The sequence below is a fragment of the Lactuca saligna genome, chromosome 6 (genome assembly GCF_052625555.1).
Source record: "Lactuca saligna cultivar CGN05327 chromosome 6, ASM5262555v1, whole genome shotgun sequence".
NCBI lineage: Eukaryota > Viridiplantae > Streptophyta > Magnoliopsida > Asterales > Asteraceae > Lactuca > Lactuca saligna.
In genome coordinates, this window is record NC_136422.1 from 144,006,161 (window position 1) to 144,078,249 (window position 72,089).

Here is a 72,089-nt window from a genome sequence, read left to right on the forward strand (position 1 = left end):
AGTTAGGAATCTGGTATTGGTCAGTGTTGGGGCAAGTAGATAAAGAATGATCGGGCAGCCAACTCCCGGGTCGGTATGCGTATCCTTGTTTGGATTTTGAGCGGCGGGAAAAAGGGTTTCGGAGAATTATCAGCGTATTTCGTAGCATTAGCGTTTCTTCGTATTGCAATTGAGAAATTGAATACACCGAAGTTGCAACTTGGGAAAAATGAAGATCTAGTTATGGGGTTCAGAGGGAATGTATTATTGCATCTATATGGTGCTTGGAGCAGGAGATCTGTGGTTGTGGCAGGATCTTGTGATGTTCGGTAGGGGTGTTCCGAGGTATCCGGGTATTGATATCTTTATTTCAAAGTTATTCGTGAATCTTGAGTTGAGACGACTGGTGGTATATCAGGTATCTATGGATCTAGTGAGAGCCTTCGAGTATGGGCATCCAGGGAGATTACTTGGGAGAATGGATCTTCGCAAGGGTGGGCATCTGTTATGACGATTGCCTCCAGAGTCTGTGATGAATATTCGAGATGAGTATGGGTAGCCACCTATGATAGTCTGTGGAGCACGAGCTAGTGGAGTCAGAGGGTGTTGTGATGCTGCGGGGAGCCGTAGTACTCACTAGTCAGAGGGTGTTGTGATACTGCGGGGAGCCGTAGTACTCACTAGTCAGAGGGTGTTGTGATACTGCGGAGAGCCATAGTACTCACTAGTCAGAGGGTGTTGTGATACTGCGGGGAGCCATAGTACTCACTAGTCAGAGGGTGCTGTGATACCGCGGGGAGCCGTAGTGCTCACTAGATGGCAAGAGAGTGTGATGATGGAATGTTCTCCGATTAGTGTATGATGTGGAAGAGTTTTGGGCTTGAGTAGCCCTAGTATTGAGTTTTTGGAGCCTGGATGTTGGACCGGGGGCGAGACTGGGGTCCCCGTCTCTGTCGGGGAATGTGGTGAGATGCGCAAGGGATATGCGCAGCAGAAACCAGAGATCAGAGTGGAGACGATCCTTGGTTGGATTGTACTTTCTTGCATAAGGAAAAGAGAATTTCGTGACTTGCATGTCACGGGGCTGGGATAGTGGTCACGGGGAGGAAGTTAGTGGGATATTTGGATCATGATTTGGGTGACCTTTGGAGGCTCAGCTGTGGAGTCAAAAGCTGACCTGGTGCCCAGTCTCGAAGAGGGATATGAGATGAGCTAGAGCCTATCATGATGATGTCTGAGGACACCTCAGAGGGAGTGAACGATTCAGACGCTCAAAGACATGCTTCGGGCATGTGTATTAGATTTCGGAGGGTGTTGTGGCACGTATTTATCCTTGGTTGAGTTATCCTATTTCAACAGCCATCATTAGTGCATTGGTATGCCACCCTTTGTGCTGTTGTATGGGAGGAAGTGTCGGACCCTCATTTGCTGAGGAAAGTATCGATTCGCGGAAGTGGAAGTTGTAGTGAGAATGGATGATTTGGAGTATGATGGTCGAACATTATGTCTGTGACAGTGGTATGGAATGACATCATGATAGGATGTCTGCTGAGGATGCGGAAGGGATTCCGCGGGTGTAGAGCCAAGAGTCTCAGGATGGATGTAGGGATGGAGTCTGGGACTCCCAGCTTGATTCTGATCAAGGGTCGTGTGCGTAGTGGTGGTGTCTCCTGGGGATGTTAGAGATGTCATCAGTGCGACGGGTTCTCCTAACCCGAGAGTGCGAAGGTTGGTGCGGCTTGGGTGCTTGATTGCAAGAAGAGGACTCATGAGAGTTGCTCTGGGATTGAAGAGTGGGCCTTTCTGTCGTCACGGATTGGATAGAATGGGATTCGGATCGGGGATCCGATGGTTCATGGCTTCTAACCCTTATGGGTCGAGTGATTGTTGAGATTTGGGACAGTGATGTTTCATGGGTAGTTCTTGGATCGTGGAGTGTGGTTATCAGAGGGTACATCCGGTGCCCGGTTCGAGATAGTGGTCAGGACACCGTAAGGAAAGGAAAAGTGTGTTCGAGTTTCGATGGGTATGCCTTGTGAGATCTGGTCCGATTAAGGCCAGGTGGCACGTTGTGGGAGTATTTCTGGAGTTGAGTTGCTGTAGGCTTCGAGGGCGAAGCCTAATTTAAGTGGGGGAGAATTGTAACATCCCGAAATATCAAGAGTAGAGTTGAAGGGCTAAAAGAGTAAATTGGGAAAGAGTGACTCAGCGAGTCCATGTGCGGACTCGGCGAGTAGAGTCGCGACTTGGTCGCGTGTTAAGTGGCCGACTCGGCGAGTCAGTGTAATGGACTCGGCGAGTAGGCGCTGAGTGGAGAAAACCCTAATTCTCGGGGTTGAGCCTTATATAAAGATCACTATGTTTTCCTCCCAGCCTCTTTATCACCCCTTGAGCCCCAGAAAAACCCTAAATCACGAAGAAGCACCATTGTTGAGTGGATTGGAGCTTGGAGAAGTAATGGTTGAAGGAATTTTGGGAAGATTGAAGGCTTGGAGCAAGGGGCTTTGCTTGGATTCGAATTGCATTGCAGTTGGGGCATCACTTAGAGGTAATATCTCGTTATTGACCTGTTGTTATGTTGTTTCTTCATTTTGGGGTTTGTGAGAAATTGTCTATGGATGAAATGGGAAGTCTAGAGGTTAGATCTGAGGTTGCTACCTCATATCTGGAAGGGAGAAGAATCAGAGAGCATGAAAGTCCCTGTGTTGGAGTGTTTAGTGAAGCTTACATGTCCCAAACCCTAGCCCCAATGTGCAAACGGCTTAGATCTCTTTGAATTCACGTAAAGTTTGCCACTTTACGTGATGGATGAGTGGTAGGAGACTAGATCTATGTTTTGGATCAATTGCATGGCCTGAGATGCTTCTGTATGGATTCAGACCGGTGGTACTCGACGAGTCACATGGGGCGACTCGACGAGTTGCTTGAAGATGGCCTGGAACTCGACGAGTTGGAAGAACAAGTCGGCGAGTAGGTTGAAGATAGCCTTGGACTCGACGAGTCCATTTGGACTCGGCGAGTCTTGTCGAAGAGTCCCAAATATTCTCTGGTTGAGTCGAGAATCGGTGAGTCGATGGATGACTCGGTGAGCCGCGTGCGAGTGGACTCAGAGTTGTTGGACTCAGTGAGTCTCGGGGTGACTCGGCGAGTTAGGTCGCAGATTGAGTGAAGTTCTGATTATGGGAACTCGATGAGTCACAGGGTTGACTCGGCGAGTAGGGTCAGTTAGGGGTTGACTTAGACTGAGGACTTTGATTTCGACCAAGGGTTGGCCGTTGACTTTTAGGGTTTGGTCAGCGATGTGGCCTTTGGGCCAAGAGAGAGGTAAAATAGTCTTTTACCCATAAGAGGGTGTTATGAGAGGATTTATTCTAGTCTCGAGAGTTATATTCATGAGAGTATTTGCCTTACGTGTTAGGCGGTGGCGAGTTCGAGATTCAAGTGTGGGGATATCTGCTTTCTGCTAGCCAGGTGAGTCTTCTCACTATACTTTACCTTAAGTGGGTAACCAGAGTTAAGTGATCAGAGTATTTGTATGCTATATGTACGTGATGTGTTGTACTGCATTATTTCTATGTGATTTATGTTGTGCATGTTTATAGACTTGGAACCGGAAGGTTCCCAGAGTTAGAACCTGAGGGTTCACAGAGTTTGGGTGCACGGACCCATAGAGTTATAGCCTCGAGTGGCTAATATGTGTTATGTGTGGTATTTTGGGGAACTCACTAAGCTTCGTGCTTACAGTGTTTTGTGTGATGTTTTTCAGATTTCTTTCAGTATCACGGGACGACACCGGCTGGATTATACACACCAGAGAAAGAGTCATATTTTGGAGGATCCTGGTTTTCTATGCAAGTGAAAATGGAGTCATGTTTTGTAAATCGACTATGAATGAGATTTTAAACAAGTGTTTCTAAGAATAAAATGATTATTTTAAATGAAAATTTTGTCTTGAAATTTACGGTGTTACACATATTTATCACATAAACAACTAATATTAAAAGATTTGAAATTATCTATTATTTTGGCAAGGATAAACACTTAATTAAGATAAAATTTGGATTTTAACTTCATAAAACAAATTAAGCATCAAATCCAAGTCAAAACAGCAGCCAAAACCCGAAAAACCCTCTGCCTGACGAACTGACTCGCCGAGTCAGACCTGGACTCGCCGAGTAGGGGGCAACTTGCCGAGTCCAGATATTGACTCGCCGAGTTGAGTCGTGCAGGGGCCAAAAACTCGATTTTCAGCAAATAAATCAGTTAAGCATCACATACAACTGAAACCAATCAAAGCTCTGGTACCACTGATGGGTTTTATGCATAAGAAACATTCTTATGTGCTCATACAAACCCTAATGCTTGGATCTAGGTTTCACTATTGCACATGCTTTGATTCCAAGACTTACAAACCCTGATCTAGCATATAAACAACATAAATAATATATAGAATCAGATCTAGATGTTTACATCTTCAATTGTTGGCTTAAATCTTCTCTTTCTTCTTCTCTTGAGCTTAGAGTCACAAATGCAACTCCTCTAATGGTTCACAAACCCCACAAGCAAGAAGGTAATATGAGAGAGGGAGATAGAGGCTAGAAATCAGCCTAGGGATCTCTTAAAATCAAGTGGTAGCCGAATTCAATGCCCTAGGGGTCATATTTATACTTACAGGTTACTAGGGTTTAAGTCTAAACCCTAATGGACAGCTTAGCCACCAAGCAGCCCATGGAACCTTCTGGAATAAGGCCTTGGACGAAAATATGATGGTTACCCATCATAATTTCGTTCCCCCTTAAGCCCATTAGGTTTCCTTAACCCAAAACTCAACTATCATACATTTGACAATTTATACCCCTTTATTCAATTAATCTCTTTTGATCACCAAATTAATTCCAAATTAATTTATGACCAATACCAATTAAATAAATATGATTTCTCCTTTAATATATTATTCTTATAATATATTAATAAATCATAATACTCTCTCTTTCTCCTTAAATTACCTTTGTCAAGTTGCTTTGGAGAAGGCAACCCAAAAGGACCATGCATAACCGGGTCAAGTACATACCAAATATAGTTACGGGCTTAGACACTATTCCAATAGTTTCTTCTCATCTTCCAGTAACTAACCAATGAATGCCACAAAAGTAATTTTTAACTTACTTGTTTTGATCTTTATATTTTAGTTTATTTTCATAATTTTATTAAACGATGTAGGAACAAAGCTAAAAGAAGTTTGTAAGTCTGCACTAACAGAATATTTCTACCGAATAACTCAATTATCATATGAAGAACATCTCGATCAACAAAATGCTTCAACATACAAGAGATCATTGTAAAGTCCTCTACAACAAACTTAAGAAGTGAATAACTTCTAAAAGATAATCTACAAAGAATTATATAATGAAAATGCATGGTCTTTATTATGCACGTGTTTTGGGCTATTGGATAACTAATTTGTACATGATTATGTGGGCTATTGCATTTGTCATTTTACAAAATTTAGATTAGGAAATCCTGGAGCATATGTGGGTTTCATGTCCGTTCTTTGTCGTCGCTGCTATATTGGCACTACATGATTGGATATTGGCTATTGCATTCGCTCCATTGTTTTTGGTGATTGGGGGGGGGGGGGGGGGGGGGGGGGTTTGCAAAGTATGATGGAAATTAATAGAAGGATGATACACTCCTTATTAATAGAGCTCAACTGAAACGATGATGTTTTGACATGCTTTATATACAAGCTCTTACTTGAACTGGTAACTATAATGTCTTTAATTTTATTTGATCTGATTTATGTTTATGACAACTTTATTTCTTAGACATTTTTGTACATTTTCTTGAATTAGGTAGCCCAAATAGATATTCTTTGTTTTACGAATTAGGTTACTAATATCACTTTTTTGGCTTTTGCAGAAGTCCAATGCCTCCCCAGTTTGGAAAGATTTCACAATCGCATAGGGTAAAAGTATGTCACACTCATCCTCTTTTACTTACAAAAAGTGTCAAGTTTGGTCTGATGCAAAAAGAATGGTCGGGACCTTACTTCCAATTAATATTGGGATCAAGACGGGCTAGCTCCTTTTTTTTTCATTATTTGTCATTTTCTAGATTTAAAATTGTTTTTTTTGATTTGGTCATATTTATTTTTCATCTATGAAGGTACTTGTTGGTGAGATTGAACAGGTGAAGTATTTGTTTCCATCAGAAGGGATAAAAGGTATTTATGATGAAATTATACTTTTATTCTAATTTATAATTTTTCCAAATATAGGTCTAAGATGATTCATTTCATGGGAATATAAGTAATTTGTTTGTTTGATACCATGTTTTAGAGGGCAACCCGTTTGGATTTTATTTTTCTTTGATGGATAAAGTTGTAGGGCATGATGCGACAAGTGATCTTAAAATGTTGAAATTTATAGGAAATCGCTAAAAAATGTTTATAGGACCTAATCTCTAGTTAGCTAAAACAGATTTGTCAAGAAGTTTAATACATTCACAGGATTTAATCCTGCTTATACGTTAAATGTTTTTGCTTTATTTATTTATTTTTTGTTTTTTGAATTCTTGGTATGAAAATCAAGTATGTATAAACAATGAAATTTTTTTAGTCATCGAGAAACGTGAGCGTAGGACAAGTAAAGTTTGTTATGTAGGAGGACGTATGGAATCTTTGGAGAATACAATATCGTGTTTGATTTGGTTTAAAAATTTAATCTTTGTTTACTTAAAATTGGTGATTTTTATGCATATTTACTTGCATTTGTTCAAAATTTATTTCGTTATTAATTCCAGATATGGGTTATGGATTAGATAAGTTTTGAATTGTATTTTACTTCTTGGTGGTTTATGGCATTGAAGTACATGATAGTCTCAACGTTTACAAAAAGTAACTATGTGTTCAGCGTAAGTATCTTGAACTTATGAAGCTTGAAAAGCTCTTAATGGAGTCATGGTCTAAAAATTATAAATAATAACATCGTACTTAAAGATATTTTTTTACCAAAAATCTCACTTTTCAACCGAATATTGGCCGAGTATTTTTTTAATATCTTAGAAGTGGGGAAAACTGCTTATGTCCTACCAAAAGTATTAAATTCCTCTCTTGTAATATTTGTTGAGTATTTATGTATCGTATTACTATCATTACATTTGTTTTTCATATTATAGAACGACTATTTTTATGCATTTTAAATGATTGTGGGCATAAATAATCTCTGGCATCGATAAAAGCTCACATACAAAATGATTGTCAAGTATCGTTTTTTGCTCCAAAACGAGAAGTCTAATAGCATCATTCATCTCTAATTTAATAATAATGTGTTAAATGTTATAAATGGTCAAAGAATCGTTTGAATTACCTGCACAGAATAACACCATGCTTATGTTTTTTGTCTATAACATACTAATTTCCTGCACAGAATAACACCATGCTTATGTTTTTTGTGTATAGCATACTGATTTCAATTTTTCCAGTTAGATTATGGTGCTTTCAGTTCTTTTCTTAATAACACATCGAATTTTGAAAGTTCATCCCAATTATAACACTGTACTCTCATTTTTCATTTATCTCATGTAAATTTGACTACTTTTCCCCTTAGGGAACTAAAATAATGATATAAAAGTTAACTTACCAATAGAATTTTACGAAAAATAGATTAATTTATACATATAGTCCCTAAGTTTATGATATGTTCATTTTTGGTCCCCACAAAAAATTCTCATGCAGCTTGGTCTTAATTCGAGATTTTTGTAACATATAATATCCACGTTTCAAGTGAAATGACTATACTTTTGGACCAAAACGGCAAAATAAGAAATGTACTCAAATACCAAAAGGAGTCTTTTACATGGGACATGTACAACAAATGTTACAAGAAACACAAATAAGCATAAAAAAAGCATGAGGAATTTTTTTCAAACCAAAATTTATATAAACTTTACTCAGGGGTCAAAACACATTAAACACACTGGGTAGATTTTTTTATTTTGTCAAATATCCTATTTTTGTGTATGAGCGGTTCATTTTGATTTTCTGACAAATTCTCCTTATCTTTCCAGAAAGAAGGACGAAAACATTAGCCAGAAATATTGTTGTCGCAACCATTACTACCATTTAGGTAGCGTAATGTTATCCTTATTGGTTTATTTTATTTGTTTCTAACTTAATTAATGAATTTTTGTAGGGTTTTTTTTTTTTTTTTTTTTTTTTTTTTTTTTTTTGCAATTCGGGTGTATCCTTTCTGAGAAGTGACAATTCAAATTAGAAGAAAATTTGAGTGAGATTTTATGAACAAATTTTATCTATAGATATATCATATAGTAAAAATTTCCAAAAACAAAGTAAATCCTCATATGGTGTCCTTGAGGTAAATTCTTCTAACCAATTATTCATTTTTAACATAAAAGATAAATATAATATAAGTAATTAATATTGTAATTTTTAAAGAAAATTCGTTGCTTATGCAATCTCACTTTCCAAAAATCTCCGATAGATAATATTTTATTGAAACTTTAAAAGAAAGTTACTTCAATATTTTATTACTGAAAAATACATCTAATATAAGTACTTGATATTGTAATTTTTAAAATATATTTTTTTCGATTACAGTATCAATAATGGAAATGGAGATTGACTATATTCCAACTTTGTTTAGGTCGTGTCTCCTTCATTATTATATATAACTATTCAATGATCTTACTTATACAGTTCGAATTTCCAAAAAAAAAAAATGTAGTCTTTAATTAAAATTTGAATATATTAATTAACTTTAATATTTTGTAATAACGTTTTTACCTCAATGCACTTCATTTTTTACCTGTAAGCCTGCAACAATTTTAGATAATAACAATGAACTTTCATTTCTTCCAATATGTACATTGGTATTTCAGATCCAGTCATGTAGTTCATGCCACGTTTGGTTCGTTTCAAGTGTAGATATAAAGTCATGTGTTGGTATTGATAGGTCCAAAATATCAATGTACTTTTACTTCAAATTATGCAACGATATTGAAAGGTGCATTATGTTTCCAAAATTGTTGTTATATTTCTATTTGAGTTGCCCATGGACTATAGAACATGCTGCCATTTCAAGTCACTTGTGAAAATGATATGCTTAAACACCAAAGAACAATGCTAACTATTTAAAGATAGATTAGTAACATGAACCTATTGATCATTTCAAGTAATTTTCTTTATTTTATATCATAATGCCCAAACATGAATTGAATATTTGACATGCGTAGCAATAAGGTGACCCATGTGAATCAAATTTGTCAAAGTTTAATCAGGTAAACCAACATGGAGTTGATCAAAGGCATTACTCCAACAAGTAAACTCAGGAATCTCTGTGTTCGTACTCATAAGCTTTGGCATCTATGCTTGTCAATTACTTTTGTCTGTTTTAGTTATTCATAATTTGTACTTGTACTGCAAATAAATTGATATATTTTTGCTTTGGTATCTATGTTTGTTGGTTGTTATTCATAATATGCTCATTTTGAAACATTTTTTTCTAGATGTCAAACTAATCCCATAAATGGAAATATATTGTTATATGTATTTTTTTATATGTTCCTCTGCGTTTTACACGGGTCATAATCTAGTTACTCTACACTAGACAATTTTCATCATATAAATATCATATATTAACCGTAACGTTTTTAAGTTTGCTTCAAACAAAGATGTTGATAATGTTTTTTTAAACAAACAATGTCATAAGTATTTTTACCTTAAAAAGATGTTTAATGTTAGAGTTTTTGCACCTAAAGAATATTGTATGTGTAATGGTATTTTTAATTTAAGATTTGCTAAAATTTGATGTTCAAAATTGTCTGTATAATTTATATAAATAACACCAAAGCATCTATGTTAAACGTATATTAATAAAAACTAAAATAAAGAAAACAAAAGAATGGCGTTTTAGAAAAAGACAATAAAAAACTGTAATAATAGAGGAAAAAAACTGATATTTAAAAAACACATTAAAATAATAAAAAAATATAGAAAAAATAGACAAAAAAAATACTAATTTGATAAATATTTTTGAAACTATACAAGATTAGTAAATACTTTTTCAATAACACTATTTTGATTAAAAACTCTATAAATGCATTCATTATCAATAACATCCTGGAAGAAAATACAAACTTAAGAATATATGTTATTTGATTTATCATAAATCAATACAAATCTCGAAAATTATAACTAAATAATACAAGCTATAAGCAATATCTACAACAAAAAAAACTATGCCCATAATAAAAGCAGATTTAATCCCCAATGTAATGTAATAATGAACTCTAAACTTGAAGGTCAAAACTAAAGTAGATTTAATCCTAACGAACCCAATGACATTTAAATGGTTGTTTCATAAGTTTTGCCCCAAACCCAATCATCGATGGGTACCTTGAACGGTACGTCGAACGCCAGTCTGTCGATATGCCACAACCGCAGAGGGACCATCGATGTAGAGAGAGACTAGAAGAGAGAAGGTGAAGTTTACAGTGGTGGAGGAAGACCTGTCAGTGTCTGTTGCAGTAGAGGCAGACTCGCCAAGGTCTACGGTGTCTGAATCCATCTCTATCTTCTAAGGTTCCTGCTAGTAATACCCTCCAACTCCACCATATCCATTCCAAACCCAAAAAAGAAAAAGAAAAAAAAAATTAGGGCTCAAAACGTGGAGGGATTAAACACTGGGCGGTAGAGGGCGCATCCGTGTTGTATAACGACGTCTAGGGCAGTGGATGGAACCATCCAGAAAACAGGAGGAAGAGAAAGAAACAAATATCATTAGAGAAGGAAGATAAGGCGGTGGAGAAAATCGAGAAGCATATGAGACAGTGATACATTGGGAGAAAGGATGATAAACACGTGTCTAAAGAATGTTGATAAGTCTAAGTCCATAAAATGCCCACAAACTCCAAATTGTTACCAAACACATAAATAGGGCCATTTCTGCCAACATTTTAGGAACTTTATTGTTCCTAACTTTCATTTATTTAATATATATATATATATATATATATATATATATATATATATATATATATATATATATATATATATATATATATATCATGGTTGTAAAACTCGCTCGGCGGTTGACTGGGGTCAAGCGATTAATCGATTTGGCGGGGATTAATCGGAGACCCTAAATTACTAATAAAAATATTTTAAAATTTAATATATCATAAGAAAATTAGTATTTGAATATTTAAAATTTTGAAATTTTGAAAATTTTAAATATTTGGTATAATATTTGAAATTTTAAATATTTAAAATTTTAAAAATTTAAAATTTTGTTAAATTTCGTGTAATATTTGAAAATTTGAAAATTTAAAAATTTGAAAATTTTCCCGCCTAGGAGCGCCAAGGACCGCCGAGGACCGCCAAGGACAGTCGAAGATCGCCGAGATTGAGTATAACCAATTTCCGCCAAACACCCCTAATCGTAATCAGTTGCAGACCGCCAAGCGCCTAGGCCGATATTTACAACACTGATATATATATATATATATATATATATATATATATATATATATATATATATATATATATATATATAAGTCAATATGCCCTTAAGGGTATATAAATTAGGTACCCAAACACACCATACTACGTCGTTTTGTATCATATAATAGATTCTACTTGTCCAATGTTCTTATATTTTAACTTGTAACTTAATTTACTTCCATGATTTTTATAAATTACACATTTATCTTCGTCTTATATAATTTTCATTTTAAACTACAATATATAACCTAGTAGGCGTTCAGCAAAAAGTTGTGATATAAGAGAAAGATAATAGTGAAAATTCGAAAATCTTGAAAGTAAATCAATTTAGGGGTTGAAGTTTAAGAATATTATAATGAATATATCAAACAGAACGACGTATTATGGTGTGTTTGGGTACCTAAGCTTATATACCCTTAAGGGTATATTTACACTTTTATATATATATATATATATATATATATATATATATATATATATATATATATATTAATGACAACCGAAGTAGAGGTCTAAACTAAAGATTATGGAGTATATATCTAAAACTAATTCTTAAATAAAATATCCATTATACATTCTTTAATTGTATATTTGTATATTTAATGTTGAAGAGTTTGTTACATATACACTGCTATTACTTATTATGTTTATAACCCCATAAGAGTTAGGTTTAGGGTGTGTTTGATAAAGGTATGACTGGGTCGAGTAAGCGAATTGGGTTGACTCGGTCAGACCATAAGTGTTTGAATTGTTGCTTTCTCAGTAAGATTGACTGGCCCAATTGCTTTCTCGCTCAGTATCTTAACAATCGCTGACTGGAGACATTAGACGATCCTACCCCTCCTTCTTTATTCTTTCTTCCGTCACCCCCTGACCTAAAAACACAGTTGCATACAACTCCACATCGTATCTCCAATTGAACGCCGAATAGAGGTCGCCAGTCGGACCTCTGCCATCCCGCCAATCGCACCTACGCCAGACTTATCTTCCATCTCTTCCATCCGTGACACCATCTCGACGCCATCAGGTAAGATATATATTTTTTCTTTTATGTTAATAATTGTTAAAATCATATACCATTTCATAATTCATGTCATGTTGGTCTTTGACTGGGCCCTCTAGTTTCTTATTCTTCTTTTATTTCGACGCCATCAGGTAAGATACAACTCTCTATAAGTCATGTCATGTTGTATTGTTATAAAATATGTATAAGCTATGATTAGAGGTGCTATTGTTATGAAATTTGAATCCCGCCCTCTAATTCTTATTCTTCTTTTATTTCGGTGGGATCTTTACAGTGACATATTGAATGAAGATTTTTGGTTACTGATTCAGATTTTTTTTAGAAAAGTGCAGTTTGGTCTTTTTTTTTTATTAATTTCAAAATTAGCAAGTATAAACCAGGTTTGTTGGTTCTCAATTGGTTTTTCTGGATCAAAGAATTCAAAATTAGTAGATTATTGAAGATATGGATGAGAGGATATGTTTTTTTACAAGACATATGGTTAAAATTCTATGCTCATGGAATAAAAATGGAGCAGAGACAATTTGGTCAAAGTGTTATTTTTATGTTTATTGTTGCTCTGTATCAATTTTGTTCGAAGAATAAATTGTTTGAATTATTGAAAAACAACGAATTTATTTATAACTTTGTAAAAACAATAATTTTTTTATAACTTTTATTTGGAATTTGTAAAGGATTTGTGTGTAATTTACATCACCCTTTAAAGCAAAGGGTAAAATAATAATTTTTTACTAGTCATGCCATTCAGTGAGAGCGTAGAATTAAACAACATGATTTCTTATTTAGTTAGGATTTATTACCCATACAGATATTTCTCAGTTAACACATTATCAATCAGCAACTATCAAACGAAACTTTACTTTAAAGACAAAATAAAAATTTGTTATGATAGATATATTCATTGAAAAAATTGTGGTAATACATACATTTAAGTCGAAAGTATTGAATCAATCATTGTGAATTCTTATCTTAAACGTTTTATTTAGATATTATCATTTTAAATGTGAAATTATATTTATATCATGATATAAAAGAAATCTCAAATAAATCGAAAAAACACAAGCAACACAAATATATATATTTCAAAAAATAAAATAAAATAAAATAAAATTGTTGCATTTGAGCCATATTCGCATAGAATTATCCTTCAATGGGCCCAGTCAAAGTCCAATTTTAACGAAGCAGGGAGTTGAAGTGCTCCAGTCAGTGGTTCTCGACACTTGACGTTGACATTCGAAGCTCCGACGGCTGCCTCTCACAAACTCCGATCAACCTATCTCTGCTGCTGTAGGTTTTCATTTGGTCTGGTCTTCAATGGCAGCAATCAGTTTACGGAATCCTGGAATCTCACCGGCACGAAAACCAGATGGCGACCGACGTCTTTCTTCGGCGAAGAACCTTAATGGATCACCACGAAGCTTTTATGAATCCATCAGTTTGAATCAGCAGCAACGTGTTCGGAAATCTGTTTCCTCGTTGGCGGTGAAGTCAATGAAGATCGTTGAACAGAGCCAGGAACCAGCCTATTCTTCCAATGGTCCTATTTTCCCTGTAAACCTCTCATTCTTCATATATCGTCTTAAATGGTTATTCGAATATTCGTCAATGTATATCCTGCTGGCATGTCTGATTTAGAGATTGAAACGTTCTTTTAGGTTTTTGAGTTTTTGGATCTAATCAGGTGTTTGGCATCGATTGATGCGCACTGGTCAATTTATCGTAAAGCCAGGAAACGATTGATTTTCACCTGTTAACATACTAAAGTGAAGAAATCCATAAGATGCAATTACTTGTAGGTACTCAAATTTGAAATCGTTTCCTGCGTAGATAAGTTTTGTAATACACAATCAATGCTAGCTTTTGGTTTGCTATGATTTCTATACTTGATTAGCATATTGTGCAAGGAGCCTTAGCCAGAAGCAAAAACTGTATATCATATATATGTTTGTAGAAAATCTATATCTACATCAAGCTCTTAAATGATTATAACTGCATACGATATCTGTTTTCACAAGTACTTAGGAAAACTCGGTTTCTTCTTTTGAGTTTCAGTCTAGTGACAGCAATTTGAGGCAACCTCAGATTTCTCTAGATGTTGAAAGGAAAACAAAGATAGTATGTACAATTGGTCCTTCAACAAGCTCACGTGAAATGATATGGAAGTTAGCAGAAACAGGGATGAATGTAGCACGCCTAAACATGTCACATGGAGATCATGCATCACATCAGAAAACCATTGATATTGTCAAAGAATACAATGCTCAGTTCAATGAAAAAGTCATAGCTATAATGTTAGATACTAAGGTATGCATTCAGTTTACTTTAATGTGAAACAGAATGATTTCATCTTGTTCCTTTTATCTCCATCTCCAAATCTGGATAAACACAGAATCAAAGAGATGAAAAGCACATATAAATGTATTCCTTCTACTATTTTTCATATGAATCATGTTGCTTCAGGGACCTGAGGTCAGAAGTGGAGATGTAGCTAAACCAATTCTCCTTCATGAAGGACAAGAATTCAATTTCACTATAAAAAGAGGAGTTAGCACAAATGACACTGTTAGTGTAAATTATGATGGCTTTATAAACGATGTTGAACCTGGCGACATACTATTGGTTGATGGTAAGTTTATCTCATTAACACTTTTAAAAAAGTTACAAAATGTTATATACATATTCCATTGTATAAAGGTACTTTTTTTTTTTTTACATTCTTGAAGGGGGGATGATGTCATTAAGTGTTAAATCCAAGACTGGAGATTTAGTAAAATGTGAAGTAATTGATGGTGGAGAATTGAAATCAAGAAGACATCTCAACGTGCGTGGAAAAAGTGCAACTTTGCCTTCAATAACAGGTTTACTTTCATCCTATTTTACAATTACTTTACAATTACTTTGATTGAATTATGAATTTGATTTCATTTACAGATAAAGATTGGGAAGATATAAAGTTTGGAGTGGACAACCAAGTTGATTTCTATGCTGTTTCCTTTGTGAAGGATGCTGAAGTGGTTCATGAGCTGAAAGATTATCTGAAAAGTAAGGTCTCTTTATAAATTATAAAATATTATTTTCATTCTTTTTTATTTTAACTAAGCTTCTAGAAACTGTATTATTCTGTAGGATGCAATGCAGATATCCATGTGATTGTAAAAATCGAAAGTGCAGACTCAATAGTCAATCTTCCTTCCATACTCTCTGCATCTGATGGGGTTAGCATTTTAATTTCAATGATTTATTTTCTCCTTATGATTATAATAATATTATTATTATATTATAATTAAACTTTAATTATTTATGTATTAAGGCAATGGTTGCACGTGGTGACCTTGGAGCAGAGCTTCCAATTGAAGAAGTTCCTTTATTACAGGTAAAGTTAAACTATTAAACATTAATAATAACCTTGAATATGTGTTGCTAAGTTTACATAATTTCTTATTATTTTAATAGGAAGATATTATTAGAAGGTGTCAAAACTTGCAAAAACCAGTAATAGTAGCAACAAACATGTTAGAAAGCATGATTGATCACCCAACTCCAACAAGAGCTGAAGTATCTGACATTGCAATAGCAGTAAAACAAGGTGCTGATGCAATCATGCTTTCAGGTGAAACTGCTCATGGAAAGTAAGTTTTTAATTTTAAGGATTTATTAATTATTATTTACTCAAAATGTTAACATACAATTCAAACTTATCTCAGTTTTCCACTAAAAGCTGTGAAAGTTATGCACACTGTGGCGTTAAGAATCGAGTCAAGTTCGCGAGTCAACTCGAACTCGGTTTCTCTTTCTCGTAACTTGGCTTACAAGGTATGCAGTAACCGATGAATATTTGTTTTTTTTTTTTTGGAATGCAAGGGTAAATTGGTCATTAACTTTTGTAGAGCCATATGGGTGAAATATTTGCCTTCCATTCTGCAACAATAGCCAACACTGTTGCTACTCCTATCATTGTGTTCACAAGAACAGGATCAATGGCTGTGATTTTAAGCCATTTTCGCCCTTTCTCAACTATCTTTGCCTTCACAAATGAGTGAGTCCACATTTTCATTTTTCTATAAAATTGAATCACATTTCTATTTAACCCTAAAAAAAAATTATTAATTTGTGCAGAAAAAGAGTTAAGCAGAGATTGATTCTTTATCATGGTGTGATGCCAATTTATATGGAGTTTTCTGATGATGCTGAGGAGACTTTTTCAAGAGCACTTAATATTTTAGTTGTAAGTAAATTTTTTTTCCTTACAACGGTGGTCCCTATAGTTTCATTTTATTGCAAGTCAGGCCCCTATAATTTTCAATATTTTTTTTTTCTTTTTTCATTTTATCAGGATAAGAGTTTAGTGAAGGAAGGGCAGTATGTTACGCTTGTTCAAAGCGGAGCACAACCAATCTGGCGTCAAGAGTCTACTCACCACATACAAGTTCGTATGGTTCAAGGTTGATTTTTTTTAATAAAAAGTAACTCGTTATACAGGTTTTTTTTAAGGGTATTTAAGTCTTTTCAACACACAAGAAACTGGTCCCACCTTTTTGTCTCGATGCCAACTTTCTGGAAATGTCAATTTGTATGATTTGTTTCGAGCTTAAAATTTTCTTCTTTTGTTTTTTGTAATTGTATATCACATGTAAGAAATGTATGGTGCAACTCTTAGTATATGCATATATACTACAGTGTTCGTTTTTGTATGTAGATGATATTAGTGTAAAAAGGTCTGTATGGATATAAATATAGGCTCTGTCTAGATTAAATGTTAATGGGAAAAAAGAACAAATTTTTCTATGGTTTAGCAAATAATAACTTAAACATGAAATTCTCATCAAGTCAAATAAATATACGTTATTTTAGAAATTTTTTGTTGAATAATAATATCTGAAATTACAGATCCTGTCTAACTTTCTTAATAAAAATAGGCTCAATAATTTGTTAATATAAAATTCACAATTGGCAATCTGATATTTTAGTATTTGCAGTTAATATATATATATATATATATATATATATATATATATATATATATATATATATATATATATATATATATATATATATATATATATATATAAAGGTTATAAACAACAAAAGTACAAAATTTAGGAGGCCAACTTGTTGGACTGCTCATTTAGAGCTGTCAAGTCGAAGTTACCTCTAGAAGATTGAAAGAATGTGATTATAAAACATTTTTTTTAAAAGGATAATGACAAAATAACCCATAACTTTTGTACAAATTTGTGAAATTACAACTTTTTTTTATTTTTTTTTAATTTTATTAAAGCCTTACATTTGACGGGATTTTTCTTTTTTCTTTTTTTTTTCTTTTTTTTTTTTTTTTTTTTTTTGTGTTCATAAAAGCCCTTTAGTTTGGTATTTTGGTTCATTAAAGCCCTTAAGTTTGATAGAAGTGTTTGATTTTACCAATTAAATATGCAAAAATGTAAAACTGAAAAAAAAATTGCAAACATTTGGTTTTAATGAACCTTAAACCCACAAAAGAGTAATTTCGTAAATTTTTGCCAAAAATAAAGGCTTTTATGTCATTATTCTTAAAAAAAACATTTGAGATTTAGAACTCAATATAAGTATATGATTGAAAGATTGTGATTATCAAATTTATATGATTAAAGGGTTTAACTAAACTAACTATTAGAAAATGACCAAGTTTTTTGTATATCATGAAAATGATAATATCCGAAATTGGTATTTTGAAATGTATTATATCATCATTTTTCAACCAAATGTCACATTTTAAGTCATTTTTATTGTATCTAATTCCCATTACTTATGCTTCTTTAAAATTTTGTTATATTTGAGTAAAAAGAATAATTTTCTTGAATTTTCGGAATTGTTCATAGAATTTCAGGTTTGTTGTTAAAATTCATGTATATGTTTTTTTTTTTTTTTTTTTTTTTACTCTCTGTAATCTGGAACGGCTTGGAATGTCAATATGAAATGTAACTTTTTGTCAAAAAATACTTTAATATGACATAAATTTAGTCTGAAACAAGAAGTGGTCATCCCCCCCCCCCCCCCCCCCCCCCCCCAAAAAAAAAAAAAAAAAAGACATGGTCATTTTTGTAACATTCAAGTTTTGGTATGTTTCCTTCTTAGCCCTTAATGAAAAAATTGTTAACATTTTGGTCCTTGGCTAGTACATGGGGCGTACTCTATGAGTAAACTTAGCGTTAGCTCTTTGCTGGTCGCGAGCTTCACCCACGTACGTTGGGCATACGCATGGTTTGGGCAAACCCTAATTTTTAGCATTTGCACCCTATTTAAACGACTTAAACAGCCCCTTGGACATTTATTGACCAGCCTCTATCTCCATTTAGGCATTTACCCTAAAAACGAAACCCTAAGTGCATTTGGTGATATTTAAGCTTAAAAGTGAGTTTTTTGGTGAAGAAGAAGAAGAGGACAACTTGGAGGAATAGCTTGAGCTTGTAGATCTAGAGTTACCTTCACATTTGCAATCCTTTTGAGGTAAAATGCTCTCAAATTGATGGTCATTTGTGCTAGACCTACTTTATGGTTATTTGTGCATTTTTGAGACTTTTGAGTTAAAGTTGAGCTTTTGATTTACTCCAGAAGTAATGAATGTTAGATCTTACCTCCATGGGGGTCCGTTATTCATAAAAATGCAAACTTTGTGAAAGATATTTATCCATGCAAGTGTTTAGAGCTTTATTAAGCTTCTTTTTTAGTGTTGGGTCCTATTAAGCCATGCAGGGGTGTAAAGTTGCAAACTTTACATATTAAGTCACCCTTAGGGATCAGATCTGAGAATTTAGCAAAAGGTCTTAACTGTTTAAGTGTTTAATGAAGTAGTTTGTGAGCCTGAGGCATACGAGCTGAGTACGCCCCACATACTTAGCAGATGGACGCATGGGCTTGGTGTTCTTAGTTTTGGGCCATGCCTTAGACTTTTAAGATTGGGCCTTGATAGAACATTAGACTTCTAATTTGAGCTTTTGACTAGTATATTGGGCCTCCTTGGATTTAGATCCAAGATGAGTTTTGAGCCCAATTTGGAAGATTGGGCCATATTGGGCTTTGGGTTGGGACTTGGTTTTGGGCTAAATAAGGAAAATGGTAAAATGGTCCTTTACGCTCGTTATAGGCTAAGTAACTTAGATTTTTTGTTATGGGTCATGATCCAATTATTAATTGGGTATTATTTTGATGATGATAGTGCGGGGATTTGTCAGACCAACAAACCAAGATTCATTTAATGTTTAGCGAACCCAACAAGGTGTTGGCGAGGACTGTACCGCAACCATTCCTTTTAGTCTTACAACTTTCATATTCATATTTTAATTTTTAGGGGTGAAAATTGAAAACACTTACAGTCAAATGCTTTGAGGTCAAGAACTTAATAATATAATATCATTGATAAATTTTCCTAAAATCATTATTAACTATTTTTTATAAATACTTAACACACACAATCTGACACACAAACACACATTTACTCTTCTGAGGCTATACGGTGTAATGGTGTTTTTGCCAACGACAAGCCGACGTGGACAGTGTCACCGACAGCAAACACCACCTCTTGACTAGTCTTTTCCCAACGATAATTTTAATCTACATACTATTGCCGATGACCATTGTCATTCAATAACTAATGAAGAGTAGTGATGTGCATTGAGAGACTTGCACAACTAGCATCACATAAAATACATTACATTGATTAACTAGTGTTATATTTTTTTAACTAAAAAAATTTGGTAAGCAAATATGCTACCACACCACACTCATAGACAAAAAAATAATAAGAATTGCAAAAGCTTATGTAGCGTTTATATATCACCAATTTTTGATAAACCACCACACCCTTTAACTTAAAGAGTAAATTTACGAGAATATATCGCTACTGATAAGGAAATTATGATCAAGATTTACTTGATAATGACTTTTACGTCCAGAAAGAAACACAAAGAACAATGTTTTGCAAAATGCTATATATATTAACTGAAAATAAAACATGTAAAACTAGTTTTTTATAATATACAACCTGTTATATTTTTGAAAAAAATAATAGATCATTGTAGTTGTTTTGAAAAGAGAGTCAAGGTAGAGTCCAAAAACTGATTGATAGGATCCTACTGGATTCCACGTTGAAATACGGTGTACGGGATAAAAACCCGAAAAAACCACCGGAAAAACCAAATCCCCCGCCTCTATAAGTATCCCCACCGCCGATCACTTATCAACACAACAACACTCACAGCTCTCTTTTCCTTTCGATTCTCAACACTCAATAAACGCCTTAAGGTACGCTCTCTTCTCTTTCTTCAACCCTACAATCTACAATCCTTCTATTTTATGTTTTTAGCTCGTAAATCTTAGATTCGTTTACCTTTCTGCAAACTCCGAATCTGTTTGATTGATGAGAATTACAACATTTCTGTGTAGAACTCATTTCATCGTATTTGTTTATGTTTCTGTTTCTGTTTCTCTGTGCTAATCCGAATAAAAATTTATCGGTTTAAAAGAGAGGATAAGATTTGTTATCATCGAGTTAATTTGGTAATACATCTGTAAACTGATTCCATTTATGAATGAAACCTAATGTACAGGAGAAGCTTTCTACATTTTATGGATTATAGACATCTTCTAGAAGAGGAAGTTGCGAGGGAATCTCTCATCGCCATTTCAAACGGTGTTGGTGAAGAAATTGTTTATTTACCAGAGTCTGAAAATGGAAACGGCATAGAAGATGCTACAGTTATCCATAATGCTAAAATCAAGACCATTGAAGATGAACTGATCAGATCAGAATTGATATCAATTGCTGCTTTAGAATCATCGGCGGCTGATAACAACAGTGACGAATCCTGAACTCCTGATGTTTAAATTTTTTAAATATTATGATACATTCCAAAATCTTAAGATTGTTACTTGACTTTCTAATAGATGGTAACATTTTGCCCTATCATTATCGTAATGAAAATAAGTGTAAATTATTATGCATATGAATGTTGCAATTTTATTGTGTTAGGCTCGAGCCTACATTTATATAATATATAATATATAATTTTGAATTTTATTTTTATAAATGAAAATAAACAAATATTTAACAAACATCATTTTAGGGAATTAGGTTATATCCTATAAGAGCCGAGCCAGCCGAACCCAAATCTGTATTATTTTAAACAAGCCGATCTTTAGTTTCGTCTCATAAACTCGAGCTAAAAAAAGGGAGAATTTCATATATGCCCTTCTTAAACATTAAAATATCATATTTACCCAACTTAATTTCTAAATATCATATTTACCCTTCATAAAATTTCTAAATATCATATTTACCCTTCATAAAGTTTCAAAATATCATATATGTCCTTTTTAAACATCAAAATATCATATATACCCTTCTTAAATATCAAAATATCATATATGCACTTGTTAAACATCAAAATATCAGTGGTAATATCCAAAATATCCTCCATCTACAATATAATAATAATCAACAACAATAAAAAATAAACAATCAAAAATATATATTCCATCGAAAGGGTTGAAGATGAATCTTTTTGTCTGTGAAGAGGCTGACATTCCAACAATTTAGAAGTTCACATTCCATTATCATAGACGTAAGGATAATATGATTAAATTTCTTAATTATTATAATAATTCTAAGGTATAAAAAATGATTATAAAAAATGATTTGGGCAAATATGATATTTTGAAGGTTTATGAAGGGTAAATATGATATTAAGAAATTAAGCTGGGCAAATATGATATTTTGAAGTTTAAGAAGGCATATATGAAATTCTCCCAAAAAATTAAACGAGTCGAGCCCGAGCTTGGTGAGTTTTGGTTTAGTATCGACTCGGCTCATTTAAACACATAATCAATAGGGATTGGGACAAAAATCATATGAACAAATTCACGTTGTGGGCACTCCATGAGACAAAACAGTCGGGCCATCCCCCAACCGTCATGTTGTGGAGACCTGAATGCCACAACACGAGACCTCGGTTTCTCAACTTAACAGATTCAACTCTTAATCTGTCAAGCCACTCCTTCCAACTTTCCATAAACCTTCCTAGAGCCTAAAATATCACAAAGATCGATGATTTTTAGTAATGCATTTCCAATGCAAGTCTATAGCTCAAACCTAGGTTAAAATGGGAGAAAAAGCAAAAACTTTATGCATGGAGTCCAAACCACCATCAAACTTTAGATCTGAGACTTATGCTTATCAAAGGAATTCAATGATCCATAAAATTGCTAACTTTATGGATTCCATGTGTAACAATCCAAAAATCACAACAAATTTAAAAATTTCAAAACCAACCATGCATCAATATTGTTTACAAAAAGAATCATTGCTTTAAAAGCATTATTTCAAATCAGAGTTTTCCCAAGACCAGGAGACATAAACACAGGAAATTGTGTACGATCACGCTTTTGCCTTTTCATGATCCTCTGAAGTACGTGAAGCGATAAACTAAAAACTGTAAGCCAAATGTTAGTGAGTTCCCCCAAAGTACCAGCACACCATAACAAATAAGCATACAATCTAAGCAGCCAACTTGAACTGCATCATAAGGCCTACATCATATCCAAACCGCTCTACGAGCCTTCAGCATGACTTGACACCTTACATGGCATACAACCTATCCAAACCGCTCCATGGGCCGCCGACCTGACTGGATCGCCTCGCAGGGCATACAACCTATCCGGTCGTCCCCGAGTGTCTTGGTCTACAACACGAAACATGACCGTCTCAACCTAACACAACATGTCGACATATGCAACCAATAAACATAAACACAAAGCCAACAAAAACTGATAATCATACGGATCTATTGAACAACTACAACTATCATACCACTATCTTGACCATGATAAATAATCTAGTGGGTCGGGATTAGTGCCTTCGACCCACGGGTACAGTGAGGATAACTCGTCTCTCAGTCTGAATGCAAGCTGAATAATTATCGGTCCCAAAAATCGACTCAACGATCGCCTAACCAAAACCAAAGAACCAAGGACCAAATCTTAATTAATCAGCTCAAAATACCTCAAATACCCCTATGTCAATTTGGTCAAAGGTCAAGGTCAACAAGTCAACTTGGTCCACTCAGTTGAGTACGCGGAGCATACTTAGCTCCTACACTGGACGTACTCATGCTTTGACCAGAGTCAGGCGATTGAACTTGTACGCGCGACGTACGCTGGGTTACGCACGACGTACAAACATAATTCCTTTTTTCTCAATAAGAGCTCAATGCATTAAGCTCTCACTTCCCAAGATCCAAGGCCAAAATACCATTAAGAGTCATAAAGTTTCAAACTTTATGACTTTGCATGCCCTTCATTAATATTTATGATTTTGATTTCGAATAAGCGGGATTTCAGGGTGGAGGTAGACTAGAAAGGCTAGATATTTCCGGGGCGAAGATGGGGAACAAATTTTTTTTTTGAAGGTAGGGGATACACTCTATGTCTTGTTTGCCCTCTTGACATCCAACAAACCCAACAAATGAAAAGCCGTTAAATGAAAAGCCGTTTGCCCTGATGACATCCAACAAATGAAAATTGGCAAAGAAAAATAATTTAAGCATATAATAATTATAACAATTGACACATGAAATTTGGCAACCATTTGAAAGGCGACTTATTAAAAAAAAAACCATTTGAAAGGCGACTTATTGAAAAAAAAAGCACGTAAACATTTGACATCACCTCTCTCTCTTTCCCTCGTACTTGAAGGCTGAAGCAGCGGATTATCTGCATTTCATAGAACCCCAATTAATCCTTACAAATCCTCAATCAATATCACTTCTCTCCATTTATCATCAGGAACCCATAATTTCTCTGATAATTCATTAATTCCCAGCAGAAACAATGGATTCACAGCCGAACAACCTCTACGACACCGCGTCTCAGCCGGACACCGGTCACGACGACGCCTATAGATTTCTGGAATTCAACACTCAAGGAGAAGAAGACTTCGATTACCCCGAGTTTCAAGAGCTCTCACAGCCAAATGCCATTCGATCTTCACCATCATCATCGGTATGGCCAACACCATCGGACTCAATCTCCGTCGACGCAACCGCGGCAGTCGATCATCATTCCGACAACAACGCTTCCCCTGTCTCAGAAACTTCGGCCAAGGGTGGTGGTGGTAGGAGGAATAATAATCATAATAATCACCTTAACAATCATAACAATGATAACAATAATCAGGCATCTGCGGTTGATGCCCTAGCTGCGGGGATGAGCGGCTTGAATTTTGAAGACACGGGAGACGATGAAGGTTATGAGTACGCAAAGGGGGATTTCATGGAACATGCATGTAGGTATTGCGGGGTGCAGAATCCGGCGTGTGTTGTGAGGTGTAACGTTCCCTCGTGTCGTAAGTGGTTCTGTAACTCGAGAGGGAATACTTCTGGCTCTCACATTGTTAATCATTTGGTAAGTCGTAATATCATATGTTCATCTCTTTCTTATTTACATTGATCATGCTTTACGATGCGAAGTTTGTAATCTTCTTTTTTATTTTTTATTTTTTTTAGGTTCGAGCTAAACACAAAGAAGTATGTCTCCATAAAGACAGTCCTCTAGGGGAGACAATTCTCGAATGCTACAATTGTGGCTGCAGAAATGTTTTCCTTCTGGGATTTATTTCAGCCAAGACAGAGAGTGTTGTTGTTCTTCTTTGCAGGGAGCCTTGTCTGAATGTGAATGCTTTGAAAGACATGAATTGGGACTTGAGTCAATGGTGTCCCCTTATTGATGACAGATGTTTCTTACAGTGGCTTGTTAAGGTTCCATCTGAAACAGAGCAGCTACGAGCAAGACAGATCAGTGCTCAGCAAATTAACAAAGTAGAAGAACTTTGGAAGACAAATCCTGATGCAAGTTTGGAAGATCTTGAGAAACCTGGTGTAGATGATGAACCTCAGCCTGTAGTCTTAAAGTATGAAGATGCTTATCAGGTTCTAAAAACATTTTAAAGTATTCACCTTCTTCATGCATTGTTCCAATTCAGTCATCACACTTTAATGTTGCATTGCAGTATCAAAATGTGTTTGCCCCACTTATCAAGCTTGAAGCTGACTATGATAAAGTAAGCAGTATTTCTATTCTTCTTGGTGCAACTGCAACCTTTCTTTCGTTTTGAATTGTTGTATATATTGCTTGACAGATGATGAAAGAATCTCAAAGTAAAGACAATCTCACGATTCGTTGGGATATTGGTCTTAATAAGAAGCGCGTTGCGTATTTTGTTTTCCCAAAGGTGCTTCATTTTCTTGATTCACATTTACATCATCAAGTTTATCTTTTTAAGATTATCATCTCATTAACCTTCAGTTTGATATAACTATAAGTCCAAGTATTTAAAAAAACTGTAGGAAGACAATGAATTACGCCTTGTACCTGGTGATGAATTACGTCTCAGGTATTCAGGGGATGCAGCACATCCAGCCTGGCAGTCAGTTGGACATGTGGTACTGGTTTCTTGACTATGTATTCATTATTATTATTATTTTTTTTAGTTTTCCATGTTAAGATTTTAAAATCCAATAATTGGGTTTTTGTTGGTTTAGATAAAGCTAACTGCACAAGAAGAGGTAGCACTTGAGCTTCGTGTAAGCCAGGTATTATCAACATCATCATGAATCCTGATAACTTATGATTCTTTTTTTTTTTTTTTTTTTTTTTCTATTTGACTATTTGAGCACTACTTATTAGGGTATTTAACTATTTATTATCTGTAGGGAGTTCCTTGTGATGTGAATCATGGTTTTAGTGTTGACTTTGTATGGAAGAGCACAAGTTTTGACCGGATGCAAGGGGCTATGAAAACTTTTGCAGTTGATGAAACAAGTGTTAGCGGGTGGGTTGTATCATGCATCATACATCATGCCATTATGCATATCAGGATATGAATGTTGTATGCATTTATAAAGGGCTTTAAATATGTTCCTTTTTTGAGTCAGACATTTCATCGAACACTTGGTGTGCACCAAATTTACAGGTATATCTACCATCACCTGTTAGGACATGAGGTTGAGGTTCAAATGGTGCGTAATGCATTGCCACGTCGTTTTGGTGCCCCTGGTCTTCCTGAGCTTAATGCATCTCAAGTAGGTTTTGTTTCTTGCATATTTTTACTTTTTACATGTTTGATTTTGTTGAACCAATGGGTTGTATTATTATCATTATTATTATTGTTATATAACAAATTAACAATTAAAAATAGGTTTTTGCTGTAAAAAGTGTTCTTCAAAGGCCAATAAGTTTGATTCAAGGGCCACCAGGGACGGGTAAAACCGTCACTTCTGCTGCAATTGTTTATCATATGGCTAAACAAGGCCAAGGACAGGTACATATTTCTTGCATGTTTTTCATATGGAAAATATGAAATAGTGGCATAATGGCATAATGGTAATTTAACTTAAAATCAGGTTCTGGTATGTGCTCCAAGCAATGTGGCTGTAGACCAACTTGCAGAAAAGATAAGTGCCACTGGTTTAAAGGTAACAATGTTTTGTTTGTTTATTATTGAGTATATAAATTATAAGGTATACAGAGTTTCTATTTGTTTATCATTATTTATGCTGATATTTATTATTTTGTTATAAATAGGTTGTAAGGCTGTGTGCAAAATCAAGGGAAGCTGTGAGTTCACCTGTTGAGCATTTGACACTTCATTATCAGGTTTTATTTTTTCTTTTCTTTTTATAATGTTGTAAGTTTTATTACACGTTTATGAATTTTAATACTATTTGAATTCTATATGTTTTAATTTAAGGTTCGCCATCTTGATACATCTGAAAAGAGTGAACTCCACAAGCTTCAACAATTGAAAGATGAACAAGGTTAGATTTATGAATTTATATTAACCTGGAATTGGGATGATGGATTTTTCTTTTTATTTTTTTTTATTTTTATAATTTATACAGGAGAGTTATCTAGCAGTGATGAGAAGAAATATAAAGCACTAAAACGGGCTACAGAAAGGGAGATATCTCAGAGTGCTGATGTCATCTGTTGCACATGTGTTGGTGCAGGGGACCCACGCTTGGCAAATTTTAGATTCCGCCAGGTTTATTTTTTTATAAATTGAACCAAAACAAGTTAAATTAAAAACAAATATAAATTTTCTCAATGTAAATGAACTTATATCATATGTAGGTGCTTATTGATGAATCTACTCAATCCACAGAGCCTGAGTGTCTTATACCTCTTGTTCTTGGGGCAAAACAGGTATATATTATATATAATTATACATAGCTACAAATTTTATATAAATTCTACAATGAAACTCTTGAAAATATATATATATATATATATATATATATATATAATTTGTTTGTACTAGGTTATCCTTGTTGGCGATCATTGTCAGCTTGGTCCAGTCATCATGTGCAAGAAAGCAGCTCGTGCTGGATTAGCTCAGTCTCTATTTGAAAGACTTGTGCTTCTTGGTGTAAAACCAATTAGATTACAGGTTTTAAAAAAATAATAGTGACAAGGGCAAATACGTCTTTTTACAAAACAAAAAAAAATATTGACTTGTTTTTTTTTGCTATCTGAAAATTTTCAGGTCCAATATCGTATGCATCCATGTCTTTCAGAATTCCCTTCGAATAATTTTTACGAAGGTACCCTTCAAAATGGAGTGACCATAAACGAAAGGCAATCAACAGGCATTGATTTTCCATGGCCTGTCCCAAATCGCCCCATGTTTTTTTATGTCCAGGTATGCGTGACAAGGGCAAAATGGTCTTAAAAGTTAAATCTTAATGTTCTTTTATGTATGAGTTCACTAATTTAATTTTTATTGTAAGATGGGACAAGAAGAAATAAGTGCTAGTGGGACATCCTATCTTAACAGAACAGAGGCTGCAAATGTTGAAAAAATAGTCACTACTTTTTTAAAAAGTGGGGTTGTTCCAAGTCAGGTATTTATATATATTATTTTATAAAAAAAAGAAAAAAAAAACTGGCACTGATAGGCTATAATTAATTTATTATTATACATTTATACTTAAATATTATGTAGATAGGGGTTATAACACCATACGAAGGCCAGCGTGCATATATTGTTAATTACATGTCAAGAAACGGTGCACTTAGGCAGCAGCTTTACAAGGACATTGAGGTAATTTCACATTTTTCTTTTCTCATTTTTTCATAAATTCATACAATTTATGAGCTTCATCGCGTATACTCAGGTTGCAAGTGTGGATTCATTCCAAGGGAGGGAAAAAGATTACATTATATTGTCATGTGTCAGAAGTAATGAACATCAGGTTGGTTAATAATACATTTTGCAAGAAATAACAACATACTTTACTCTTTGTATCAATATAGACAATATACTTTATTTTTTACCCATAATAGCACAACACATACAGTTTTTACTACACATTTCTCTGATCTGTATTTAGTTTAGGGTTTAGGGTTTATAATGAGATTTTAATTATGGTTTGTTTGTGTGTTTTAGGGTATTGGGTTTCTGAATGATCCACGTAGGCTTAATGTTGCACTCACTCGTGCTCGATATGGAATTGTGATTCTTGGAAATCCAAAAGTTCTTAGTAAACAACCATTATGGAATGGCTTACTCACGCACTATAAGGTCATATCTATGAAAAGACAATAATACCCTTCCCCCAATTAAACAAAAAAAAAAAAAAGATCTCATCATTTTCGTCTTTTGCTTTTATGTTGAGACCAGGAGCATGAGTGTTTGGTGGAAGGACCTCTTAACAACTTGAAGCAAAGTATGGTTCAATTTCAAAAACCAAAAAAAGTAATGATATTTTATCATAATAATAAATTCATAATTCATTGTTGTTTTTTTTGTATATTAAGAAAAACATTTACTAGTTAATTTTCATTTGATTCAGGTATACAACGAGCGGAGGTTTTTCTTTGGTGGTGGGCCCATTGTACCTACCGATAGCTTCGGTTCTGTTGCCTCAACAAATTTCAATGCTGACAGAAGAAATGGTCGTTCTAGAGGTCATAAATCATATTCCCTCAAATTGCTATTATGGGTAAAACAAATAAAGGACATTGCTTATAATAGTTAAAAGAGTAAATTACATTGTTATATTAGGTTCATACATGCCACCCGGGGCTCCAAATGGTGCTCATAAATCCGGTCTGCATTATCCGATTCCCCGTGTGCCGCCGCCTTATGGTGGTCCTCAGCCTTACGCCATACCAACACGCGGTGCAATTCATGGACCCGTTGGCGGCGTTTCTCATGTCCCGCCGCCAGGGAACCGGGGTTTCACTGGCGGTGGAGGTGGCCATCTGCCACATCAGCAGCAAGGCTCAGGCTCAGGCTCATGCTCACAGCAAGCGATAGGGTCTGCTTTTAACTTTCCTTCAATGGAAAATCCAAATAGTCAACCATCCCCTGGTGGTCCGTTATCTCAGCCTGGATATGTTTCTAATGTCAGTATTTTTTTTTTAATTTACCATTTTGCCCTTTGTTTCTTTAGAATTTTTTTATATATTGAAAATTTGGTGCATTTGGTAGATGACTCAGGGGCAAAGCCAGACATATCGTGATGGGTTTTCTGTTGGGGGGATGTCGCAGGTAAGTAATTATTCAGGTTTATAAAAATTAAATACAAAATTATAAATATTAAAAGGAAAAAGGAAAAATGAAACAGGATTTCTTGGGGGATGATTTCAAAAGCCAAGGATCACATGTGGCGTATAATGTTGCTGATTTTTCCACACAAGTAAGTGTCATTACTCATTACTCATAACATTTCACACAAATTCGATGAATAATTATTATTTTTGTATTTTCATATAAAAAATAATATAATAATATTTCAGGGTTCTCAAGGTGGATATGGTGTTGAGTACGTGACTCCAGCCACCCAAGGTGGTTTTCCGGGTAATTTTTTAAATCAAAATTCGCAAGCTGGATTTTCTCGATTTGGTAGTGGGAATGATTTCATGTCTCAGGTTTGTTATATTGCTAGAAATAACAACCTACTTTTATTTACTTAACTTGGAATTTAAAAAAAAAAAAAAAAAAAAGTATTTAGATTATGTTGTATTTACAGGACTACATGTTTACACAAGTTGGATTTAAGGATCCATCACAAGATGATTCTTCACAGAGCCACTTCACTTCAGCAGCCACCACCACTTCTCTTCAGACACAGGTCAATCTTTTATCGCATCTTACTTTTATCGTATTTTATTTTTTAATTTTTTTTATTATTAATAAACAAATGAAGTGGTTGGTGCAGGGTGTGATGAACATGAATCATGTATACTCGTCCCAGGGTTTTACACATTACAACTCCCAACCCATAAACATGCCACCTCAGCATCAGGGACAGGGACACTACAACAGTTAAGAGGAGGTCATGTGATATGAAAGAGTTTGTGAATAATGGATATGGATTGATCCGTTAATGACTCGTGGCAAATGCCGAATATAACCCTAAAAGGGATTTGAAACCAGAGGCATGATAGTCATGTTGGTGGTGATGTGGCTGATGATATTCTTCTGTACTGGGAGGGATGCTTTCGGGATTTTCTCGTAGTGGAGTGGATGATGGTATTTTACGAGATATATGTGGTAGTCAGTATGTAATATGTTATGTGCACTGTGTGTGATTTTAGTAATTTTAGTATGTTGATGTCATGATGGTTTTGCTATCAATATATGACAAAAAGAAAAAGGGTTTGAATGTTTTTTCTTCTTTTTGATGGAATCTTGTAGTTTTTATTGCAAGTTAATCATTTTGTTTGTCATAATGTAATAATTATTCAAGTATGTGGGAGTCATGAGCTAAATATAAGTCTTGTTGGCATTGTAAGAATGATCACGAGACTACTGAATGTTTGAATGTTAAAAGTTGCAGAATAAAGAAAAAAGGAATGCCACAAATAGATCAAAGGGTAATGATAATTCTGTAAATTTGTGGTAATAATTTGCATGTGTTCTCACAAAGATTGATAGTTCCTATGCAAAATTAAAGGTGTTTACTAGTTTTGATAGTTCTCGATGGAGAGGTGTTCAACTATTTTTGAACCATTTTGCAATGCTAAGTGAGTTTGTCGTTTTGATAGTTCCCAATGCAACATTAAAGGTGTTGTTACTACCTGTTTAAAAAATATTCGATGACATGACTGGAACTTTAATCGATGTTTGGTATATTCCTATGATGAAAGAGAAATCTCATCTGTTTAGAGCGTTTTTTTTTACGACTAGGGTTGCATATATTCAAATGAAGATGATGTTTTGAAGACCACAAAAGGTTCACGAGTTTGATTAAAGCTGATTTAAGGAAGACCGATGGTCTTTATTATGTTAAAGGCATTACCATTAGAGGTTATTCTAAAGTTGCAATTTTTAATAACCTCTCTCCTAGTTCACATGTCAAACCTCTCTCCTAGTGACTTCCATTATGTTCTAAAACCTTTCAATGTCTTTTAGGGTGGACATTCAACAACCCAATTTTCTCAATGTTGATTTCTACATCCAAGATTCGTATTCAAGTATAAATCTTTAAGGACTTTTGGCTTATTTTTCATTTCCATTGAAGGTTGAAGGTTTATCTTGCTGAAGCTTGGTTTAGGATTGACGTGGAGTTTGTTAATGATGTTCCTAAACCCTATTTATGCATGGAAGTATGTTAATGATCTAGTGCAATCTTTTTATGAGAACTGTTGTATATTCTACTCTGTAGCTTTTGAATTTAGTTTCGTTATACACAACTTTTATTCTACAGTTGCTGCATGATCTATTCTACTGTAATAAATGAAGGTTTGTTTGCCACATGTCATCTTCTCCTTCATTTGGACACTTGGTATTTTCTAAAATTTTTAAATTTTCTATCTTCCACTTGTTTTTTTATTGTATTTTTCATTTTATTAATGTCATAAAAACCCTCAAGTTTACAAGATTTTGTCGGTTTTGCCCAAAGTTGAATTTTATGTCCGTTTTTACCCTAACATTTTCGAAAAAAGTTCGGTTTTACACTTTTACCAGTAATAACAGGTTTTCCAGGTTACCATTATATTAAATTCGCAAAAAAAAAACTCTTAAGTTTACCCTTTTTTGTGTTAATTTTTTTACACTTTTACCCTAAGTATTATTTTCATAATATACGTATTCTTGTAGAAAAATCATATTTATATACGAAAAAAATGTTTAGTTAAATATTGTATTTATATTTTTTTTAATGTTATATATATATATATATATATATATATATATATATATATATATATATATATATATGTCTGTTTGTTTGTGTGTGTGTGTGTGTTTGCAAGGTTATACAATTTAAAAAGATAAATAATATTTTTAGAATTATGAATACGTGTTTTATAGATATAGTTTTTAGAAGTATAAATACATATTTTTACATTATTATATATAAATATGTATATATACTTCTAAAAATATATTTATACTTAAAAAAAACATATATCAAAATACATATTTACACTTCTAAGATTATATGTATATACTTATATAAACATGTTTATGATTCAACAAATTTTTTTTTATTTTTTTTTATTTTTTTTATTGACATGTATATTTTTAAATGCATAAAAATATGTACTTGTAGTTCTAAAAACATATTAATTTGCGTTTTTTTAACATCTTAAATTGTTTATCCAAGAAAAAACCATACACACATACACACACACACACACACACATATATATATATATATATATATATATATATATATATATATGAAGAAATAACATTAAAAAAAATGTAAATACAATACTTAATTAATTTTTTTTTGTATATAAATATAAATTTTCTGGATGAATACATATAATATGAAAAAAAAAATACAAAGGGTAAAAGTGTAAAAAAAATATAAACTTAAGGGTAAAAACGTAAAAAACTATAAACTTAAGGGTTTTTTTTGCGAAACTAATATAATGGTAACCTGTTATCACCGGTAAAAGGGTAAAACCGAACATTTTTTGGAAAATATTAGGTAAAAACGGACATAAAATTCAACTTTGGGCAAAACCGACAAAACCCTGAAAACTTGAGGGGTTTTATGACATTAGCCCAATTAAAATTCCACATTTAATCTGTAATTTAATATATATGTAAAATATTTATTAGAAAGAGTTTTATATATGTAATGTATTCTATCCATTAAAGTTTCATTAGTTTTAATAATTCAATTTTTTTTCATTTTTCTTATAAATTCAAACTTTTCAAATTATTAAAATTTCATATTTTTTTTTTAATTAAACCCATATAATACATGGGTCTCACACCTACTTTTATAATAAAATCCAAAAATATAATCTAATGAGGTATTAGATGATAGTCAGGACTAATTTTTCAATCGGGAACATTTCTAAATATTAGGGCTTTTAGAATTTGGATAAGATTCATTATAAAGCCGATTAAATATGTTTTCTTTCATCATTCATCAACACAATACTTAACAAGACAAAAAAAAGAGTCTTTTAACAAAGATTACAACTCTTTGTGATTAAAAAATTAGATGTTTTTTACACATTCATGAGAAAGAAAACAATTCAAGATTGTAGAAAAGAAAACAATAATATAACATGTGTTAGATAAAAATGGCCTTCTTTCTTTATAACTTGGAATGATGTTTCCATGGACACCCACCTTCAAAAGCATGTTGAAGCACATCCTCCATCCTCTTTGCAAGTAGTATCTACACACCAAAAATCATTAATACATCATCCTTCGAATTATATCATTCTACTTTCATCTCTATAAAAAAAAAAGTAGCTTCTTATTTCATGTATTTATTTACCTCCAAACTTCCAAGAACAGCCGCCGGGACTTCAACCAAATCTTTCAAATTTCTTTCCGGCATAATCACTCTCTTAATCCCATACCGGTGAGCCGCCAACACCTATTTAAAACTTTCACAGTATATAACTATAAACTTCCCAAAATATCAATCTCCTTACGTAAAATGACGAAACTAACCTTATCCTTGATACCCCCAACTGGTAAAACAAGACCCCGTAAGGTCATTTCACCTGTCATTGCGGTATCTGGTCTTACCCTTCTTCGACTAAAAAGTGAAACCAATGAAGTGACAAGTGTCACGCCAGCTGACGGTCCATCTTTTGGCACTGCCCCTGCTGGAAAATGTATATGGACATCTCGACCTTCTAGAAGATTCTTTTCTTCTTCACTAACTAAATCAAGTTCATTTGCCCTAGCTCTTACCTGAATTTTTTTTTCTTTGCCATGTCAGCATCAAATTCCACATCAGCAGAAAAAAAAAAAAAACGACACCATCCATTTTCCGTACCCATGTCAATGCTATTTGAGCTGACTCTTTGATGACATCACCGAGTTGACCGGTGAGGTGGAGATCGCCTTTTCCGGCGGTGGCAGTAGCCTCCACAAACTGGACTTCTCCACCAAAAGCTGTCCAAACTAAACCAACAGAAACTCCCGGAGTCACCACCCTCTCTGCAGCTTCTTTATCATCATACTTTGGAGGCTGCATTCAAACATCATCAAATGACCGTTTTACCCTTTCATGATTATTAACATACGTTCCTATATAACTTACCCCTAGTATTTTTTCAAGCATTTCTTCATCCACAATCAAGGGTGACATAATGGTGAAGACATTTGATATTTCATGATTATTAACATCACCACCCATTGCTATAACTTCCATTTCCACTTCTGCCCCTCCTCCTCCTTCAAGTCTAGTTTCCAACAATGGTGAAGAAATTCGGTTGAGTGGAACATTATTATTATTATTATTATTATCATTATTATGTTGATGTTCTGCAACTGTTACAGCTGCTGATCGAGCTATGGCAGCAAGGTTTCTTTCAAGATTCCTCACACCAGCTTCTCTTGTGTACCTTTCGATAACAAGTTTCACCATTTCCTACCATAATATATAAAATTAAATTCTATATCATCAGATAAACTATTTATTATTATTAGAATAATTGCGTACCTCGGGAAATTTTAGGAAATCGGAAGTCAAGCCATGTTGATGAAGGACACGTGGAATTAAATGGCGCATTGCTATTCGAAGCTTTTCGTCAGATGTATATCCAGGAAGCTCGATTACTTCCATTCTGTCTAAAAGTGGCGGAGGAATTGGTTGTGCCCTATTTGCAGTCGCCACAAATATGACTTTTGATAGATCGAAAGGAACATTCAGATAGCTTTAAAGTTTATTATAAAAGTTTAAGGAATTACACATGGAAGTATATAAAGATTTGGTGAAAAATGGTTCGTGATTAGGATACTGATCATTGAATGATTTGTTTTGTTCGGGATCAAGAACTTCAAGAAGTGCTGATGCAGGATCGCCGCGAATGTCGGAACCCGTTTTATCGATTTCGTCTAGTAACATTACGGGATTGCAAACGGATACTTTCTGAAGTCAAAATTGAATTACGAAAGTCAAAGAAAGGGTAAATTATATTAAAAAAAAACATTATGTTTTGGGTAATTTTGTGGTTTAACCGTTTATACTTTGTTTTTTTTCCTATCAAACCGTACAACAATTTTCAAACCTAGTATTATAAAAAAAAATAAAAAAAAGAAATTTTTTACCTTTAATCCATCGATAAGGCGACCTGGCATGCTTCCAATGTATGTTCTTCTATGGCCTCTAATGTCAGCTTCATCTTTTACACCACCAAGAGATATTCTTATAAACTTCCTCCCAAGAGCAGCAGCTATTGATGATGCCAATGATGTTTTCCCGACACCTGGTGGGCCCACAAAGCATAATATCGGGCTTTTCGCATCCGGTTTCAGCTGCAATTCATCACAAAATGGAATGGAATAAGAAAGGGAATGGAATGGACAACTCCATTCCTTCCATGATTCCATTAGAAAAATGAAATGTTTTTCCAACCTTGCGAACAGCTAGATATTCGATAATCCTTTGTTTGACTTTGACTAAGCCATAGTGGTCACTATCAAGCCTTTCTTTTGCAGCTTTTAGGTCCAACTCAGCTTCTTCACTGGTTGTCTGCCATGGCAAATCAGCAAGAAGCTCAAGGTAAACACGTGAGCTGTTGTACCCTGGTTGCTGAGGTTGCATTTTTTTCAATCTCCTGATATAATAACATTTTACATAAATGTTAAAAAAAAATCATATTTATTTGTCAAGATTTTAAAAGAAACAACAACAATACTCGATATCCCATAATGAATGAGGTAAGACACAATCATAATTGGAAGAGGAATTTACATTTTTGGTCCCTGAGTATATCTGATTTTTTCAATTTTGGTACCAAAAGGTTTTCTCTTGCAATTTTGGTCCTTATTTGAGGTTTTTGTAACATTTTTGGTTCCTAATCAAAGTAAAATGACTACTTTTGGGACCAAGATTGCAAAAATCAGTTACAATCAAGGACCAAAATAGTCATTTTACTTGGAATAGGGATCAAAAACATTTATTTGTCAAGATTTTAAAAGAAACAACAACAATACTCAATATCCCATAATGAATGAGGTAAGACACAATCATATAATTGGAAGAGGAATTTACATTTTTGGTCCCTGATTATATCTGATTTTTTCAATTTTGGTCCTAATTTGAGGTTTTTGACTTTTTGTCATGTTTTTGGTTCCTATTCCAAGTAACATGACTATATTTTTTGGGAAAAATATTGCAAAAATCACTATAACCAAGGACCTAAAAGAGTCATTTTACTTGGAAGAATAGGGACCAAAAACTTTTCAAGAACCATAAATAAGGACCGAAATTGCAAAAATCAGCTATACTCAGGGACCAAAAATGTAATTTAGCCTCCATCTCAAGTGTTAATAAAAAGTAAAAACAAACCTTAATTCCCTTTGTGCATGTTTCCAAATATTTGAAGGCATTCCAGCATCTTGCATCTTTCTTTCAAGGGCTGCCACGTCATCATCTTCATCATCATTATCTCCAAGCTCTTCTTTAATAGCCCTCATCTGGTGTACATTCAAGAAAAAAATCATATTAAACAAAAATCCAAAAACATAAAAATAAAATCCAAAAACATACCTGTTGGCGTAAAAGATATTCCTTCTGTGTTTTTGACAGCTGTCCTTCAACCTTTTGTGTAATCTTTTCTGCCACACGAATAGACTGACACGTGTAATAATTTCATCAATTTCTACTATAAACTGTAAAGTTTCTAAAAATAAAATTATAAGTTTTTTTTTTTTACCTGTAAATGTCTATCAACTAATTCTGTGGCTTTTGAAAGCCTTACTTTTACATCAACAGAATCTAACATTGCCAGCTGTTCTTCAAAGCTTATCTCAAAGCTTGCAACAAATATGTCTGCCAGTTTGTGCACAGGGACAGTTTCTAGAAGAACTTTAGTTCTCCCTCCAGTTTTTTGTTTCTAAAAATGAAATTTTGAAAAAAAAAAAAAGTTACAATATTACTTTTAATAAAATAAGAATGAGAATAGTGACTGTTTATACCTGTTCAAGAACAGAAATAAGCTCCATGGCAATTTGTTTAAACTGTCTAGACAATACTATGAAGTCTGTGTCTTGTTCTACTTGCTCCATTTCTAATTAAGATTAGAAAACTGTAGCAACTCAGCATCTTGAAAGACCCTAAATGATATAAACTTTGAAATTTAACATATTTATACTCCATTTCATGTTTATTTTAATAGTTAAATAGCTCAATTATCAATGATCAAAACTTCAACTCATTGGCATAATGCTTCTTCAATCTTCACGCATGAATGGATAAATGATGTTGTTGTATAAACAAAGATTCTTTCTTTTTTGAACTAACTGAACTATTTGAATATGAAAAAATGACGATTCTACCCTTCTGTATAGACAAAGGTTGTTTCTTTTTTGTATTGAATGAACTGTTTGACTTTATTTCAAATAGCATGAAATCCAAATCTTTTCACTTCATTCAAATAGCATGAAATCCATAAAGTAAACATGGTGAATGTGAATCTACATAGAGATTGAAAAGGAATGATGTGGTTTTGATGGTATACCAGCTTTTGTCATATCAATAGGAGAGATTCTTGCAGTGGTGTAAGTTCCTCTTGTGTTGAGTTCCTCAACACTAAATCTGCTTAATCCTTCAAGAACAACTATGTATGTAACCCTACCACTTGGTTTCTCAACTCCTCTTGATAGATGTAATGCACGAGCAGCAACACCCCTTACATCAAACATAAAGTCATAAAGACAAAGAATTTTATCATAAATTGCTTATAAAATAGCTATATTGACAAAATATACCTTGTATGCCAGTAGGGTTCTTGTTGACTTTTCCCATCAAGCTTGTGAGAATCTGATAAACCTTGTTGATTCTTGAAGCTTTTATCACCCAAATCAGCCCCTATACTCAACAGGGTCAATGTTACTTTCTGTGTATATCTTTTTCAGATGTATCTTGATGACATGTATATTGATGACATGGGAATTGGGTATAGTAGTTGTTAACTTGTTATTGTTGTAATAATTAATGATCATTTATTAAAGAATGACTATAGTTCTTAAATGATTGAAGAATAGGAAAGTGACCCTAACAAAATTATCATTTTAACTCAAAAGGAAAAGATGGAGTCATAATGAAATAAATCATCACCTTGAGTCACCATGGAACCCTCTGCAACATCTCGAACAGGTAGAATGCCAATCAATCCTTTCTCCTCCCTCTGCCATAGTTCTTCTTCCACTAATTTCACACTGCATCAATGGAAACACCAATCAATCACTTTGAGAACACCCCACAAACACTATTTGAATGCAATTTTAGTATAAAATTAGCTTATTTAAATGAGAATAATATTAAATAATTAAAAGCATCAGCTCAATTTGAACTCCTTAGACTATATGAAACAACAAACTTCCAACAATATTATTCAAATTACAGATAAAACCATCAAATTGTTGAACCTAGAAATGGTAGGGCGTTTAGAAACCCAAAATCGATCACAACTTGTCATGATGATTCATTTGCTACAATGAATTCAAATGAATTAAAAATAAAAGTTGATAGGATCATCATGTTAAAATCTATCAAAAGAAGCTACAATTACATTACCTGCTCGGAGACGTGCATTGAATTCGAATGATTGCGCCCGGCAACAATACCTTGTTCCTGAACGGAAGAATCCCAATTCGGCTCGGAAGTTCCACCATCAAAGAGCACCTGAGAATATGTGTTACTTCGATCCTTGAGTAGGTTTATGCGCGCAACCCTGAGAGTACATATATTACACAGAATTGAGAAGAATTTTGAGAGGTGAAGATGAAAGATGAGTCAGATCGTGACAGCTTTTCGGTTGGTTTGATTTTTCATTTTTTCTATTCAATTATTGGGTTGCAAAAGTTGGTATACAATTACAAATTGAATTGAAATTTATTATTTTCGGTTTATTGTAATTTCAAAAAAAAAAAAAATTCTTGATTAAATATATAAAATGACCACAAAGATTTAAATAATTAGACAATTTGTATTTTTTATGAGAGAAAGATAAAAATAATGATTTTTCTAATCACCTTTTAAAACTAGCTAAAAATTAAGAAAATTCCATTTTAATTGATAGCCAAAATCTAGGTATTATATGAGTTAATTTATAAAAAAAGAAAGATATAAAGGTCAAAATATTTGAAAACTTTGAATATATAAGAAAAAAAAAACAATGAATTATTATAATGGAAATATTTTTTATCTTTTAAATTTAAATAAATAATTTAAATAAATAAAAGAAATTAATGAGCTTTAATTTTATGGATTTTGAAATTAAAAGGTAAGTTTATTAATGAAAAATTAAAAATTGATATCCATTTATTACTATATTTATTGCAATTATTAAATTAAAATATTATATGAAATTTAATAAAATAAAAAATCTCATAAAATGATATATGAAAAAAAAAATTCAAAATAACTACAAAATGATATTTGACAAATTGAATGAGAATATAACAAATAACCAAAAAAAAAACTTTAACTTATTAGAGAGGATATCACAAATCATATTTACGATTTCAATAAATAGACTGTTATTTCATAACCCGTCTATTATTTAGTTGTTTATTAGCCCAAAATATTTAAATCCTAAGAAATGTCCACCTTATTTTTTCAATTTCAAAGCTTAGAGAAATGTTTTTGTGGTGGAAGACAAATCACCTATTAAAAAAAATTCCTTTTTATTCAATGAAAATTTATCATATTGATTGAAACCTAGTAGTAATTTGTAATTATTATGTTCGATTTATGAAAAAATTAATAGACAAAATGTATAAGACCATGTGACGATTGTACAAGTTTTTAATAATATATTGTGTATTAAAGAGTTGTACAATTTGTACAAACATAGATGATCATGCCATTTGTAATTTTATCACTTAAACACTTCAATTGTTTATGCATTAAAGCCTTCTACTACAATACATGGGCAAAGTAATACAAGAGCAATGCTATTCATATACCCTTATATGTCATCTCCATATCGTCCTATAAACCATTCTATATGTGTCTAACTATTTAACAAAAATAGGTGCAAGCTTGTAAAATATGTAAAATTACATAAAATTACATAAAAGATAATTATGTTTAAGGTAGATAATAGATATAGGATTTGTTAAATACATCATATTGATTGTGTTATAATAGACAAATAGGTTTTTCATTAAACGTTTATATATGTTAGAATCTTTCATTTCTCCATAAATGTTCTATAAAGTTAATATAAGAATCCACATATATTTACATACACGATGATTATTTATATGTGAACTTAAACAAAACAATTGCTTTTATTCATCATTCACATGATAACAATCATACTGTACAATAAACTTATAGCAATTTTTTGTTGTACATGGTAATTATTCTCATGAATGATAAATTTCAAAGACTGTCATTTTATAATAATCTCATGAATAAAAATAGATATATGACTATTGTGAAAGTAAAATAAAGTTGTAACGTAATAACATATACATATGGATATCCAACTGATAAAACTTAAAACTTCTTTTATATTTATTTGTTTTTTAGTAAAAATAAAAGTGTTGAAAAATATATAAAAAATACAAGATAAAAATTATTTCAAGATAAAAAAAAAAAGATTGCATAAACCCGATTTTACTAATCAATACACACAAACAATTGTTTTTTTTTTTTTTTTTTTTTGGTTACAATTTTCTATATCACATAGTAACTTAAATTCGATTGTAAGCATAAATTTCTATAATAATTATATTTATTATATACTAATTAATTAATTTAATATATTATCGAACGTAGTAGCCTAGTAGCCAGGTGTTATGTGGAATTGTGGATATTGGATATGTACAAATAAATGAAGGAAATGAGCATCTCACAAATTGGATAAATTCCTTATCCCTCATCTTGTACATATACATGGTGTATAAATTCCCAATAATACAAATATTAAATATATTTTCTTGTAAGCTATTATCAACTGTACAATATACGCGATATCACAAAATCAATGAGTAACCGTGCCTATATATGATAAAGAATTAGCAAGACTAAACATGAAACTATATATATATATATATATATATATATATATATATATATATATATATATATATATATATATATATATATATATATATATATATATATATATATATATATATATATAAAAACTATCATATTGTGGTAATAGTTAAACTGATGGCACATCTAAAATCTCTTTGCATTAGGACTTGTAGTTTGGAACTTTGTTAGTGGCGCAAAGTTGAGGTTGGATTATTAAAGGTTCATATTTATCATTGTAATTATCGACTACGTTAGTCTCCAAAAAAGGGAGATGGAAGCATGGAACCTTGAAATTAACTACAATTATCTTCGTATGAAACTTCCTGATTTGGCATGTTTGATTTTAAAACGTGTTTTAAGAATGGTGAATAATATGAACAAACCAACTTTAACAAACATTGGTAGGGATATTGTAAAGGCATAATGTTGCAACTTAACCAAACAAAATAAATTTTAAACAAAACTCAACACATATGTTGTTACGTAACAATCATCTTATGCAGTACAATTGTACCCGCAAGGGTCTTAATGCAAGAAAAATATTTATTAGAGCACCTCTAATATGATATCTTTTTATTGACAAAGCCTTTTCTTAATTGAATAAGTTGTTGAAAAGTTTTAATCGAAACCTAAATTTTGTCTTGAGTTCTTTTAATATGCTTAGAGCATACAAAGTAATATATATATATATATATATATATATATATATATATATATATATATATATATATATATATATATATATATATATATATAGTATTAAATATGAATTACAATTATTGTGTAATTGTATGACTATATTTTGACAATTAGATTAAAATTATTAATGGCTAAATTGATGTGGTATACGTATCATACATCACATATTAATAATACTTTATTACATAAAAATAAGGAAGTTGCTATTATTGAGGGAGTTACCTATCTTTTTTTTTTTTTTTTTTTTCAAATCTAACAAACTTAATCATTTTTTTGAAACGTTTGTATAATCATATAACCATGGACATGTATATAATCATATAACCATGGACATGTATATAACTCTTTCATTCTTAAAGAATATAACTCTATTATAGTGATTTTTTTATAATAACATTCTTAAAGAATAATCTTGTATATATTTTTCAATAATAATAATTTTCATCAAAATAACAATAGTTCTTATATTAAAGTTGATATTCTCTTGAGAATAATGTAAAAAGTAATAAACATTAGAATTTTTTCAAAGAACAAAATTTGTTAATGACCTTTAGCACAAAGATGGTCCACCTTCAACTTACAACATGATATGTCAACACATATACGACAGACATATAAGAAATCCTTTCTACACAACATGCCACTAACTAAGCTAGTCTACTTGCCTAACAACATGCTACAATACTACTACATCCTAACATACAGAGGGTATATATTATAATATATAGTATAGTGAGAAAACTCACTTGAACAGTTCTGAAGCTGCTAAGAAAGTGGATTTGCAAATAACTCAACCAATACACAATAATATGTAATATACTGTTATGGTTACTAACTATTAAGCATGAAAACTAATAATTAGTTCCTTCACAATCCCAAAAACTACTTTCATGGCTATAAAATAAGGACCAGTCAGTCAAGACAGTCGGAAGGTATGACCATTTCAAAATTTAGTTTTTTCTGAAATCCAACAACCATGCCAATGTGTCTATCCTAGACACCTTTTCCGTAAGTAGACCCATCAACACTTATAGGTTCATAACAACGATTATGAATATACTCAGTTATAGATAAGTATAACTTAGTTGTTCATATAACACTTTTGAAAACTGGTTATATTTGATATATATATATATATATATATATATATATATATATATATATATATATATGTGTGTGTGTGTGTGTGTGTGTGGTAAAATAATTATAAATCAATACAAAATCGCCGCCTTACATCATGCTTTGAAAAACATCATGGCTCACCATGATTTGTAAAGCTTGAGACTTGGCCTTACCGCCACACCACGCCTCATGCCATTTAGAACCTTGCTTTGGCTAAAACGTAATCTATTTCTCTTTCATTTTATATAAACACTATTTGATATTTTACGGTGAAAATGATCTTCTGAAATTTACAACGTCTTCATTTGACATCATATTTCATCGTTTTTTATACTCACGAGTTCGTATATTCGTTTACTACACCTTCGTATGGATTACTTTGGCTAAAAGCTATACATTTCCAATTAATTTCATAAAAAACGTTTTTATTAAATTATACTGCAAAGTGAAAACGGGATGTTACAACATTGCTAAGCTACCTTCTTCTAAAAGTTAATGTAATGCCCGCATTTCTCTTGAAGATGTAATTTTTTTTTTGGTGAATAAATGAACAAAAATTATTCAGACATAATACATGTGATATATATATATATATATATATATATATATATATATATATATATATATATATATATATATATATATATATATAAACACATACACACACACACACACACAGAGAGAGAGAGAGAGAGAGAACCAAGCTCAACTACAAACAATAAGATACCAATTATATCATGCAAATTCTAGGCAGATTTTAACCCATGTAAGTACGACATATCCATTCAGAGTCTTCTTGAAGTTCTAAGGAATCATCTTTTTTATGGTTATTTTACTCAAATAACAACAATAGTGCTAACAATATCTCTTTTGAAGACAATTTTTGAAGTTCTAAGGAATCATCTTCTTTTTGGTCATTTTACTCAAATAGCAACAATAGTACTAATAATATCTCTCTTGAAGACAATTTTTTCTTTAATGAAACTCAAACCTAAAGATAATGATTTGATAACTTTAAAACTCACAAATGATCAATTTTGTACTATTATAAAAGATAAATTTGTTGAAGCTGCTTCACTTGATGATGTTTTAAAGACACCAACCTATAAACAAATTTTCAAGGTTTTATACAGAATAAGGTGTTTGGAAAAATATCCATAATCACTGACTTTAATAAAAGGAAAACAATGGTGATTTGATAATTTTTGGTTCATTATAGTTGTTAGTGTTAGTCCGACAAATCTAACAGAACTGATGCAATTAACAAACCCTGAGTAGAAGTAATCCGGGTGAATCAATATCAGAGAACCTGTTGATTATGATACTATCTTTTAGGAAAATTTCTTGATTTATGTCGAGACCAAGAAGTTAGAAATAGCCTTGACTATTTGCGGTTATAACTAAAACTAGTTCGTTATGATTCCTACCATATAGACTACACTACTAGAAAACTGATACAATAGCTACAACACAATCCGTAGCTATAAGCGGATAGCTACGGAATTGCTACGGAAAAATATTTGTAGCATAATAGCCCGTGGCTAAATTATAGCTACGGAATAGCTATGAAATTTTCCGTAGCTACTATAGCTACATAATAGCTACGAAAATAAATAGCTACAGATTTTCTGTAGAATAGCTACGGAATTGACTACGAAACTAAATAGGTATGGAAGTGAATAGCTATGAAATAGCTAACTTCGTTTTTATTTGAATTTTTTTAAATTTAAAAATTTCCAATTTTTTGCAAAATACCACATTCAATTCAGATTTGTCCCAAAAACCATATAAAATACACCAAAAAACATCTCTAACACCAAGTTTGACACATTCCATTCCATTGTCCAAAATACCATATAAAAGTAAGCACTAACAAAACAAACAAACAACATCAAGTGTTTACAAATTCAATTATTCCAAAAAACTTATCAATTATCCTCGGGTGGATTATCGGGTGGAGCATCCAGACATATTCATCATCCAAATAACCATTTCCATTTGTTCTTTCATTTGTTGTTGTTCCATGGTAGAAACTTGTGCACACAACCTATCAACCCAAAAAAATTGTAAAAAATTTAATACTTAAACAATAATAGCAATGTACTTTAGTTTATTATAGCAATGCATTTTTTATAATACTTATAGCAATATACTTAACTTTTAGTCTCCAACCCTTCATTTGCCTTTTGTTTCGATAATGATGAATTGTAACCACCTACAACACAAGACACAGTTCACTATAATAAATAAGTATATTTTAGTCTAGAGATTCGCTTAAAAAGATGTCGTGTACAACAGTGGCATAAAAGAATGCAATATGCCAATATTATACTATTAAAATTAATGAAAGTACATTGCTATAGTATGGTACATTTTTCCAAAGCACTAATTACTTAACTAAAACCACAAATCAAAAATCAATCTTTAAAATTTCTCATTCATGTTTCATTCCCTCCTTAACTCAATCATACCAATACTACCATATATTAGCTTGCAAAGAAATTTATGAATCAAGAGGGGGCCTGTTGACCAACTCTTTTATATTATATCCAAGGCCCTGATGGCTTCATGTCTTCCTATCTAAAAAAACTGACACAAAAATATCGATTAATGGTTTATAACAATGAAATTTAACTACTCAAACATGTAACATAAACAATAGACATCTTATTAATAAGATTGATAATTCCATTGCAACATAATTTTTAAAGGTCACTTTCTGTATCTATAAAACTCACAACAAAAGCTTACTTGAATTGTATTAACAAACTGAACCTAAAATCAAAACACACCCAAAATCAAAACAAAGTATAAATCGAAATCAATCCGAACCCAAAACGAAAACCTAAGTGGAGTTAAACCAAAAAAAGCTTACTTGAAACAATGATGACAATGGCGATGGCAAGCAGAAGATGGCGATCGCAAGCTGATGACGGCGACAACAAGTAGATGACTGGAGCTAAAAAGGGCGACGATGAATCGATGATGAAGATATACAGATTTGGTGACAGCGACGAGAGATGAACAGGGCTAAAAACGATCTCCAGTAGCGGCGGTAAGCTAGAACTCTGACGGAGTAAGCTCCGATGAAAACAAAGACGCGAGGTGGTGTAAGCGGGAGGTGCGAGTAGGAAATAGTGAGAGAGAAGAAGGAAAACGAATAGGGAGGGAGATAGAGAGAAGAGGGAAAACGAATAGGGAGGGAGATAAAGTAAAGCGGGAGAATGAAAATTTTCATCAATGGATCCGCTAAATGGAGGCGGACAAAAGTATTGTGAAACCCTAAACTCCAAAATACCAAAAAATTGAAAAAAACAGAGTGGTGGGACTCAAACTCGCGTCTACCATAGATATAACCAAGGAAACTACCAACCGGCCGAGAATGCCTCATCCATTCTTTCATTGTCTAGGATTTGATCACTTCCAATTCTGTTATTATTATTATTATTATTATTATTATTATTATTATTATTATTATTATTATTATATTTATAATAATAATTATTATTTTCATTATTATTATTATTATTATTATTATTATTATTATTATTATTATTATTATTATTATTATTTTTCATTATTTGAGACTTTTTTTCTTCTTATTTTCTATTTTTCGGGCACCAAACATTGTTTTTTTTTTCGCTTCGTTTTTTTTCACATTTCTACTATACATGATTATCTATATTTTCATCAACTTATAACTATTAATATCATTCATAAAGTAGTGTGCACATACGGGATCCATTACTTGTTTAATGATTTAACATTATAATGCTTATGAATATGTTCACAAACATCTCACAAACACATTTACATACACATATGCACGTACACAAATACCACAACTCATTCATGTATATAAATATATAAATACAAACATAACTTATCACAAGTTGGTGAAAAATATAGACATTACAATGTTAAACTATGAAACGAGTACTTGATCCCGAATGGGCACACGATTTTATGAACGATATTAATAGCTATGAGTTGGTGAAAATATATATAATCATGTATAATATAGGTGTGAAAAAAACAAAGCAAAAAAACGACGTTTGGTGCTCGAAAAACCGAAAATAAGAAAAATCCGTAGTTAATTAGCTACGGATTAGCTATGAATTTATCTTATTTTCAGTTTTTCAGGCACCAAACGTCGTTTTTTTCGCTTCGTTTTTTTCACACCTCTATTAAGCATGATTATCTATATTTTCAATAACTTATAGCTATTAATATCATTTATAAAGTCGTGTGCACATAAGTGATTCAGTACTTGTTTAATGGTTTAACACTATAATGCTTATGAATACGTTCATATACATCTCACAAACACGTATACATACACATATACACGTACATATATACCACAACTCATTTATGTATATAAATATACATATACAAACATAAGCCCATCACAAGGTGGTGAAAAGTATAAGCATTACAATTTTAAACTATGAAACAAGTACTTGATTTCGAAGGGGCACACAACTTTATCAACGATATTAATAGCTATAAGTTGGTGAAAATAAAGATAACCATGTATAATATAGGTGTGAAAAAACACAGCAAAAAAAACAACGTTTGATACCCGGAAAACCAAAAATAAGAAAATCTGTAGCTAATTAACTACAGAATTCTAATGGAAAACATATTCTGTAGCTAATCCATAGGTAATTAGTATCCGTAGCTATTTCGTAACCATCACGTAGCTAATTAGCTACGGATTAATATCCGTAGCTATTTTGTGGGTAATTAGTATCCGTAGTTATTTCGTAGCTAATTATCTATGAAATTGCTACGAACTAGCATCCGTAACTATTCCGTTACTAAATTAGGGCATCCAATTCTGTAGCTATTCTGTTGCGATTCCGTAGCTAATTAATTAGCTATGGAAATTTTCCGTGGCTATTTTCCGTAGGAAAACCTCATGTTTTCTAGTAGTGATATATATATATATATATATATATATATATATATATATATATATATATATATATATATATATATATATATATATATATATATATATATATATATATATATGGGAAAAATGAATATACCCTTAAGGGTATATAAACTTAGGTACCCAAACTCATCATATTACATCGTTTTGTATCATATATACACATTGTAATTGTCCAATGTTCTTCTAATTCAACTTTTAACTTGATTTAATTCTAAGATTTTTATAAATTTTACATTTATCTTCCTTTTATATAATTTTCATTTTTAACTATAATATAGATATCTTAGTAGGTGTTCGGCATAAATATGTGATGTAAGAGGAAGATAATAATGAAATTTCGAAAATCCTGGAAGTAAATCAAGTTAGGGGTTGAAGTTTAAGAACATTATAATGATTATATTAAACAAAACGAAGTATTATGGTGAGTTTGGGTACCTAAGCTTATATACTTTAAGAGTATATTCATTTTTCCATATATATATATATATATATATATATATATATATATATATATATATATATATATATATATATATATATATATCTTTACTATCTTATAAAATAAATCTCACTATTTCTAAAAATAGATTGAATAAAATAATAATATTTTTTTTAAGACGTCCAAATCATTAAGCTAATTGTACAACTAATCACTAATAAAATAATATTAAAATTTAAACAAACTCCTATAAATCTTCTCTTCCAAGGTTTTGACCATATCTTTTTAAATCCAAATAAATACTCAACATCCTATAATTTGATCATTTCATGAATTTTTCTTTATTTTTAATATGACATGTTTCCTAAAACAAACTAATGATTGAATTGAAAATAATCATTCTCCATCGAAAAGGAATTAATTGTCGAAACAAACTATTTGTCGTCCGCAACTTTGCGCGGGTAAACGGCTAGTATATATAAAAGAAGATTATTATAAATTACCATATATTTTAATGTAACATGAAAGTTGAAATTAGATTTGAGTTTGGAAACGATATTTTTGTTTGATTATTAAAACAATCTACAATTCTAAGTCAACCTAGACGGGGTGTTTTTTGCCCGTTACAACCTTTAACTACTTTGCAAATAGATTTTGATTTAGCTTTTTCCGGCAAGAATTGAACACAACAAACTTTCTCTTAGTTCAAAAAAACAATCTAATATTTTTCTTCAGATTTAAATGCCAAAAAACATAAAAAAAAAGCATCATAAATAGCAAAAACAACCAGAACAAAAGAACTATGAGGCAAAATGAAGACGTTATTCCAAAAAGTTTTTCAAATATAAAGCTTTTTTAAAAAAGATGAGTACAATTTTCGAAAAAGAAAATTATTATTACTGGAAGATTACTTGAGAAATTGTTAAAGTGGCCAAAACTAAAATATAAAAATAGAGGGTTTTATGAAATAATTACTTTTAGTATTGTTTTCAAAATAATGGTGTTATACATATATAATACTTTACAATAAAAAGATAATATTGCAAAACGAAACAGAACAATTCCTAATAATTTAAATAAACCATAACATGCTTATTGGCACTTAACAATCATCTACAACAAGAGTTTCATGAAAAAAAAAAAGCTTTCACAAAGAGTTGAAACAAAAGGAAAAAAACAACATAATGAAATTAATATTCAAAGAAACACTTAACAGCCATCGTCGCGGGTACTTTGTTGGATCACCTTTGTAGGTGCCATTGGAAACTTGCTTCTGGAATTCGTTGTGTTTTATGACAATCTTTTCCTATAAACACACAAACCCTTCTTCACACACAACAATCGTGCATTTATAGAGATGGTGATCAAGAGCTCCATCCTCGTAGCTGCCGTCGTACTGGCACTAGGCTTACTATCCGCCGGAGCTGGGCTTGCCGCCGAGCTAACCAGGGTTAAGGTACATAAGTTAATTGGCAGGAAATCTATATATAAATGGACACTTACAATCACGTAGTTAATCGTTTCTTCTTCGTGAAAAACCACAGGCTTCTCAAATCCGCATTGTGGGTAATGAATGCATACACCCAAGTAGTCCAGCCATGGGCCTCGCAATAACAGCTGCTGCGGCTCTTTTGCTTCTTCGTATCGTAGTTAGAGTAGCCACAGGGCCTGGCTATGCATGTTGTCGGACTCACCCTAACATACCCAAACTCATACGATACTGCATCATTTTAGCCTGGTAATTAATTGCTTTCATCTTATAAAATCCGTTTGTTTTCTTGTAGTTTAATCAATGAAAGCGTTTGACTTTAATGTGTATATACAGGCTCCTGTCGTTTGTAGCAGTGGGACAGTTTATTGCGGGAGCGAAGCTTTGTAGTCGAAGGGATTTGCATGTAAATGAAGAAGGTTATTATGAATGTTACTTCTTAAAACCTGGAATGTTGTCAACTGCTGCATTCGAGGCTCTTGTGAGTTTGTGCCTGACGCTTTTCTATTATCTTGTGATCGTTTCAACTCAAAATATACCGAAGAAACAATCAGCATCGGAGGTAGAAGCACCATCTGTTGCAAATGATCCGCAGATACCACCAGTTCCTCCGAGTATGTAATGATCGAGGGTCTAATATCACTTTGGAATGAAGTTGATATTTTATGAGTTTAATTAAGAGCATCTCCATGTGTGTATGTAGGCATGTATGTATTATATATATGTATCTATATATGTATGAATGTATGTGAAGGAGTTTAATTAAAGTTCGTATGTATTTGTAATTTCAGTTTGGTTCTTTCCTTTTGTCGATAAAGAACCTCTTTGTTAGTGCCAAATGCAATATGACTTAACTACAATGAATAAGAACGAACCTTTAGGTTATGTTTGGCGGATTAGCTGAAAAGCTAGTTGATTGCTAAAAAACTAGCTGTTAAATAAAAAGCTAGTTGATAGCTGAAAAACTAGCTGATAAAAAATAACGTTTGGTAAAACTAGCTGAAAAGCTAGCTGAAATATATAAAATTACATAAAAGGGCATGTAAGAATATGTGTTTCTATAACTAATTAAGAGGTGTATTTGAAAAATTAAAAAAAAGCTCCTAAAAAGCTAGTCTAAGTAGCTTTTCAAAAAGCTAGCTTATAAGCTACTTTTTGTCTTACCAAACACGTCAACATAAAAAAGCTAGAAAAATAAGCTAGCTTATCAATTAGCTGTAGCGCGCAAAACACAAAGGCTAGCTTATCAATTAGCTGTAACGCGATTCAGACCAAATGCAACAACCTTTTTTGCATTTATTTTTGAAATAATTAAAGAAAAGGCATTGCATGTCTTTTGTCAACAAACGTCGGAATCGATTATACGTTACACCTAAACAGAAACTCGTTCAGAGATTTCCACATAAACTAGAGCAAGGAGAGGATGATGGCCTCATGAATCTTCCGATTCCCCATGTCTTGACCATTTGACTTAATTCGCAACCCAATTTGACTTGGTGTGCGTTTTGCGTTTTCTTTCGTGTTAGACTTATTTCACATGTAGATGCTCTTACGGGATTAATTAAAAGTTACTTTTGGTTCAAAAATATTTACATCCATTATACCCTTCAAAATTTCCCCTCAATGTAAATCCATTGTCTCTACGTTATGGGAACCAATCCATATAAACCTTGTTAAAGTGTTGATGTAGTTGAGTATCCATTAATGTTCACGCAACCCATAAAAAATTTATGCTTTCGTGGTGTCGATGGATTTCACTAAATTGGTGTCAAAAGTTAAATGTGGTTCAAAGTTCGTTCTCCTGGTGGTTTTATCTGTTGTTAATTTGCTTGTGTGCTCTTCATGGGTCATGTCTTATAGAGTCTAATGCAATTAGTACCTTTGGAGACTCTTGCAGATTTCTGGTATCCCAAAAACTATCTCTTTTCACGTGTTTTAGCAAGACTGAAGATTTGCAGATTTCTATCACTGAAGTCAACGAGATGTCTAAACATATCTTTTATTAAATGTTGCGACTTTGTTTTCAATGCTTTGCCTCGATTAGTCGAATGTCATGTGAAAGTCCCAGAACTAGGCTAGTTAGTAGAATCAGCTGGATCTTTTTTCCTTTTATAAAATTTCCGCCTGTTAAAAAAAGTAAGAAAATAAAGATGGAAATAAAATACACATCGTTGTGTCTCCTTTTATATGTTAATATCAGTATTATTATATTACTAACATAAATTTAAAGTATTATTTACTACATTGTACTGTATATAATATACTAATGGGTAAAAAACGGAGGGGTGTTTTTTAGGCTCATTGTATTTGTATCCTCCTAGTTGTATACCATCGAGGGTGATCTTGTTTTCGTAGGTTTAATGAATATTGTAATTTGTTTCTTTCGTTCGGCCGAACATATATATTTTCAACAGGAGCACCATTGTGGTTTCATCACAAGTTCACAACACCAAGACAATCGCTTTTTAGGAAGAAAAAGATGGAACGCAAAACTATTTACGTTTGTGTTTTTGTAGGGATCCTCGGAATCGCAGCTGCCGTTGCTGGGTTTGCAGCCGAAGCCACAAGAGTTAAGGTAAACCATAGAGCCACACTTTACTTAATTAATTACAACTTACCAGTTGTTAACAAATATTTATTGATAAATCTTTTTATTTACTCCAAACATATGCATGTGAATCATGCAGAAATCTCAGGCTACGGTGGTTAACAATGGCATTGAGATCTATTGTGAGTACCCAAGTAGTCCAGCCATGGGGTTTGCTATTGGGGCGACGGTGGCTCTTGTGCTTGCTCGTACAATCATCACATCAGCCGGCGGTGGATGTTGTTCATGTTGCCGGACAATCCCTGACTTAGCTAAACTTGCTCGAGTCTGTATTGTTATATCATGGTATATATGCAAATGGTTCATCAAGCTTCAAGATTCATTTTGATTTTGTTTTTTTGTTTTCCATTTTTATACAGGATTACATCTTCTGTAGCTGTTATCCTATTTATTGCGGGTGCGAAACTCAGCACTCAAAAAGAAGTGGCCATGGACGTCAATGGTGTGTTCTATTGTGGCACGATAAGGCCTGGGATCTTCTCAGGGGCTGGTATCATGGGTCTCGTGGGTGTGCTTCTCTCTATAGTGTATTACCTCTTTTATGTGTCGGCTGTAAGCGGCTCAGTCAAGACATCAACGGTAGAGCTAGAGGCACCACCAATTACTGACGTCAAAAAACCGCCGGTATCATCCAATAAACCGCCGGTGGTATCCCGAAAGCATTAACAAACCAATAAAGATGCCTCGGTCCTTCCTATATCCCCTTGCATCTTGTTTTGTTTTCATTTAGAGAAGGTAATAAGAAATGGAAAATGTCATGCTACAAAATAGTTAATTTGTCCCTATTGTAGTGACAAGTTCTTTCGGTTATAAATATATTGTATTTATATATATAAAAATGTAATAACTTTTATGAGTAAAAAAATATTTTAGATGTTGCATTTTGGTTAAGTTTCCAATTACCTGTCTTTTGGGGTATATTTCATCTATGGGTGTGTGAACAACCATATAGTTGGGTCCAAACCAAGTGACAAGTCTAAGTAGAAGTCAAAATTGATCGACCCTAAACCTTACAAAGCTCCACAAATTCCTTCCCCATCTTTGTTCGTTGGACGTCTGATGCCTAGACACCGCATCAACACTGTGAAGCTGTGTCGCTCTCCACAGTCCATCGGTCATCAAAAACTCTAGAAATTGATGGTTTTTTTTATCTATTTTCTCATTAAACAGCCGAGAGGCTTAAATAGATACAAGAGGAAACAAAACTAACGGAAACAAATGAGAGGACAATGACTAAAATTACAGAGAATAAACATTCAAGGAAAATGAATATTCTATACTCCCCCTCAAGATGGAGCATGTAAGTTGATAATGCCCATCTTGCCAAGTAAGAACTTGAGGTGGTTAGTATGAAGTTCCTTCATCAACAAGTCAGCACTACCTCAATATACCTACTGAATCAACCCGATGGTATTGAGCACTACCTCAGTGCTTCCCATGACCTGGTGCCCAACCTTGTCCCAACAAACCGGAGTCCTATACCTCTAACCATACAACATCTCGAATGGCGGTCGGTCGATACGGGCATGATAACTATTTTTGTTTGAAAATTCTGCCAACGGGAGGTATGTGTCCCAACTCCCTTCAAAATCCAACACGCATGCTCTAAGCAAGTCCTCCAGTATATGGATCGTTCTCTCACTCTGGCCATCAGTTTGGGGGTGGTACGTCGTGCTAAAATGTATCTGAGTGCCCAGTTCCTCGTGTAACTTCTTCCAGAACCTAGATGTAAACCGTACATCCCTGTCAGAGACTACTGACATCGACACCCGGTGTCTAGCCACCACCTCTTGCACATAAATATCCACCAACTTCTCCGCATATATACTCTCAGAGATCGGGATGAAGTGGGCACTCTTCGTCAGTCTGTCCACGATCACCCATATGGCGTCCACGCCCCTTGCCGTCCTCGGTAACTTCGTGATGAAGTCAATAGTGATCTCTTCCCATGTCCAAATGGGAATGGGTAGTAGCTGTACCTTGCCATGAGGCCGCTTAGCCTTGATCTTCTTGCAGGTCAAGCACCGCTCCACAAACCAGGAGATCTCCCGCTTCATGTAGGGCGACCAATAACTCAGTCTCAAGTCTTTATACATTTTTGTAGCCCCTAGATGTATAGAGAACTTGGACATGTGTGCCTCCTATAATATCCTCTGTTTCATCCCTCCAGAAACTGGTACCCACACTCGGCCACACTGTGTCAAAAGACCATGGCTATCCTTAACAAACAAAGGATAGTGTCCCCAAATCCACTCTATTTTCCAATTCTATCTCTTCACTCCCTCGACCCGGGCCTCCTTGATCATGTCTAACAATGGAGAGATCACCGTCAACCTCATACAAATGTTCCCAATTGGGGACCCCGCCGTCTTGTGATCAGTATAGATAGTGCACCGCACCCCATACAAATAGTGTCTCTAGATCTTGAGGGCGAACACCACTGCCTAGAATTCTAAGTCGTGAGTGGGGTAATTCGCCTCATGAGGCTTCAACTGCCTCGAGGTGTAAGCGATCACATGCCCCCTATGCATCAGTACCACGCCTAACCTTGACATTGATGGTTCACAGTACACCACCAAATCATCTAACCCCTTGGGTAGTACTAGGATCGGAGCCTCGCATAATCTCCGTCTCTGAGTCTCAAAAGCCAACTGTTGATCCGTGCCCCACCAAAAGGTCACATTCTTCTTGGTCAAGCAACTCAATGGCACAACAATCTTGGAGAAATCCTGAATAAATCTCCGATAATAGCCCACTAAACCCAAGAAGCTATGAATATCTGATGCATTCTTCGGTACTTCTATTAGGCGTGTCAAACCCAACAAATGATAGGGTACGATATACTCCAAAAGAATCCCACTATATTGCACTAAAAGGTAGCACTAGGCAAGTAGGATCGATCCAAAGAGACACATGATAATTAGTCTATAATTCTTTGTGCAAGGTGCTATGGTCACCAATAGTAAAAAAAAAAAGGGGGGGGGGGGGGTTAGAGTGCAATGAATAAACAAACAAATTAAATGCTAAATGAGTGAATTAAATTCAGATTTTGTAAGGACTCCAACTTCATATATGACAACTTAGCAATGTGACTCAAAGATGATACAATATTCGTTCAGCTCTATCTAAGTTGGTACTTGAAAGTGTTAATAAGCTCTAACACTTTCCATTCACCACATTAATTAACCAAAACAAGCTCCTTCATTAACCCTAACCTTACTAACCTAATCTAAACAAGCTCTTAGAATTAGATTAAAAGATTGTATGAAGCTTTATGTGAATGTTCCCAACAACACCCAATAATCCTCACAAGATCGGGAGTGTAAAAGTGTATAAATAAGATTTACACTAAATTCATTAAATAGAGATTAATTAATGCTTGTTTACTTGTTCAATTTCACAAAACAATTACGGATTTTGTAAAAGAGATAACTTGAATGACCTAACCCTAATTCAAATGGCCAATAAGAATCATAATTAGAATCAAACATTCGATTGTAGCAAAATCAAATTCATTAGATAGAAATTGAAAACAAACATCATGTCATATGATTGAAGTCACTACCAAGAAGTCAAAACATGAAACTGGAGAAACTAGGGTTCTAGCCACACATGGCTAGAACAAGACCACAAGTCTAAAAGATGAAAGTAATGTGAAATTACAATTTACAAATACAAGAAATAATGTTTCCAAATGATTACTGATCAAACCCTTGCAAAAACCTTTGAAACCCCCTCACCAAATGTGCTCTGATATCTTGTGTCTGTGTAAAAATGGCCCTTAAACCGTAATATGAAAGATAGGAAAAACTGCCAAAAGTTGGTTTCTGGGTTGAACACGGCCCGTGTTGGACATAGAGTAAAAATGACACGGTCCGTGTTCAGCATGGTCAATAGCTCCGATTTTGGTTAACACGACCCGTGTTGATTTTGCAGTGTAAATCCAACACGGCCCATGTACCCCTTTAACTCCGAATCCAAACTTGATTTTTCCAACTTTTTCGTTCTTCGCCCGATCATCCCGAAATCTTCACCAATGCTTCCCGACACCTCCCAAAGCGCGTTCCAACCTTCGGTTTACCTGAAAAAGACATGAAAATGCGCAAATAAGGTTGTTCTAGAGACTAACATGAAATATGATGAAATGCAAGACAAATAAAGGACAATTATGCTAAATAGATGCATGAAGTGGGACTAAAAGGTGTGAAAAAAGGTGCACAAATTGCACCTAGAAAATCTCCCCAAACTTAGACCTTTCTTGTCCCCAAGAAAGAACAAGAATCGGACAAAACAGGACGATTTCTAGATGGCAAAAAGAAACATAGAGCAAAAAGGGATAGAAAGATCCTAAAGGCTAGGAATGAATGCATGCAATGAAAAACCAAGAAAAAGAAAAAAAAAATATGTACAAAAGCACTAAAGAAGAAAAATGTACCCAAAAGGAAGTTTAAGACACAAGTAAATCATCTATATAAGTACGATCAGGCTTTACATCAATATGGCTCCAATCATTAATACCTAGGCAACCATCTTGCTTCCTTCCACATATCACAGACTCTCAAAGTGAGGAAGACCCGAAACGATGTAACCCAATAACCCAACCATAGTTTTATTTAAACTTCATACCTTAATTATCTTTATAGGCGAAAATAACAGAGTCCAGATCTCATGTCCTTAAGACTAGATGGTCAAGAATCAGTATCGACGCATCCATAAGAACCTGTCACAGCGAATCAGCTTTCGCTGAAACATTGAGCCCACCCAAATCGGCCCAACTCCTATGCTTTCACTTTTTCGAGAACCACAAGTATCATATCACACAGTTCTTCATTCACCAGATTTGACTTTGAGGCGACTTTTGATTTTTGATTGACTTGGATTTGTATCTTTGTTTTGAGCTTTGAATTCTTTAACCAACTTTTGAATTTATGAAAGTTTCTTTGATTAAGTGCATCTCTTTTTTTTTATTATTTATTTATTTATTTATTTATTTTGGGTACTGGATATGACAGTTGTACCCATTCTTCTTTCTTGACTGTGTGGATCTGATACTTAAGCTCTCTGTTACCGCGAGGGTAACGCGTGTCAACAAATAGGTCCGTGTTTTATGGGTCTAGAGTTGCCGATAAAGATTCTTTTTAAACATTCAGAAGCAAATCATCCTAAATTTGTTATTACCGCCCACAAAAACATTTCAGTATGCTATTTTTTTATTATTATCTAAGGCTGGGGTTTCGAATCACGGTGTTTAGGTACCCTAGTTATGATAGCCGATTCTACGCTTCCGGTAACTATCCGGTCACTTCAGTAATTTTTTTTTCATTTGAGTTCTTGATTTCCCACTTTCATGAAGCCATTGCATGTAAAGAATGTCATCATCTCGTACTCCATTTTTTTATTTTTGATTTTTTTGAATGATGATGATGGTGCATGGAAATGATAAAATGCAAAAACTTGAAATAAGAACTCTTTTTTTTTTCTCTCGTTTTTTTAAGGAAAGGTATGCATGAGTATGAAATGCACCTAATGTACAATTCTACCCCTCCCCAAGCTTAAAGATAAGCATCGTCCTCGATGCTTGGAGAGGACGAAACAACCTATTGCGGAGGAGGAGGATAAGGATAGTAATCAGAGTTTTGGGTCTAAGCCTAAAAGTCCTCATCATGTTTACGCTGGCGCTCTTGATCCCAAGTGTATTGAGTGGTGAAAGAAGAGAAACTTTGAGTCAGGCTTGCGAGATCTTGATTGTAAGTGTCGAGGCGGGTATGGATTGATTGGAATTGATCCATATATTGCTAGTGATAGGATAAGTGTCTAGCCTGATGGGATGAGTTGGCACTACCCCTGTGAGGAGAATTTTGTGGGTCCGCCCTGCCACTCTCGGCACTCTCTCCATCTTCCTCTTCTTCCTCTTCGGAAAAGCATTCGGGGAAGAGATACAGTGTGATTTTCCGGTCGGTGAAATTGTTGGGTCTCCTGAGGGAAAGGATACCCGATTTTCTGGGGTGATGAGGAGTCGTGGATCGTGGTTTTGACCCACGGTCCAATTATGGTTCCAGTCCTCCACCCGAAACATTCTCATTGACTCAATGATTCCCGTGATAAGGTAGGTCTCACCGGGAAGAGATTGATGAATTCCGGGGTATGGGGCCCGAAATGGAGCGCTTTTGGCAAATAAACTGACAATGTCACCACAAGATATTTTGCCGGACCATGATGTGCTAAGGCAGCTGAGTTTGTTACACAGGAATGAGCCATAGTGAGGAATGAGATTATCGTCCGACTGGGCCATATCATAGAGTATTTTGAGCTCAAGGGCGCTAATGATGCTTCTTTCTTCTCTAGGGATGACAAGTGAAGCAATAATCCTGTGGGCCACTTTCATCACAGGGTGGATGAGAGATGAGGCTTTAGCAAAACTTGAGACATAGGGAAGCTGACACATAAGATCGGTTCACCACGTAAGATCGCTGTATCCTGGGATTGGATTATTGGGGCCAAAGGTGTGTTCTGTGGGAGCCCCAAATATGGAATTGATTTGGTCTAGGGACAAGGCATGATCTTGGTTCATAAGCCGAAAACGAAGGACACTGTGGTCCAAATAGACTGAAGACAAAAACTCGGATGTTGGAACTTTGTAGCTGAGCTCGTGGACCCTTAATAACCCTTGCCATCCAATGTTCCGGAACAAGGTGTAGACTTGGTTGTAGATGTGAAACTCGCGGAAAGATGAAACATGTGCAAATTATTGGGTAGTATGAGCGCGTTGGAGAAAGGCCTCAAGTTTGGCAGCTTGAATAGGGCCAAGACAAACCACACCACCATGGGCCGGATTGGGTGGGGATTAATGCGGGGGTGATGGGGACCTAGATGGCGGTGATGAGTTTCTACGACGACGGGCCAAGGTCTTAGTATGCCTCGGTCGTTTAGAATGTTCACCCTCTATATGCAAAAGATGGGGCAAAGATGAAAAGTCAACCGGTTAACGGGTCAAAAAGTCAACTATTAACGGGTCATGTCAACTGAAGTTTTGCCACCAAAAATTCGCAGGAAAATCAGTTTTGAATGATTTCCAAGTTATTGTGAAGTCCAAAATGACCACAGATACATGCAATTTGACCTAAAGATCACAAATTCCACAAGTGAAGAATGGGAAAGAATGTACCGAATCGTTAGTGGAAATATGTTGTAGTTGGTGAGAAAGACCTTCTTCAACCTCCCCAAGCTTGCCTACATGAAGAAATAAGCACAAAACACCAAAATTCTAAGAAATTTTCGGATCTAGGGTTTTTCAAAACCCCTAAATCCACCATGAAAATGCAATAAAGTGGTGTATTAGATGTAGGAGATGAAGTGGGGAAGATGAAAATCAATCCTTTTTGAAGTTTTAAGCCAAAATCGTGAAGAATCAAAGGATTTTTGATGAAAATCGGACCTTGGGGTTTTCTTGGGGGAAAGGGGATGTTTTGGAATGAGTGTGTGGAAGAATGGGGCAAAAACCTGATTTTTAGCATTAAAAACCACCGAGTCTGATGCGCGGACATGACCCATGTTGGGCATAAGGGAAAATTGACACGGCACGTGTTGTGCATAAAATGTGCGGGATTTGGGTGAAAACGGCCCGTGTTGGTCATAAAGGAAAAATGACATGGGTCTTGTACCCCTCTGACTCCGGGGTTGTTTGCCATTGATGAACAGGAACAGTGTTCATTGTAAGGCAAGAGGAACACGGGCCGTGTACCCCTCTTATTGCTACTTCCACGTTTTGAACCCAAAATTTTCCTCTCATTCAAATGAAATGCTTTTGCATCCCAAGGTCCGTTTGGTGACTTTAAATCATGTTTAAATGCATTTGGAACATAAAAAAAAAAATAAAAACTCAAAAAAATGAAAATTGTTGTTAAAGAAAAAGACAAAAATACCCCCGGTAAGTTGCCCTTGTTTTAAGTCATTGGCTCGACTTTGCCCCCGAATATATTTTAGTCTTGGTATGTAGGGTTCCCAACAACTTCTATCTCATCATTCTTCACCTCGAATCCTTCGTAGAACGGCTTCAATCTGTGACCATTGACTTTGAATGTTTTTCAAGTTTGTTGGCTTGTGATTTCCACCGCACTATAGTCGAATACCTTTGTGACTACGAAAGGACCAACCCATCTTGATCTTAATTTCCCTGAAATCAACTTGAACCTCGAGTGATAAAGAAGCACTTTTTTTCCTTGTGCAAAAGTCTTCCGGGAGATAATTTTGTCATGATACACCTTTGTCTTTTCTTTGTAGATCATGTTACTTTCATATACATCATTTCTGATCTCCTCTAGCTCTTGGATGTCTAGATTCCTTTTGTGTCCTTCCTCCTCTTCATTCAAGTTGAACTTCTTAATGGACCAAAAAGCTTTGTGCTAGAGCTCAACTGGTAGATGACATGCTTTTCCAAATACCAGCCTATATGGGGACATACCAATGGGTGCTTTGAAAGCAGTACCGTATGCCCATAAGGGATCATCCAACCTTTTTCTCCAGTCCTTGCGATTCAGATTGGCTGTTTTCTCCAAAATGCTTTTAATTTGCCTATTGGAGACCTCTGCTTGCCCATTGGTTTGGGGGTGATAGGCTGCTGAGACTTTATGAGTCACCCCATACTTCTTCAGGACAACTTCAAACATCCGATTGCAAAAGTGAGTACCACGGTCACTTATGAGAGCCTTTGGAGTGCCAAACCAGGAGAAAATCTATGCTTTAAGAAAATCCACCACAACTTTGGAATCATTAGTACGGGTGGCTTTGGCCTCCACCCATTTTGATACATAGTCCACTGCCAACAAAATGTATGAACAACCAAAAGTGGGCAGAAATGGTCCCATAAAGTCAATACCCCATACATCAAAGATCTCTCATACTAAAATGGGGGTAAGGGGCATTTGATTCGTAGAGCTTAAGGACCCGGATCTTTGGCAGTTATCACAATGTGCACAAAACACATAGGAATCGTGAAAAATGGAAGGCCAAAAAAATCCGCTATCTAAGACTTTTCTAGCTGTACTTTAAGGTCCAAAGTGACCTCCACAAGCATATGAATGACAAAAATCAAGGATGGATTGTACCTCTTGTTTCTCAACACACCTTCAGATCATTTTGTCTACACAATACTTCCAAAGGTAAGGCTCATCCCATATGTATCGCTTGGCTTCCTTCTTGATTTTATCCTTTTGCCAACGTGTGGAATCCATGGGAAGTTGATTCATGACCATGTAGTTGACTGTATCTGCATACCATGGTGCTTCTTTGGCCATAAATAAATGCTCATCTGGGAATGTGTATCAGATTGTTGTTGTGTCTTGGGGTGGCACAATACGGCTGAGATGATCCGCGACCAAGTTTTCTTTCCCACTTTTATCTTTGATTTCTATATTGAACTCTTGCAGTAGCAACATCCACCGTATTAACCTTGGCTTTGAATCTTTCTTGAGTAATAAGTGCTTCAAAGCTGCATGGTCCCAATAGATAATCACTTTGGTCCCAAGGAGGTATTGTCGGAACTTTTCTAATGCGAAAACAATGGCTAGCATCTCATTTTCGGTTGTCGTGTAATTGGCTTGTGCATTATCCAAAGTCTTGGATGCATAGTAGATGACATGGTGAGCTCGGTCCACCTTTTGTCCCAAAACTGCCCCAACCGCGGTGTTACTAGCATCGCACATGATCTCGAATGAGAGATCCCAATTTGGCGGTTGGATGATGGGGGCAGATGTCAACAAATCCTTCAAACGATTAAATGCACTTCTACATGCATTACCAAACTCAAAATCAACCTCCTTTTGTAGAAGTTGACACATCGGCACCATGATCTTGGAAAAATCCTTTATAAACCGCCGATAGAAACCTGAATGGCCAAGAAAAGAACACACTTCCCGAACTTTTGACGGGTATGGTAAGCTCTCAATAACATCTATTTTGTCCTTGTTAACTTCTAAACCTTTTTGTGACACCGCATGTCCAAGTATCAAGTCCTTGTCAACCATAAAATGACATTTTTCATAATTAAGGACTAAGTTCGTGTCAATGCACCTTTGTAAGATTTTGGTGAGATTTTGCAAACATTCATTAAAAGAATTTCCATAAACAGTAAAATCGTCCATGAAAACCTCTATGATATTTATGACATATTCTGAAAATATGCTCACCATACATCTTTGGAAGGTCGTGGGTGCATTGCACAAGCCGAAGGGCATGTGTCTATACGCAAAGGTGCCGAAGGGACATGTGAATGTGGTTTTCTCTTGGTCTTCTGGGGCAACCAAAATTCGGTGAAAACCAGAAAAACCATCAAGGAAGCAATAGTGAGATTTCCTGGCCAATCGTTCTAACATCTGATCAATGAATAGCAAAGGGAAGTGGTCTTGCGGGTGTAAGCATTCAACTTCCTATAATCGATACAAACCCTCCACCCGTTTTGCACACGGGTGGGTACCAATTCTACTTCGGAGTTTTTGACTACGGTGACTCCGACTTTTTTCTGGACAACTTGTACGAGACTTACCCACTTACTATCAGAAATGGAGTAGATTACACCTGCATTCCATAGCTTCATGATCTCTTTTCTAACCACCTCCATCATAGGTGGATTCAATCTCCTTTGGGCTTCACGGATTGACTTAAAGTCTTCTTCCATTAATATCTTATGCATGCATAATCACGGACTCAGCCCCTTTATGTCTACAATGGTTGAGCCAATAGCCTGCTTGTACTTTTTCAAAATTTCAACCAACTCTTTTTCTTCTTCTTTTGCTAGCTTGGTTGAAATTATCACCGATAATGTCTCTTCCTCTCCGAGATAGGCATACTTGAGATGGTCGGGAAGAGTTTTCAACTCAAGACTCGGTGGGTGTACTATGAATGGAAGGAGTTTTGGATTGGAGTTCTTGAGCTTCATGCGGGGTGGCTCAACACTCCTAGGTTGTGCTTTGTCCAAGGAGTTGATTGCTTCCATCAACTCATCCTCCAAGGTATACTTATCAGCCAGATTCTTGATCCCTGTTTCATCAAAATACTTGCTCAAGATGGTGGTTAGCACATCTTGGCTTGACAGCTCGAAACAATCATTAGTACATGAATCAATAACATTTATGAAGTTTAAAGAATGAATATCACTAGGATAACACATTGCTTCAAAGATATTAAAGTTGATCACCTCACCATCGAACTCCATAGACAAAGTACCATTTGCTACGTCTATTTTTGTTTTTGTGGTACTCATGAAGGGTCTCCCCAAAATGATGGAGCTCGATTGTGGGGTTTTGTCATCACCCATATCCAAAACATAAAAGTCAGCAGGAAATACAAGTTCATTGACTTGCACTAACACGTCCTCCAATACACCTTTTGGGTGTACCAAAGACCGGTCGACAAGTTGAATAGTAACTCCGGGTTTTGATAAAGGTCCAATTCGCATTGTCTTATAGCTTGAATACGGTAAGACATTAATTGATGCTCCAAGGTCTAGCATGGTGCATGGTACAAAAATGTTACCCATTTTTTCAAGGAACCATGAAAACACCCGGGTCCTTGCATTTTTTGGTAGCTTTTTTTGTAACACGACAGAAACATTTTCCCCTACTTTTATAGTTTGATTTCAGTTTTTTCTTAGATGTGCAAAGTTTCTTAAGAAACTTAGCATATCTAGGAATCTGTGTAATAGCATCTAAAAGGGGAATATTGATTTCAACCTTTCAAAACATTGCCATGATTTCATCATCTTCCCGTTCTCTCTTTGTACTTGTTAGCATGGAAGGAAATGGAGCTGGTGTGAGTTTCACTTCGGTTTCTATTGGTTTATTTGACTTGGAAGTATTTTTCCTTTCCTCTTCTTTGACAGATTCTTCCACCTCAATCTCTTTCTCTTCCTCTTCTTCATTCGACATCTTTGGACCTTCATAGCTTTTCCCACCTCTTAAGGTAATGACACATGCGTTGTGTTTCGGGTTCTTCTCTGTTTGAGATGGTAGCTTGCCTTGTGATTCCATCATACTAACGGACTGAGCAAGTTGTGAAACTTGTTGCTCCAAGCTTTTTATGCTTGCTTTCGTTTATTGTTAGAAGCTTTGAGTGCTAGTGGCAAGGCTCTTGATGATATCTTTTAGTGACATGCTTGATGAATCCGCTTGTGGAGGTGGTTGTGGTGGATGCCTTGGCTGGAAATTTTGAGGTTGAAAAGGTGGTCTTTATTGGTATTGATGTGGTTGATTTGGTTGATAATCTCCCTGTCGATTTCCTCCCCAACCTTGATTGTTGTTCCATCTTTGTTCATTTCGTGAGTGCTCAAATCCCCTTTGGTTTGACCCGAAATATCCTCCGAACGCATTTGCTTCAGCATAATCCTCATCTTGAAGTTGTGGGCACATATTGGTTGGGTGTCCCAGTTGAGTGCATATACCGCACATGCGGGGTGTGGGATGCACACCTTTTTCTTTGCCTAGCATCATAACCACTTTCATAAGCTCGGACAATTGAGATTTAATTTGAGAGGTTTGGACTTCCTTTACACCTCAGGGTGCATGCATGTAGCATTCTTCATCATGGCTTGAATGTTTAGAATCTTCAGCTATGTTCTTGATTAGGTAGCAGATTTCGGTTAGAGTCTTGTCGGGTAAAGATCCTTCGCTTGAAGCATTAAGAAGCCTTCTTTCCATTGGAGTCATTCCTTCAATGAAATATTGGAGGAGTTGGTACTCGGTAATTCCATGCTTGGGACAACGACCACACAATTTCTTGAATCTCTCCCAATATGTGTGAAAAGCTTCTCTTTTGTGTTGCTTGATTCCAATGATTTCCCTATGTAGGGCTGAAGCTTTCATCTCCGGAAAGTATTTGTCCAAAAAGAGGTGTGCAAGATCTACCCAAGTAGTTACCGTCCCTGGTGGGAGGTCATAAAGCCAGTCTTTGGCTACATCTTGCACTGCGAAGAGGAATCCCCTAAGCTTGATTTGATCCTCTGTGACATTGTGTGGTCTCACGCCCACACATACAACATGGAACTCAGTGAGGAATAGGTGATGATCTTCATTTTTCAGACCTCTAAAGGTTGGGAGTAAGTGGATGAGTTCGGATTTTAGTTCTAGGTTGGTGGTTGCCGGATATATGATGCAAATAGGTTTTTGAGTAACCTCTTGCCTCGACCATTGACGGAGAGTTTGTTCGGGTGGTGGGTTTTGAGGTGGATTCCCTCCATGATTGTCTCCGATGGTGTCAATAGGAATTGAGGATTTTGCGGGTATGGAGTTTGGAATGTTATAAGTGGTTGAAGATGGTGGAGTGGTATTTTTGGGTGAGAATGGTTGTGATGAGAGTGAGAGACTATTTATTTCTGATGCGGATACACTTGAGAGGGGTATGTCCTCCCAAATGTTGATGAACGGGGGAGTAGATGATGAAGAAGTCCCAGAAACTGGTTGCCTCTTACGAAGCTTGGCTTGCTTCCGTATTCTCCTTGCAGACTTCTCTATCTCCGAATCAAGTGGCAATGGTGTACCTGTACAAAAAGATCTAGGCATAAACAATTAGTAACACTGTGTCCTCGGCAACAGCGCTAATTTGTTAGGCTTGTCAAACCCAACAAATGATAGGGTACGATATACTCCAAAAGAATCCCACCATATTACCCTAAAAGGTAGCACAAGGCAAGTAGGATCGATCCAAAGAGACACATGATAATTAGTCTATACCTCTTTGCACAAGGTGCTATGGTTACCAACAGTAATAAAGGGGGGGGGGGGGGGTTAGAGTGCAATAACTAAACAAACAAATTAAAAACACATGTAGTCAGCTAAATGAGTGAATTAAATTTAGACTTTGTAAGGACTCCAACTTCATATATGACAACATAGCAATGTGACTCAAAGATGACACAATATTTGTTCAGCTCTATCTAAATTGGTACTTGAAAGTGTTAATAAGCTCTAACACTTTCCATTCACCACATTAATTAACCAAAAAAAGCTCTTTGATTAACCCTAACCTTACTAACCTAATCTAAAAAGCTCTTAGAATTAGATTAAAAGATTGTACAAAGCTTTATGTGAATGTTTCCAACAACACCCAATACTCCTCACAAGCCTGGGAGTGTAAAAGTGTATGAATAAGATTTACGCTAAATTCATTCAATAGAGATTAATTTAATGCTTGTTAGTTGTTCAATTTCACAAAACAATTACGCATTTTGTAAAAGAGATAACTTGAGTGACCTAACCCTAATTCAAATGGCCAATAAGAATCACAAATAGAATCAAATATTCGATTGTAGAAAAATCAAATTCATTAGATAGAAATTGAAAACAAACATCATGTCATATGATTGAAGTCACTACCAAGAAGACAAAACATGAAATTGGAGAAACTAGGGTTCTAGCCACACATGGCTAGAACAAGATCACAAGTCTAAAAGATGAAAGTAATGTGTAATTACAACTTACAAATATGAGAAATAATGTTTCCAAATGATTACTGATCAAACCCTTACGAAAACCTTTGAAATACCCACACCAAATGTGATCTGATATCTTGTGTCTGTGTAAAAATGGCCCTTAACCCGTAATATGGAAGATAGGAAAAACTGCCAAAAGTTGGTTTCTGGGTCGAACACAGCCCGTGTTGGACATAGAGTAAAAATGACACGGCCCGTGTTCGGTATGGTCAACAACTCCCATTTTGGTCAACACGGTTCGTGTTGATTTTGCAGTGTAAATCCAACACGGCCCATGTACCCCTCTGACTTTGAATCCAAACTTGATTTTTCCAACTTTTTCGTTCTTCGCCTGATCATCCCGAAATCTTCACCAATGCTTCCCAGCACCTCCCAAAGCGCGTTCCAACCTCGGGTTTACATGAGAAAGACATGAAAATGCACAAATAATGTTGTTATAGAGACTAACATGAAATATGATGAAATGCAAGACAAATGGAGGACAATTATGCTGAATAAATGCATGAAATGGGACTAAAATGTGTGTAAAAAGGTGCACAAATTACACCTAAAAACTTCCCACCGCATCACAGCCTCAACCTTGGCTGGATCAACCAAAATTCCCTCCTTATTAATGATATGCCCCCAAAGCTATACCTCTCGTAGCCAAAAATCACACTTGGAGAACTTTGGATAAAGCTTTTCCGCCCTCAGGGTCTCCAATACCTCCCTCAAATGCTGCTCATGCTACTCCTTGGTCTTAGAATAGACTTGGATATCATCAATAAAAATGATCACCGACCATTCCAACATTGGTCGACACACTCTATTCATGAGGTCGATGACCACTGTTGGGGGCATTGGTGAGCCTAAACGGCATCACCACAAACTCATAATGCCCATACCGAGTCCTGAAATCCGTCTTCGGCAAATTCTCATCCTGAATCCTCATTTGATGATACTATGACCAAAGATCAATCTTGGAAAACCAAGACACACCATGCAACCGATCAAACAAATCACCGATCCTTGGCAACGGATAATGGTTCTTCATTGTTAGTTATTCCAGCTCTCGGTAATCAATGCACATCCTGTGTGATCCATCCTTCTTTCTCACGAATAGGATTGGTGCTCCCCATGGGGAACTGCTCGGACATATGAACCCTCAGTCTAACATCTCTTGAAGTTGCATCGATAACTCCTGCATCTTGGGCGGTGCCAACCGGTATGCTGCCTTTGCTATCAGAGCGGAACCCGACACCAAATCAATTCGAAACTCTACCTACCTCTCCAGAGGCACTCTTGGTAACTCTTCGGGGAAAACATCCCGAAATTCCTATACAATCAGCACACTGCCCACATCTGTCGTGGTCTCAACCCTCGTATCTGAGATATAAGCCAGAAATCCCGTACATCCCTGCTGTAGAAATCTCCTAGCCCTCGCAGCCATACAGAGAGTTGGCCCCTACGGGGCTCTCTCACCATGTATAACCAATTCTCCCCTACTTGGGGTTCGAAACCTCACCAATTGGTGCTCACAATCAATCATGGCCCCATTGGCCCCCAACAAATCCATCCCGATAATCACCTTCAACCATCGCAATGTTATCGGGACTAGATCCACACGAAACCTCTCGCCTAATACATTTAGGATGCAATCCCGATACACCCTCGCAACACTCACAGTGCGGTCATCTGCAATCTCTACCTCGAGCGGGGATGCAATGTTCTCGGCACGTCCCGAAACTTCTTGCTAAGCGAAAGGGACACGAACGATCGGGTATCACCCAAATCAAACAGGACATGTGTAGACATACCATTGACCAAGAAGGTCCTTATACAAGCATAAAGTATACATCATTCATACAAATAATAAGAACAGAGAATAATAGACACGTACCAGCCACAACGTCTGGCACTGCCCGAGCCTCCTTGGTAGTCAGCTGAAATGCGCGGCTCTTCACCGTCGGGGCATTCGCCTTAGCAGGCCGGCTATCGATGATCCTCTGTGTGGCGGGTGCAGGCACTACCGCTGCTCCTCCCCCTCACTGCAACCTCGGACAGTCGACCATTTTATGGCCAGTCTAGTTGCAGTGGAAACATATCAAGCCCTTCTTGGGGAAATCCATGCTCAAGTGGCCCTGCTGACCACAAGAGTAACACCCTGATATCCCTGCTATCTGACAAGCCCCACTGTGCAATTTAACGCACCTAGCACACCGGCTCCGACCCTACTTATCCCTGCTAGAAGTTTCCGAGGTCTTAGGTTTCTTAGCCTGACCTACCGTTGCCTATGCTTGCTTCGGCTTCCGCTTGGTGCGGAATTATAACTCAAGATCTACATTAGTATACTATTATAACAATAACATGCTAAAAAACTTACGATAGTTGTATATTTTCAGATACGAAATAACTGTATCCTGATTATTATAACTATCTACGTTGATACTAATATACTATCATTTAGACATAATAATAACATATATACAATATTTAGCATGCGTTTCCCTTGAAAATATTAGAAAGTGGGGCTGTGAAACTCACCTTAATATCGTGTTTCGATAGAATCTAACTGAAAACAGTCAGCAGTTCGCGATCACCGGGCTCGGGAAGCGGAAACGGCTTCGGAAAACGAGAGAGGAGGAAGGAGATCAGGTGTGAGAAAACAAATGACCGAACTTCGTATTTATAGGAAGATTTTTCGCCCTCACGACATGAGAAATGATAGGTTCACGTCGTGAGTTATGGCAAGAGTCATCCCGTAGCTTTAAAGCGTGTTTTCTAGCCTTGAATAGTGTCCTGCAGCGTCCTCACGTCGTGAGAAAACCTAGTTCATGTCATGAGCTTTTGGGTTATCATTCTGTAGACTTCTAGCTGAAAAATTAGGTAGTTTGACTCCTCACATCATGAGTTTTAATGCTCACGTCATGAGTCCAGTCAGATTAGGGTTTCTTACACGTGTCATGCTCTCAGCGAGCTGTAACTTCGAAAAGTCATAACTTTTGCATACGAACTTTGTTTTTGATATTTTTATATCCACGCGTAGGTAATTCCGAGTACTACAACTTTATTTTAGATTCCAAAAGCTAATTCTAAGTCTATTTTAAAATCCTCTTGTCATAAGGATCTATACCGTTAGAATTTATCATAACTACTTCATGCGAAGTTAGATTTAGACGTTCTCTATATTTTTTGAATCGTATGGACGTACACTTTGATTTATACTATAAAGTATGTATGAAAGTGCATATTTGTATTAGAATTATCATGAAATACATAGTTAGTTTACTACATTACTTGTTTGACAAAATCACATTACATGATTGGTATAATCACATGTGATTGTTATTGACCTAATTTTGACTAGTGTTACATCTTCCATGTGTTGAACCTTAAAATGTGTTTATCCGACGAAACCCTTGTGATCCCTCTTGATGAGATTGAGATCAACGAGAACATTAAATTCGTGGAAGAACCAATCGAAATCATGGATCGCGAAGTCACACGAACAAAGCAAGGTCACATACCTTTAGTGAAGGTCTGCTGGAATGCCAAACGGGGACATGAATTCACTTAGGAGCGAGAAGATTCAATGCAATAGAAGTACCCGTATCTTTTTCCGAATCCATGATTTGTATTCTATGTTAGAATTTCGGGACGAAATTCCCTCTATCGGGGGGGGGGGGGGGATGATGTGACAACCCGAACCTTTTTCCATTAACGCTAGTCCGATTTCGTTAAATAGAGTTTTGAATATATATATATATATATATATATATATATATATATATATATATATATATATGTTCACACCCTCATTTCTTCAAGGCTGGCCGAAAACACTACTTTCTCTCACTCAAACCATCACCCAAAAACTCAAGAAATTTCTCATTTATCACTCGGAAATCATCTAAATCCACTTTGGAACTTGTTTTGGAGCATCAAGTATTCATCATTTCATCAAAATCAAACACCCTTCATTTCAGGTTTACGGTCATGAACCCTTCAAACCTTCATATGTTCTTCAAGAATACCAAGAATAGGCAGTAAACCACTCAAGGGCCGTAAACCATTCAAGAGTCAAGAACAGTTCACGATCGATAACCATTCATGGCCGCAATTAGCCCTCAGTCGTGAACTTAGCTAAAACCCCGCTTTTTACCAATTCAAGCGAGTCCTCGTAACATTCCTAAACCAAAAACAACTGTTTTACAACACTATAATTAATAGCTTCACTAATAAAATGCATATATGTGTTTAATTATTAT

General features: G+C 34.7%; 4 protein-coding genes and 1 long non-coding RNA gene across 8 annotated transcripts; 4 read left to right on the forward strand and 1 right to left on the reverse strand.

Moving 5' to 3' along the window:
• The first annotated feature begins 13,670 nt into the window (after positions 1 to 13,670).
• LOC145000962 (pyruvate kinase isozyme G, chloroplastic-like) lies at positions 13,671 to 17,215 on the forward strand. Its single transcript, XM_078960272.1, has 12 exons — positions 13,671 to 14,075; positions 14,577 to 14,828; positions 14,985 to 15,150; positions 15,248 to 15,382; positions 15,456 to 15,566; positions 15,651 to 15,739; positions 15,835 to 15,897; positions 15,978 to 16,153; positions 16,229 to 16,337; positions 16,412 to 16,560; positions 16,641 to 16,749; positions 16,858 to 17,215. The coding sequence occupies exons 1-12, from the start codon at positions 13,839 to 13,841 to the stop codon at positions 16,969 to 16,971; spliced, it is 1,710 nt and encodes a 569-aa protein (XP_078816398.1). The 5' UTR covers positions 13,671 to 13,838; the 3' UTR covers positions 16,972 to 17,215.
• A 3,452-nt stretch (positions 17,216 to 20,667) lies between these two features.
• Positions 20,668 to 21,500, forward strand: LOC145000000 (uncharacterized). The gene is made up of 2 exons (XR_013661080.1): positions 20,668 to 20,801; positions 21,107 to 21,500. It is a non-coding gene; the product is annotated as an uncharacterized LOC145000000 (long non-coding RNA).
• A 2,678-nt stretch (positions 21,501 to 24,178) lies between these two features.
• LOC145000697 (regulator of nonsense transcripts 1 homolog) lies at positions 24,179 to 31,266 on the forward strand. The gene is made up of 28 exons (XM_078959959.1): positions 24,179 to 24,956; positions 25,058 to 25,480; positions 25,561 to 25,611; positions 25,690 to 25,782; positions 25,898 to 25,993; positions 26,093 to 26,143; positions 26,264 to 26,382; positions 26,524 to 26,632; positions 26,749 to 26,871; positions 26,954 to 27,025; positions 27,135 to 27,206; positions 27,301 to 27,367; positions 27,452 to 27,594; positions 27,684 to 27,755; positions 27,871 to 27,999; positions 28,096 to 28,251; positions 28,340 to 28,453; positions 28,555 to 28,653; positions 28,727 to 28,804; positions 28,999 to 29,133; positions 29,233 to 29,307; positions 29,405 to 29,519; positions 29,617 to 29,960; positions 30,046 to 30,105; positions 30,182 to 30,253; positions 30,354 to 30,485; positions 30,587 to 30,688; positions 30,776 to 31,266. Exons 1-28 carry the CDS (start codon positions 24,384 to 24,386, stop codon positions 30,884 to 30,886), a joined length of 3,786 nt encoding a protein of 1,261 aa, XP_078816085.1. The 5' UTR covers positions 24,179 to 24,383; the 3' UTR covers positions 30,887 to 31,266.
• Positions 31,267 to 33,984: 2,718 nt separating this feature from the next.
• Positions 33,985 to 39,795, reverse strand: LOC144999936 (lon protease homolog 2, peroxisomal-like). 3 transcript variants are annotated; one of them, XM_078959083.1, is made up of 17 exons: positions 39,566 to 39,795; positions 39,107 to 39,207; positions 38,758 to 38,857; positions 38,508 to 38,677; positions 37,966 to 38,057; positions 37,704 to 37,883; positions 37,538 to 37,621; positions 37,337 to 37,464; positions 36,401 to 36,602; positions 36,094 to 36,300; positions 35,784 to 35,914; positions 35,486 to 35,699; positions 35,084 to 35,413; positions 34,817 to 35,011; positions 34,486 to 34,731; positions 34,307 to 34,408; positions 33,985 to 34,204 (listed from the first exon to the last, which is right to left on the reverse strand). In XM_078959083.1, exons 1-17 carry the CDS (start codon positions 39,661 to 39,663, stop codon positions 34,121 to 34,123), a joined length of 2,664 nt encoding a protein of 887 aa, XP_078815209.1. In that variant the 5' UTR covers positions 39,664 to 39,795; the 3' UTR covers positions 33,985 to 34,120. The 3 variants fall into 3 exon arrangements, with proteins under 3 accessions (XP_078815209.1, XP_078815210.1, XP_078815211.1); XM_078959084.1 differs by lacking the exons at positions 38,758 to 38,857; positions 39,107 to 39,207; positions 39,566 to 39,795 and having other exon boundaries at positions 37,966 to 38,075; positions 38,508 to 38,643; XM_078959085.1 differs by lacking the exons at positions 38,758 to 38,857; positions 39,107 to 39,207; positions 39,566 to 39,795 and having other exon boundaries at positions 37,966 to 38,103; positions 38,508 to 38,642.
• A 13,311-nt stretch (positions 39,796 to 53,106) lies between these two features.
• On the forward strand, positions 53,107 to 54,244 carry LOC145002157 (uncharacterized). Of its 2 annotated transcripts, none has more exons than XM_078961455.1 (3): positions 53,107 to 53,330; positions 53,443 to 53,648; positions 53,723 to 54,244. In XM_078961455.1, the coding sequence occupies exons 1-3, from the start codon at positions 53,235 to 53,237 to the stop codon at positions 54,027 to 54,029; spliced, it is 609 nt and encodes a 202-aa protein (XP_078817581.1). In that variant the 5' UTR covers positions 53,107 to 53,234; the 3' UTR covers positions 54,030 to 54,244. The 2 variants fall into 2 exon arrangements, with proteins under 2 accessions (XP_078817581.1, XP_078817582.1); XM_078961456.1 differs by having other exon boundaries at positions 53,443 to 53,628.
• Positions 54,245 to 72,089: the final 17,845 nt, after the last annotated feature.

Excerpts from the sequence above, each read along its gene's own strand:
- LOC145000962 (XM_078960272.1), top strand. The coding sequence starts at position 13,839 with ATGGCAGCAATCAGTTTACGGAATCCTGGAATCTCACCGGCACGAAAA. Across the intron at positions 14,076-14,576 it reads CCAATGGTCCTATTTTCCCT|TCTAGTGACAGCAATTTGAG; the intron begins GTAAACCTCTCA and ends TTTGAGTTTCAG. Across the intron at positions 15,567-15,650 it reads GCTGAAAGATTATCTGAAAA|GATGCAATGCAGATATCCAT; the intron begins GTAAGGTCTCTT and ends ATTATTCTGTAG.
- LOC145000697 (XM_078959959.1), top strand. The coding sequence starts at position 24,384 with ATGGATTCACAGCCGAACAACCTCTACGACACCGCGTCTCAGCCGGAC. Across the intron at positions 27,207-27,300 it reads ATTTGACACTTCATTATCAG|GTTCGCCATCTTGATACATC; the intron begins GTTTTATTTTTT and ends TTTTAATTTAAG. Across the intron at positions 27,595-27,683 it reads CAAATTTTAGATTCCGCCAG|GTGCTTATTGATGAATCTAC; the intron begins GTTTATTTTTTT and ends TATCATATGTAG.
- LOC144999936 (XM_078959083.1), bottom strand. The coding sequence starts at position 39,663 with ATGGTGGAACTTCCGAGCCGAATTGGGATTCTTCCGTTCAGGAACAAG. Across the intron at positions 35,915-36,093 it reads GCCTTATCGATGGATTAAAG|AAAGTATCCGTTTGCAATCC; the intron begins GTAAAAAATTTC and ends TTTTGACTTCAG. Across the intron at positions 35,012-35,083 it reads TGCTTGAAAAAATACTAGGG|CCTCCAAAGTATGATGATAA; the intron begins GTAAGTTATATA and ends GTTTGAATGCAG.
- LOC145002157 (XM_078961455.1), top strand. The coding sequence starts at position 53,235 with ATGGAACGCAAAACTATTTACGTTTGTGTTTTTGTAGGGATCCTCGGA. Across the intron at positions 53,331-53,442 it reads CCGAAGCCACAAGAGTTAAG|AAATCTCAGGCTACGGTGGT; the intron begins GTAAACCATAGA and ends TGAATCATGCAG. Across the intron at positions 53,649-53,722 it reads GTCTGTATTGTTATATCATG|GATTACATCTTCTGTAGCTG; the intron begins GTATATATGCAA and ends ATTTTTATACAG.